At 37.3% G+C, this 72,089-nt stretch overlaps 4 protein-coding genes, 1 long non-coding RNA gene and 2 pseudogenes across 6 annotated transcripts; 6 read left to right on the plus strand and 1 right to left on the minus strand.

The window, feature by feature from the left end:
• The first annotated feature begins 2,679 nt into the window (after positions 1-2,679).
• LOC142519371 (U-box domain-containing protein 26-like) lies at positions 2,680-4,381 on the plus strand. Its single transcript, XM_075622366.1, has one exon. It carries the CDS (start codon positions 2,972-2,974, stop codon positions 4,196-4,198), a length of 1,227 nt encoding a protein of 408 aa, XP_075478481.1. The 5' UTR covers positions 2,680-2,971; the 3' UTR covers positions 4,199-4,381.
• A 2,277-nt stretch (positions 4,382-6,658) lies between these two features.
• Positions 6,659-7,373, plus strand: LOC142519203 (small ribosomal subunit protein uS9). Its single transcript, XM_075622141.1, has one exon. It carries the CDS (start codon positions 6,745-6,747, stop codon positions 7,177-7,179), a length of 435 nt encoding a protein of 144 aa, XP_075478256.1. The 5' UTR covers positions 6,659-6,744; the 3' UTR covers positions 7,180-7,373.
• A 15,547-nt stretch (positions 7,374-22,920) lies between these two features.
• LOC142519521 (wax ester synthase/diacylglycerol acyltransferase 11-like) lies at positions 22,921-26,922 on the plus strand. Of its 2 annotated transcripts, none has more exons than XM_075622562.1 (6): positions 22,921-23,692; positions 24,708-24,777; positions 24,890-24,945; positions 25,088-25,303; positions 26,295-26,432; positions 26,662-26,922. In XM_075622562.1, exons 1-6 carry the CDS (start codon positions 22,955-22,957, stop codon positions 26,824-26,826), a joined length of 1,383 nt encoding a protein of 460 aa, XP_075478677.1. In that variant the 5' UTR covers positions 22,921-22,954; the 3' UTR covers positions 26,827-26,922. The 2 variants fall into 2 exon arrangements, with proteins under 2 accessions (XP_075478677.1, XP_075478676.1); XM_075622561.1 differs by having other exon boundaries at positions 22,925-23,692; positions 24,878-24,945.
• A 684-nt stretch (positions 26,923-27,606) lies between these two features.
• LOC142519846 (uncharacterized) lies at positions 27,607-36,357 on the plus strand. The gene is made up of 15 exons (XM_075622865.1): positions 27,607-27,758; positions 27,951-28,212; positions 28,826-28,945; positions 29,446-29,510; positions 30,160-30,259; positions 30,457-30,528; positions 30,646-30,705; positions 30,786-30,915; positions 30,999-31,192; positions 31,291-31,484; positions 32,150-32,277; positions 33,396-33,659; positions 33,840-33,859; positions 34,694-34,937; positions 35,239-36,357. The coding sequence occupies exons 2-15, from the start codon at positions 27,952-27,954 to the stop codon at positions 36,039-36,041; spliced, it is 2,655 nt and encodes an 884-aa protein (XP_075478980.1). The 5' UTR covers positions 27,607-27,758; position 27,951; the 3' UTR covers positions 36,042-36,357.
• Positions 36,358-37,623: 1,266 nt separating this feature from the next.
• LOC142519526 (uncharacterized) lies at positions 37,624-40,167 on the plus strand. Its single transcript, XR_012813787.1, has 3 exons — positions 37,624-37,704; positions 39,670-39,727; positions 39,851-40,167. It is a non-coding gene; the product is annotated as an uncharacterized LOC142519526 (long non-coding RNA).
• Positions 40,168-52,718: 12,551 nt separating this feature from the next.
• LOC142519335 (protein IRX15-LIKE-like) lies at positions 52,719-54,029 on the plus strand (annotated as a pseudogene).
• A 14,282-nt stretch (positions 54,030-68,311) lies between these two features.
• LOC142519847 (uncharacterized protein At4g06744-like) lies at positions 68,312-69,808 on the minus strand (annotated as a pseudogene).
• Between the last annotated feature and the right edge of the window lie 2,281 nt (positions 69,809-72,089).

Consider the following 72,089-nt stretch of genomic DNA (forward strand, 5'->3'; position numbering starts at 1 on the left):
ACTAATTGACATCAAATATAACTTAGTTTGATCTCTCGGACTTTGCATTTTTTTTTACCATTTCCACTTCATGATATATTTTTTTTTGTCCAAATAGGTACAAATCGTTGAAATTGTGACATAATTTATGAGTTTCAGATATCAATAAATTTTAACCGAGTATATCATTTATGTCATATGCAAGACACAAAAATAAAAATAATAATATCAGTATAAATTATTGAGATTATAAAGCACATATTCAAATTTTAAGTATCAACTGAATCACATGATGTAAATAATTATAATTTATAACACTAAATATTAGAGTAAGTCTTTTGTAAGACGGTCTCACGAATCTTTATTTGTGAGTCGGGTCAACCCTACCGATATTCACAATAAAAAATAATATTTTTAGTATAAAAAGTAATAATTTTTCATGGATGATCCAAATAAAAAATCTGTCTCACAAAATACGACCCGTGAGACCGTCTCACACAAGTTTCTTTCTAAATGTTAATATCTTTTGGGACAATAAGGTATATATGATTTAAAATAATGTACACATATATTTATTTCAACTATCAAGTGACTTAGATTTAATAGCAATCAAGTTAAATCAGATATGTATAATATAATATTCGGACTCTTAATTTCATAGAGTTGAAATAAAAAAACATGTCAGATCATGGAGTCAAAACTAATTTTTTCTGACACGGTGACTGAATCATAACACATGTTGGACTTAGAGGTTGAGTCCTAAGGGCATCCGCATCTGTCGGAATTAATGCCATGTTAATAACTCTCCATCTCATCAAAAATGATGGGGTCCACGAGCCACATATTCATTACATTAACACTTCCCCATTATTAACACACATCCCACATTCATTTAATTTCAACTTTCATTATTTATGGGTCCCACTGTCCACTTACTCATTTTTTTTATTTTTAATATTTCAATATCTTTATAATATTTTTAAAATTTTACAACAAATATTACTAAAAATAAATAGTATTATTATTTTAAAAATAACTTAATTCCAATATTCATTAAAATATTATTAAGAAATGAAAAAAAAGTTGAACTCTTTTATTTAAAATATTATTCAACACAAACTCTTTAAAAAAAACACAAAATACAAAGAAAACGAATTACGATAATCGAATATAGCCGTTAGTGCATAATTTTGCCGTTTGAAAATAGCCGTTGGTGATAATTAGCGACGGTTTTTACCGTCGCACATAGCGACGAGTGTTAAAAAACCGTCGCACATAGCGACCTTTTTTTTAAAAAAACAGACGTTTTTCACTTTGCGACGGTTTACGAAAAACCGTCGCAAAGTTGCGATGGTTTACGAAAAACCGTCGCAAAGTTCGAAATAACGCCGTTCATTCTGATGAATTTCTTGGCTGCCATGTCAGCCAAAATTATTAATTTTTGCGCCCACATTGGTGGGCGAAAATTAATGGGTGTTATTAACACCCATTAACCAACCAATGTGGGTGCCCTAATTAACCCAAAATTTAAAATGCTATAGTCCTGCACTCAAATCAGTATTACTCCAATTAAGAATCAGGACTGTCCGAATTGGTGAAATTAATAGTTGAACATAGATTTTATAGTTCTTATCAACATTTTCTCAGACATGGTTTATATGTTATTCCGTTAACCCGAAAGTTTATCAATGTACTGGTTTCATCATCACAAAAAAGTAACTCCAATTAATTAATAATTTTTCAGTCACAAATTTTGTTCTTATATTAAAAGATTATAATCTATTGAAGTCGGTTAGGTTTTGTTTTCAACTAATTAATGGCGTTGGTCATACCATACATAGATTAGTTATTATATTTGTAACATGCAATTAAATATGTACAATAGTTGAACAGTACATCCAACTCATGGGTCAAAGAACAGTCCTAATAACATCAGAAATTGGGTCATTTTCAGCCTCACGAGTCACAACCTTGACCATCGGGATTTTATCTAACCACATTCAATAATTGTGTGGTGCCTGAGTTTAATGGCTGCCTATATGATATTAGGTAGTTCATGCAAAGGTGGAGTGGGTAAGGTGCATGCATGTCAAAACCGGCTGGCGAGACGGAATTTTGGCCGGCCTCTTAACGGCCAATCCAGCCTAACATACCTTAGACCACGGGTTAGGAGGGTTCACCCGCTTATTTTTTTTTAAAAAAAATGCTAAACAGTATTATAGTAAACATAGAAGAAATATATATTTCAGTCCAATAGTTTAATAAAATACTTAAAAACATTGAAATAAGACATTGAAAACATACAACATAATCCATAAAAAGTAAAGTGCTTAAACCGAATATGTAAAAATTAAACAAATATTATAAAGTCCATTCTCATCGAATTCTATTCAATCTTCATATTCTACTATAGCGTGACAAAATTTTAACCACTTGGCTTCCATCTCCATGAATTGAAATGTGGAAACAAGAAGAATACAGCAAAATGGGCCAACCAAACCAGGCAAGAACAGAAGAAGAGGTAACACAATCAACCTCAAAACGATAAAATTCCATTTTATTTATATAACCATTTCAATCAGTGTACATGCAAACAAGAGTTAGAGAGGTGGAGGCCACATACCCACCCAGTCCCCACTCACCAAATTCCCTTTGACCAGCCCTACCCCACCCGACCTTAAACCAACCATGGCAGAGTAAAGAACCGCACGTGTGGTGGATGGATACATGTAGTACAAATTGGTCAGAATAAAAACTGAGAAAATGTCCCTTTGTCCCAGTTTCTTTATCAAATATATAATCAAAATCCAATAGTCCCACCACCCAACAAAGACGAAAGAGAATTTGGAGCCCCCCACTCATTTTTAGCATTAATTCTTCTCTCGCTGCCTCTCTACTTCTTGTCCCTCTTTATATTTCTTGATTTGTGATTTTTTTTTTGGTCGAAGAGAAATTTGGTTGAGTACACAAAATAGTATAGCAGAGAAGAGACATGCCTGTGGGTTTGGAGCCGTTGGATGTAGGAGTGCAGATTCCGTCTTACTTCAGGTGCCCGATTTCTTTAGAGCTGATGAGTGACCCGGTTACCGTTTGTACAGGTCAGACGTACGACCGTTCGAGCATCGAATCATGGGTGGCGACCGGGAATACTACGTGTCCGGTTACGCGGGTCCTGCTCACGGATTTCACGCTTATCCCGAATCATACTCTCCGGCGGTTGATTCAGGATTGGTGCGTGGCGAACCGGTCCTTTGGGGTGGAGCGGATTCCCACGCCGAAGCAGCCGGCGGACCCGGATTTGGTTCGGTCTTTGCTGAACCAGGCGTCGTCTGGATCGGCGTTGTTTGGGGTGAGGGTTTCTGCTTTGAGGAAGCTCGGAGGACTGGCTTGTGACTCGGATAAGAACCGGGCGGTCATTGCTGCTGCTAATGCTCGAGAGGTTTTGCTTTATATCGTGTTTGCTAATGTTCGGTCGGATTTATCCGATTTGAGTCACGAATCGCTCGCGGTTCTATCGATGTTCACGCTTTCCGAGGCTGAGTGTACGTACGTGGCAGCCGATTCGAGTCGGATTGGATATCTGGTGAATTTACTGTTCCATTCATCGTTGGAAGTTCGAGTAAACTCGGCGGCCATTATAGAGAATGTTGTGACAGGGGTAAGGTCGCCGGAGCTCCGATCGCAGATCAGTGATTCAGGAGAGGTGTTCGAAGGTATGATCTCTATCTTAACTCATCCACGAGCGTATCCTAGGGCGCTTAAGATCGGAATCAAAGCGTTGTTCGCTCTGTGCCTGGTGAAGCAGCACCGCCAAAAGGCGTTGGCAGCTGGTGCAGTGGACGCCCTGGTAGACAAGCTGGCAGTGTTCGAGAAATGTGACGCGGAGAGAGCGCTGGCGACGGTGGAGCTCCTCTGCCGTGTTCCATCCGGTTGTGCCGCGTTTGCGTCAAATGAGATGGCTGTGCAATTGCTGGTGAAGATTATACTGAAGATCTCCGGCCGTGCCACCGAGTACGCCACCGGGGCACTTCTGTCGCTGTGCACGGCGTCGGAGAGTGCTCAAAACGACGCCGTTGCCGCCGGCGTGTTGACTCAGATGGTGCTGCTGGTTCAGAGTGATTGCACGGCGAGGGCGAAGCGTAAAGCTCAGACGCTGCTGAAGTTACTGCGGGACTCATGGCCTGATGACTCCATTGCCAATTCGGATACTTTCCCCTGAAGCGACGTCGCACAAGTATGAGTCAACTGTATATGTATTTTTTTTTTTTGTATTTATGAATTCTAAATATTATTATGCCTATTTTATATTTTATGGTAAATATTTTTGAACGTTTTTCTGAGCTGTGAAAATAATTGTAATAATCAATTTAAGATTTCTTCTCAAACTTCACATTTTGAGTTGACGTCTTATGCTAGGAGACATCGATTCCTTCATTTACTCTTTATTTCCCATTCTAAAGTTGAGTAAACATAAGATATAACATATATCTATATCTTGATAAAATAAAATACTTGTCTGGAGGTGTTTGTTCGGCCAAATTATGCGAGCGCCGACTCGAAGTGATTCCTCGATAAAGAGCATGTCAAGCAGTTTAGTTCGGGATAACCTATCAACCTATCCAAATATGCACCGACCCGAACTTAGACAAGTATGACGATGAATATAGCCATAATCATATAAAACTCTTGAATAAATCTTCTGTGATAAGAAAAAAATCTAGAGGAAGTGAGAATTAAACGTTCAAATTCATAAATTGTCGGAAACACTTATGTTGTCATCTAATGTTTGTTCGTCTAGAATTAACTCGGCCATATTCAGATCAGTAACCTCCTGACCCAGACGTCTATGCTCTGGTAACCTAAAACTTCAAGGAATATTAAAATATTTTGCTCACCCGATCGAACTCAAAATACATGAAATTTTTGATGTCATCAATAAATTCACGGGTTGTGTAATAATTAGAAAAGGAACATCAGATGAGAGGATTGATTGGGCAAAAAATTTATGGTTGAGCCTGCTTTGACCAGAATAATGTTGTTGGAGTAGGGGGGCGCATGCGCACAAACGGACTATTAGGAATATAATGACATGTTCTCAACCAAGTGTGGCCCGTGGTTTATACATTTACATAAAAATACATACATATCATATATATTATTAAATGACACGATCATGTGCTAGGTTGTGTCTATATGTGAGCAACGAAATGAAACTAAGTATCTGAATCATGATAAAAACTTGTGTGAGACGGCCTTACGGGTCGTATTTAGTGAGACTGATATCTTATTTGGGTCATCCATGAAAAAGTATTATTTTTTATGCTAATAGTATTACTTTTTATTGTGAATAATGGTAGGGTTGACCTTTCTAATAAATAAAAATTCGTGAAAACGTATCACAAAAGACCTACTCCTGAATCGATGTATTTGATTTGGAGGGAGAGATTTCATTTGTTGAAATATTTCAATGACATATTTCACATGAAACACTTATTATTGAAACTGTATAATTTGAGATGAAAGTCACTTCAATTTTGTCTATCCAAAAAATCTCATACATTTGAAATCGATATATTTGAAATTCATCCATCCAAGCCCTATGTATGTGAATATTGTTCTCAAGTACGATTTAAGATATTTGCGAAAAAATATTTTAAGATTTAATCAGCAATATTTTCAAGGGTTATTGATTTCTTAATTGCCAACCTATGAATGTCTAATGTGTTGGTGTGTGTATATTAGGAGTGTTATCTTATTTAAGATACGTCTAAAATATTAAATGTCTTGGTGGTTGGTAGAGTCATCGGGTCTCCTATTTACTAAATCTTAATAATTATCTCAAGGTTGATTCATCAAATTTTACATGCAAAATCCAAACTGTGCTTAGTTTGAGCCGCGAGACTATGCAAGAGAAGAGGGCAATCGAGTGCTTGAAACGAAAAAAAGAGATTAATTATATGGAAAAAAAACTATACATACAATTGCAATCTTTTGAAGATTACATAAATTTGAAACCTGCAGATTAATTAAACTCAATTTTAATAATATAGATAATTAAACTCGTAAAAAAATAAACATTGGGATTTTAATTACTATTATGAAACACGTACCTGTATTCTGCAAGCGTTCGGGTCATTGAATCATCCTAAAACTCGGGACGGGTATGTGTCGAAAAGATAAGGGAAACCGAGGTAAGAAGAACCAACACATAAGAAGGAAGTGCTATTTTATAAACCATCCTCGGGTTTTGTGATGCCAAAGAAGCTGATCAAACCAGCACATGCTCGAGTTAACCCGAGCTCTCGGCTTAGCCCGAGCACTGTAATAGGACTTAGAGGATCAGGGGTTCTGTCATTGTTCTTGTACCAATATCATCTGCCCGCGCACCTCGTTACATGTGCCGACTTCGGGTCCATAATTGTGGAATGCCATGATTTGAAATCATTGGAATGTCATTCTGCAATATATCTCAGTCTATGAGATAAAACTGTTAATGCTAACATCTCTCCAACTTCATCTCGCTTCTTAACATTTTTGTACTATTTATCATATCAAACTCGAGGACATTTATTTGACTAAAATTTTGGGCCCAAACTAATATTCATAATGGGCCATAATATTTGATCCATCAATATAAGGCCAAATGTAAGTATTTCACCCAATGAATAAAACCCTAGTGGAGACTTCCATTTGTTAGACCACCACCACCACTGATTTTCCCTCCGCCGCAGCTAGAGAGTAGCTAGTAGAGTCACTGTCTAAACCATGGCGGCGTCAACCGAATCCGTGCAGTGCTTCGGCCGTAAGAAAACAGCTGTAGCAGTCACACACTGCAAGCGCGGCCGCGGCTTGATCAAGATCAACGGTGTTCCGATCGAGCTCGTCCAACCGGAAATACTCCGCTACAAGGCGTTCGAACCGGTCCTTCTACTCGGGCGCCAGCGCTTCGCCGGTGTCGACATGCGCATCCGCGTTAAAGGAGGCGGTCACACTTCTCAGATTTACGCCATCCGCCAGTCCATCGCGAAAGCGCTTGTTGCATTCTACCAGAAGTACGTGGACGAGCAGTCAAAGAAGGAGATCAAGGATATTCTCGTGAGATACGACAGGACTTTACTTGTGGCTGATCCAAGGCGCTGTGAGCCGAAGAAGTTTGGTGGACGCGGTGCTCGTGCGAGGTTCCAGAAATCCTACCGTTGAAATGTTGGTAGTTCTTATGCATTTTACATCATAATCTTCTGTTACTACGTTACCTTTGCGATGAAATTGAGATATTGCTCTTGTCATGTTTTGGGTATTTTACAGTTTGTTTTATTTTACGAGAAAGGATTGTATGGGAGTTTTTTAAGACGCCTTTAGTTCAGAGTTTCTGATGAAGTCTTCTGTTTGTCTTATATCCTTGTTTCTGATAATTGTGTGTTTTGAATCTTTGATGTTTGGTCCATGGCCCCTCTTTTTCTATATGTTTTGGACTTTTTGGGATTTGATGCTGAAATACTGATGTTGATTACCTTGGGTTCAAGGATTCGTGGAAAACCAAAGATAAGCAAAAGTTGTGTGGAGTTGTGGTGTTGTCTGCATAACATTCCCTTCAAGTTATAGTATCGAATCCAATTGTCATCTGAACCTGTTGTGCTCTTTAATTATCTGTTTTTTGGGTATTTGAAATTGTAATTAGACTCTCAATGGTTAGAATTTCATTTCATATGTGAAATAACCCTTTCTAATATTTGCGAACTTTTATGAGGTAGCATATGGATAGGGTAATTTTAATCTCCTAGGTGTTTTCTCCTATCTTGAGAACCTGTGATAAATGCTTTTCTTCTCATGCTTGGAAAAAATCTTCAAATTTCGAAATTTAGGTTTTGCCAACTTGGAATTTGATTAGCTAAGCCCATCTCAACCCCTGGTTCTTTACCTCCTCTTTACCTCCATTGAATCGGATTCCTTAAATTTGTTATAGTCTTTCACAGTATGGAGAATGTGTTACCCACTTTCTTGCTTTAAAGTTCTTTGTAATCATTGAGAGTTTATCAAAGATGGTTTCTATTGATCAATAATCAATTTGTCCGTGAGAAAGATCTCCCACGTTTATTTTCACACAGAATAATACATTGCCCATTCGATCCTGGTTGATTTCGAAGTGCCATGGATCTTATTTATCATTTTTGGGCGGTTTTCTTATTTTCTGGGGTAGGCTTAGTTTTCTCACAATCTCTACCGTGCCATTGATACTTGGAAGTAGGGGGGATGTAAATGGGAAAACTCTCATGGAAACAGAATCAAGTAGCTAAAACTCCATATGCTATATATCCGAAATGTTTGGTAAAGAATTGATTAAAGCTAAATCATTCAGCACGAGATTTTGTAACACACACGGGGTATTAGTTTATTAATTTTTTATTCGGAATTTCAGCAACAAATAAATATATGAGATTTTTGGCTCAGTATCTCTAAAATGAATTGGTAGTGGTATAGAAGTCTAAATTACTTTGAGTTTGTCATAAGCTTCAGATTGGTTGAAATAACGAGGGTGAAACTCTGCTTCTGTTAGAGATCTCTCTCGAATATGGTTTTGTGGCTTCGGGTGTTTGGGTTTGGATACACCATATGTCTAGGTAGAGGTCAATTTTCTGCCTGTCGTATTGTTTTTGGTACCCGACTATAAGATACCTAATAAATTTTGGTTGCCATGAGTTGGGCGCTCGTTTCCTCTCTTCCACCCAATAGATTTTCTCGTGTCAAGTTCGTCGACAAATGTTTGTTCTGGGTGTGCTACACTTGATGATGAAGTCCACACCAAATAAAACTTGGATGCTCACCGGATGGGGCATGTAATAATCCCTGTGACTGCATCATATCCACTGTTGGAGCAGCGGACAAAACTACCTCATCGATGCAATTAAATTTGGGTTACACAGAGAAATAGAAAGCACGGTGGAGCTTACTACTATTTATATTTTTGATTGAACTTTTTTCTTGCTACCCAAATTTTTAATATTGGGTTTTATTACCCGAAATCGAAGTTTTCGAAAAAAAAGATAAACCTAATACGAATATAAGCTTTCAGTTCTCAGATACAAAATCTATTCGGCATGGATCGGGGATGTTTCTGTCATCAATCTCGTAAAAATAAGATGCCTAGTCCATAAGTCGAAATGTACTATAGTCTCATCTGCTTTTCGGAGTTTTTAAAATCGGGTAACCGATTGGATAAGAAAATACTACCCAAACTTTTTATATCGAGTAGGTCTTTTGTGAGACGGTTTCACGAATCATTATCTGTAAAACGGGTCAATCTATCGATATTCACAATAAAAAGTAATACTTTTAGCATAAAAAATAATATTTTTTCATGGATGACCAAAATTAAATATCCGTCTCACAAAATACGACCCGTGAGAATCGTCTCACACAAGTTTGTCTTTTATATCGTGTTTGGGTATAACCCAAACTCGATGTTTTTGAAAAAAAGAACCTAAAAAAATCGACCCACACACCCAGCCGTACCTATCTAACTTAGAACCTTAAGCTTAATTGATTTAAAAAGTTGAGATTTTTCTTTGACATGCAAATCGTTCATGACTCATGAGCCATGGTGCAAGGCTTGTGAGTTGCATTATCCAAGTCTTGTTGGTCCCACGTGCGGAATTTGAGATAATAAAATCCGAAAATAAAGAATAAAATGGACACCGAGATTTACGTGGAAAACCCCTAAAAATTATTAGGGTAAAAACAACAGGGAAAGATGAAAAGATTTTCCCTATAATATTTTGTGGTGTACAACTCACTCACTGTATTTCCAAAGAGAACACACATTCTCTTAATACAGGAGAACAAAACACCTCACAAATATTATAGAACTAAGCACTCAAATGCTTATAAGATGAGAAAAAACTCGAAGAAGGGATGATTTCAGAATGAAGGGGGGAGGTCTATTTATAGAGCCCCCTGACCGTGTGAACACGCGTTAAAAACGCGTATTTCATCAATTATGCGAAACTTCCTGCAAAATAGGCAACACACATTTATTACATGTTTTCCTTTCCCGTGCTGCCTTTCTTGACTTTTCCAACATTTCTCCCACTTGGAGATTTGATTGAGAATCAAAACATCTCCACACATCCTTTCGATCTTGCCATTACCTGCTGCTTACGTCTCTGCTAGGCCACTTGAGGATCTACATCATTCAAACTTATCAGTGTTCACTGGCTTGGTCAGAAAATCAGCTATGTTGTCCTTCGTATGGATCTTCTGCATATCCACACTTCCTTCTTCTACTACTTCCCGCACAAAGTGAAATTGTACTCCAATGTGTTTAGTCCTGGAATAAAAGGCTGGATTCCTTGCGATGTGCAAGGCACTCTGACTGTCACAAAACAAAGGAACATTCTCTTGTTTGTGCCCGATCTCCTCCAATAACCTTTTAATCCATATTGCCTCCTTGCAACCTTGAGTAGCTGCCATGTATTCTGCCTCTGTTGTAGATAACGCCACAACTGTCTGCAGTTTTGAAACCCAGCTTACTGCTCCTCCTGCAAGTGTAAACACATAACCAGTAGTAGATTTTCTATTATCAGGATCACCTGCATAATCTGAATCGACATAGCCCCTGAGTGTAAAATCCGATCCTCCATAACATAATGCAGCATTCGAGGTACCCTTAATGTATCTAAGGATCCTCTTAACAGTGCTCCAATGCTCTCGTCCAGGATTCGCCATATACCGACTAACTGCTCCCACTGCTTGAGCAATTTCCGGTCTTGTACATATCATAGCGAACATCAAACTTCCCACTGCTGATGCATATGGTACTCGAGACATCTCCATCCTCTCTGCTTCACTGCTAGGACACCTCTCAGAGGATAACTTGAAGTTAACAGGAAGAGGGGTCGAAATTGGCTTACTATCTTGCATGTTGAAGCGTTGCAAGACTTTCTTCAAATAATTTTTCTGCGAAAGCCAAATCTTTCTGTTACTTCTGTCTCGATGAACTTGCATCCCTAGAATCTTGTTTGCTGGTCCCAAGTCCTTCATATCAAATTCGCTAGCCAACTGTGCCTTCAATCCTTGGACCTGATCTTTGTTGGGGCCTGCTACCAACATGTCGTCCACATACAACAGCAAAATAATATAATTATCACCAGACCTCTTGAAATATGTACAAGGGTCTGCACTCAGTCTGTTGTATCCAAGACTCATGATATAGGAATCAAATCTCTTCTACCAACACCTCGGTGCCTGTTTGAGACCGTACAGAGATTTCTTCAACCTGCAAACCAAGTTCTCTTTGCCTTTTTTCGCAAAACCTTCTGGCTGGATCATATATATTTCTTCTTCAAGATCTCCATGAAGAAATGCCGTTTTCACATCTAGCTGTTTTAGATGTAGGTCAAACACTGCACACAATGCCAACACTACTCTGACTGTTGTAAGCCGAACCACAGGAGAAAATATCTCATTGAAGTCAATGCCTTCTTTCTGAGCATACCTTTTTACCACCAATCTAGCACGATACCGCTCCACTTGGTTATTGCCATCTCGCTTGATCTTATAGACCCATCTGTTGCCGATGGCTTTCCTCCCTCGTGGTAGTGTAACAAGATCCCAAGTTTTATTCCTGTCTAATGCCTTCAACTCTTCTTGCATTGGTATCATCCACAAGAATACATCTGAGCTTTGAGTAGCCTCGTGGAAACTTGATGGCTCACCATCCTCTGATAATAGACAATATGCAATGTTGCTTTCAGTGACATAATCTGAAAGCCAACCTGGTGGTCTTCTGTCTCGAGTTGACTGCCTCACATTGGAAACCTCAGACTCAACATGTTCTTGTTCTTCGTGCTCTGGTACTGCTTCACAAGAAACTTGACCTTCGTCCGTCTTATTTTCCACCTGAAAAATAGTAGTTTCTGAATTCAGTGTGCCTTTGTCTCCCTTTACTTTATCTTCCTCGAAGATAACATCCCTGTCGATGGCAAGCTTGTGAACAGTAGGATCCCACAAGCGAAACCTCTTTACTCCATCAGCATAACCCAAGAAGATACATTTTCTGGATTTCGAATCCAACTTTGATCTTTCTTGCTCATTGTACAGAACGTACACCGGACTTCCAAATGTATGCAAATGAGAATAATCTGTCGGCTTCCTAGTCCACATCTCCATCGGAGTCTTCAGATCAATCGCCACTGAAGGAGAACGATTGATAATATAACAAGCGGTTTTGACTGCTTCCGCCCAAAATGACTTTTCTAGACTCGCAGTCCTCAACATAGCTCTTGTTCTGTCTAACAAGGTTCTGTTCATCCGCTCCGCCACTCCATTCTGTTGAGGTGTGTAAGCCGTCGTGAATTGTCTCTTGATGCCCTCATGTTGACAATATGCATCAAACTCGTCACTGGTATATTCTCCTCCATTGTCAGTCCTCAAAGACTTGATTTTCTTTTCAGAATCAAGTTCAACTCGCGCTTTAAATTCTTTGAAGATCTGGAAAACATCTGATTTCTTCTTGATTGGATACACCCAACATCTCCTAGAGAAATCATCAATAAACGAGACAAAGTATCTCGCTCCTCCAAGGGATACAACCGGTGCTTGCCAAACATCCGAATGAATCAGCTCCAATATGCTTTTGCTCCTGACAGTAGAAGTGCCAAACTTTAATCTGTGTTGTTTACTGGCAACACAGTGCTCACAAAAGGGTAGTGACACTTTTGTAAGTCCCAGCAGCAGCTTCCGTTCTGAGAGAATTTTCAACCCCCGTTCTGACATATGCCCGAGCTTTCTATGCCATAACACTGTTAATTCTTCTCCTGAACCAATTGATGCAACAGTTAGTTCTGCCTCTTTGTGTGTTTCTCCCAAAAGTACATACAGATTTACAGCAACCTTTTCCGCCTTCATAACCACAAGCGCGCCCTTCACAATTTTCATGATCCCGTTCTCGATACGAGTTTTGCACCCGATGTCATCCAATTGCCCCAAGGACAAAAGATTTTTCGTCAGTCCTTTCACATGTCGTACCTCCTGTATGGTGCGAATGTTGCCATCAAACATTTTAATTTTGATAGTACCGACCCCAGCGATTTCCAAGGCATGGTTATTTCCCATAAATACAGATCCTCCTGAGACTAGTTCATAATGATCAAACCATTCTCTCCGAGACGTCATGTGCCACGTCGCACCTGAATCCATTATCCATGTGTCACAAAATTTGTGTCTGCCTTCTGCAACTGTTGCTGCTTCGCTGAATAATATTTCACCACTGCCTGAAGTACTGGCCACATTTCCTTGAGAACTTTTATCGATACTCGTACACTCTCTCTTGAAGTGCCCTTTACCGCCACATTTAAAGCAGTAAATATTTTTCTTCTTACTTCTTGACTTTGATCTACCTCGCCTTTGACTCCCACTGGAGTCACGGTCCATAAATCTTCCTCTTATCATCGGTAAAGCCTCTGCCTGCTTCGATGTTACCAATCTATCTTCCTTATTCTTGCGTCGGCTTTCTTCTCCGAGAACCGCAGTTAAGACATCGTCGAATCTTAGAAAGCTCATAAGAATATTGTTGGTAATGTTGATGATAAGTTGATCATATGAATCTGGTAGACGACTGCCTCACATTGGAAACCTCAGACTCAACATGTTCTTGTTCTTCGTGCTCTGGTACTGCTTCACAAGAAACTTGACCTTCGTCCGTCTTATTTTCCACCTGAAAAATAGTAGTTTCTGAATTCAGTGTGCCTTTGTCTCCCTTTACTTTATCTTCCTCGAAGATAACATCCCTGTCGATGGCAAGCTTGTGAACAGTAGGATCCCACAAGCGAAACCTCTTTACTCCATCAGCATAACCCAAGAAGATACATTTTCTGGATTTCGAATCCAACTTTGATCTTTCTTGCTCATTGTACAGAACGTACACCGGACTTCCAAATGTATGCAAATGAGAATAATCTGTCGGCTTCCTAGTCCACATCTCCATCGGAGTCTTCAGATCAATCGCCACTGAAGGAGAACGATTGATAATATAACAAGCGGTTTTGACTGCTTCCGCCCAAAATGACTTTTCTAGACTCGCAGTCCTCAACATAGCTCTTGTTCTGTCTAACAAGGTTCTGTTCATCCGCTCCGCCACTCCATTCTGTTGAGGTGTGTAAGCCGTCGTGAATTGTCTCTTGATGCCCTCATGTTGACAATATGCATCAAACTCGTCACTGGTATATTCTCCTCCATTGTCAGTCCTCAAAGACTTGATTTTCTTTTCAGAATCAAGTTCAACTCGCGCTTTAAATTCTTTGAAGATCTGGAAAACATCTGATTTCTTCTTGATTGGATACACCCAACATCTCCTAGAGAAATCATCAATAAACGAGACAAAGTATCTCGCTCCTCCAAGGGATACAACCGGTGCTTGCCAAACATCCGAATGAATCAGCTCCAATATGCTTTTGCTCCTGACAGTAGAAGTGCCAAACTTTAATCTGTGTTGTTTACTGGCAACACAGTGCTCACAAAAGGGTAGTGACACTTTTGTAAGTCCCAGCAGCAGCTTCCGTTCTGAGAGAATTTTCAACCCCCGTTCTGACATATGCCCGAGCTTTCTATGCCATAACACTGTTAATTCTTCTCCTGAACCAATTGATGCAACAGTTAGTTCTGCCTCTTTGTGTGTTTCTCCCAAAAGTACATACAGATTTACAGCAACCTTTTCCGCCTTCATAACCACAAGCGCGCCCTTCACAATTTTCATGATCCCGTTCTCGATACGAGTTTTGCACCCGATGTCATCCAATTGCCCCAAGGACAAAAGATTTTTCGTCAGTCCTTTCACATGTCGTACCTCCTGTATGGTGCGAATGGTGCCATCAAACATTTTAATTTTGATAGTACCGACCCCAGCGATTTCCAAGGCATGGTTATTTCCCATAAATACAGATCCTCCTGAGACTAGTTCATAATGATCAAACCATTCTCTCCGAGACGTCATGTGCCACGTCGCACCTGAATCCATTATCCATGTGTCACAAAATTTGTGTCTGCCTTCTGCAACTGTTGCTGCTTCGCTGAATAATATTTCACCACTGCCTGAAGTACTGGCCACATTTCCTTGAGAACTTTTATCGATACTCGTACACTCTCTCTTGAAGTGCCCTTTACCACCACATTTAAAGCAGTAAATATTTTTCTTCTTACTTCTTGACTTTGATCTACCTCGCCTTTGACTCCCACTGGAGTCACGGTCCATAAATCTTCCTCTTATCATCGGTAAAGCCTCTGCCTGCTTCGATGTTACCAATCTATCTTCCTTATTCTTGCGTCGGCTTTCTTCTCCGAGAACCGCAGTTAAGACATCGTCGAATCTTAGAAAGCTCATAAGAATATTGTTGGTAATGTTGATGATAAGTTGATCATATGAATCTGGTAGACGACTGCCTCACATTGGAAACCTCAGACTCAACATGTTCTTGTTCTTCGTGCTCTGGTACTGCTTCACAAGAAACTTGACCTTCGTCCGTCTTATTTTCCACCTGAAAAATAGTAGTTTCTGAATTCAGTGTGCCTTTGTCTCCCTTTACTTTATCTTCCTCGAAGATAACATCCCTGTCGATGGCAAGCTTGTGAACAGTAGGATCCCACAAGCGAAACCTCTTTACTCCATCAGCATAACCCAAGAAGATACATTTTCTGGATTTCGAATCCAACTTTGATCTTTCTTGCTCATTGTACAGAACGTACACCGGACTTCCAAATGTATGCAAATGAGAATAATCTGTCGGCTTCCTAGTCCACATCTCCATCGGAGTCTTCAGATCAATCGCCACTGAAGGAGAACGATTGATAATATAACAAGCGGTTTTGACTGCTTCCGTCCAAAATGACTTTTCTAGACTCGCAGTCCTCAACATAGCTCTTGTTCTGTCTAACAAGGTTCTGTTCATCCGCTCCGCCACTCCATTCTGTTGAGGTGTGTAAGCCGTCGTGAATTGTCTCTTGATGCCCTCATGTTGACAATATGCATCAAACTCGTCACTGGTATATTCTCCTCCATTGTCAGTCCTCAAAGACTTGATTTTCTTTTCAGAATCAAGTTCAACTCGCGCTTTAAATTCTTTGAAGATCTGGAAAACATCTGATTTCTTCTTGATTGGATACACCCAACATCTCCTAGAGAAATCATCAATAAACGAGACAAAGTATCTCGCTCCTCCAAGGGATACAACCGGTGCTTGCCAAACATCCGAATGAATCAGCTCCAATATGCTTTTGCTCCTGACAGTAGAAGTGCCAAACTTTAATCTGTGTTGTTTACTGGCAACACAGTGCTCACAAAAGGGTAGTGACACTTTTGTAAGTCCCAGCAGCAGCTTCCGTTCTGAGAGAATTTTCAACCCCCGTTCTGACATATGCCCGAGCTTTCTATGCCATAACACTGTTAATTCTTCTCCTGAACCAATTGATGCAACAGTTAGTTCTGCCTCTTTGTGTGTTTCTCCCAAAAGTACATACAGATTTACAGCAACCTTTTCCGCCTTCATAACCACAAGCGCGCCCTTCACAATTTTCATGATCCCGTTCTCGATACGAGTTTTGCACCCGATGTCATCCAATTGCCCCAAGGACAAAAGATTTTTCGTCAGTCCTTTCACATGTCGTACCTCCTGTATGGTGCGAATGGTGCCATCAAACATTTTAATTTTGATAGTACCGACCCCAGCGATTTCCAAGGCATGGTTATTTCCCATAAATACAGATCCTCCTGAGACTAGTTCATAATGATCAAACCATTCTCTCCGAGACGTCATGTGCCACGTCGCACCTGAATCCATTATCCATGTGTCACAAAATTTGTGTCTGCCTTCTGCAACTGTTGCTGCTTCGCTGAATAATATTTCACCACTGCCTGAAGTACTGGCCACATTTCCTTGAGAACTTTTATCGATACTCGTACACTCTCTCTTGAAGTGCCCTTTACCGCCACATTTAAAGCAGTAAATATTTTTCTTCTTACTTCTTGACTTTGATCTACCTCGCCTTTGACTCCCACTGGAGTCACGGTCCATAAATCTTCCTCTTATCATCGGTAAAGCCTCTGCCTGCTTCGATGTTACCAATCTATCTTCCTTATTCTTGCGTCGGCTTTCTTCTCCGAGAACCGCAGTTAAGACATCGTCGAATCTTAGAAAGCTCATAAGAATATTGTTGGTAATGTTGATGATAAGTTGATCATATGAATCTGGTAGACGACTGCCTCACATTGGAAACCTCAGACTCAACATGTTCTTGTTCTTCGTGCTCTGGTACTGCTTCACAAGAAACTTGACCTTCGTCCGTCTTATTTTCCACCTGAAAAATAGTAGTTTCTGAATTCAGTGTGCCTTTGTCTCCCTTTACTTTATCTTCCTCGAAGATAACATCCCTGTCGATGGCAAGCTTGTGAACAGTAGGATCCCACAAGCGAAACCTCTTTACTCCATCAGCATAACCCAAGAAGATACATTTTCTGGATTTCGAATCCAACTTTGATCTTTCTTGCTCATTGTACAGAACGTACACCGGACTTCCAAATGTATGCAAATGAGAATAATCTGTCGGCTTCCTAGTCCACATCTCCATCGGAGTCTTCAGATCAATCGCCACTGAAGGAGAACGATTGATAATATAACAAGCGGTTTTGACTGCTTCCGCCCAAAATGACTTTTCTAGACTCGCAGTCCTCAACATAGCTCTTGTTCTGTCTAACAAGGTTCTGTTCATCCGCTCCGCCACTCCATTCTGTTGAGGTGTGTAAGCCGTCGTGAATTGTCTCTTGATGCCCTCATGTTGACAATATGCATCAAACTCGTCACTGGTATATTCTCCTCCATTGTCAGTCCTCAAAGACTTGATTTTCTTTTCAGAATCAAGTTCAACTCGCGCTTTAAATTCTTTGAAGATCTGGAAAACATCTGATTTCTTCTTGATTGGATACACCCAACATCTCCTAGAGAAATCATCAATAAACGAGACAAAGTATCTCGCTCCTCCAAGGGATACAACCGGTGCTTGCCAAACATCCGAATGAATCAGCTCCAATATGCTTTTGCTCCTGACAGTAGAAGTGCCAAACTTTAATCTGTGTTGTTTACTGGCAACACAGTGCTCACAAAAGGGTAGTGACACTTTTGTAAGTCCCAGCAGCAGCTTCCGTTCTGAGAGAATTTTCAACCCCCGTTCTGACATATGCCCGAGCTTTCTATGCCATAACACTGTTAATTCTTCTCCTGAACCAATTGATGCAACAGTTAGTTCTGCCTCTTTGTGTGTTTCTCCCAAAAGTACATACAGATTTACAGCAACCTTTTCCGCCTTCATAACCACAAGCGCGCCCTTCACAATTTTCATGATCCCGTTCTCGATACGAGTTTTGCACCCGATGTCATCCAATTGCCCCAAGGACAAAAGATTTTTCGTCAGTCCTTTCACATGTCGTACCTCCTGTATGGTGCGAATGGTGCCATCAAACATTTTAATTTTGATAGTACCGACCCCAGCGATTTCCAAGGCATGGTTATTTCCCATAAATACAGATCCTCCTGAGACTAGTTCATAATGATCAAACCATTCTCTCCGAGACGTCATGTGCCACGTCGCACCTGAATCCATTATCCATGTGTCACAAAATTTGTGTCTGCCTTCTGCAACTGTTGCTGCTTCGCTGAATAATATTTCACCACTGCCTGAAGTACTGGCCACATTTCCTTGAGAACTTTTATTGATACTCGTACACTCTCTCTTGAAGTGCCCTTTACCGCCACATTTAAAGCAGTAAATATTTTTCTTCTTACTTCTTGACTTTGATCTACCTCGCCTTTGACTCCCACTGGAGTCACGGTCCATAAATCTTCCTCTTATCATCGGTAAAGCCTCTGCCTGCTTCGATGTTACCAATCTATCTTCCTTATTCTTGCGTCGGCTTTCTTCTCCGAGAACCGCAGTTAAGACATCGTCGAATCTTAGAAAGCTCATAAGAATATTGTTGGTAATGTTGATGATAAGTTGATCATATGAATCTGGTAGACTTTGAAGTAGAAGCTCCGCACGTTCATTTTCCCCTATTTTATGCCCCATGGAAGTGAGTTGGGCAAATAGAGTATTTAGTGTATTGATATGGTCGGTCATCGATAAGGATTCCGCCATCCGAAGAGTATAAAGCCTTCTCTTTAGGAAAATCATGTTGTGTAGGGACTTGACCTCGTACATCTTTGTCAGAGTATCCCAGATAACTTTGGCTGTTTTTATCTCAGAGATACTTGACAAAACTTCATCTGCTATAGCCAAGTGTAAATTGGCAACAGCATTATCATTCATCTCATTCCATTTTCCATCATCCGTAACTTCCACCGGTCTATCTCCAATAGCCGCCAAGCAATTTTCCTTTCTTAAAACTGCTTGTATCTTTATTTTCCACAGCATAAAATTGTTTCCATTGAACTTTGTTATCTCGTACCTTCCCGCCATTATGTCTACAACAATTTTAGTAGACTTTACAAAATAATCCCGCCTTAAATAAAAAATCTCAAAAAAATCTTTTCTGATGTGGAAGATCAGTCTAGACTGCAACCACAGAGCATACTCAGAATTTTAAGAAATTTTAAACCAAGGCTCTGATACCACTTGTTGGTCCCACGTGCGGAATTTGAGATAATAAAACCCGAAAATAAAGAATAAAATGGACACCGAGATTTACGTGGAAAACCCCTAAAAATTATTAGGGTAAAAACCACGGGCAAGATGAAAAGATTTTCACTATAATATTTTGTGGTGTACAACTCACTCACTGTGTTTCCAAAGATAACACACACTCTCTTAATACAGGAGAACAAAACACCTCACAAATATTATAGAACTAAGCACTCAAATGCTTATAAGATGAGAAAAAACTCGAAGAAGGGATGTTTTCAGAATGAAGGAGGAGCTCTATTTATAGAGTCCCTGACCGTATGAACACGCGTTAAAAACGCGTATTTCATCAATTCTGCGAAACTTCTTGCAAAATAGGCAACACACATTTATTACATGTTTCCTTTTCCCGTGCTGTCTTTCTTGACTTTTCCAACAAGTCTGGCTTCGCTATTTTCTCTAAATGTTGGGTGCTAATCAAGCCACTCGAGCTCGAGAGACATCTACTTTTTTTGGGGGTTATGTATAGTCTCATTCTACGTCATAGTTTGACCTCCAAACAGTTTTATGCGTACCTGATTCATTACTCTGTCAGACTCCGGTTGGGTAATCGGATTATTATTGAAAACAACAAAAAATTTACACCCCTTCTGATTTGGTTTTTTTCTCTTTACTATAAAAAAATATGAGAGGAAACATTTCTATGGTTTCCCTCACAATTCTCAATAATATTTAACGCTCGAACAAGAAAGTGTAATACAAAGAAATCAAATGGTAGGTACGTAGTTGATTGGTCTATGCTAATGAATAGACAGTATCACAAAAGGGTTGAGATTTTTTTTCCTTTTAAGTAGATTAGAACCAGTGCAGCTCCCATGTTGGGAGAGGTTTATGCCGCAAGGTTAATGTTTTGCAAGTATTTTTGTATGAAAATCATATATCTAACAAATAGGGAGTATTTATGATAATTTATGGTGACCAAACTAGTAATAGTAGTTAGTAGATGCGTTTGGTGGAGAATTTAGATTTGGGCGGAGGGATTTGAAAGTGAATTTGGAATGATATTTATGTGGGTGGATTTCAAAATTCATCGTAAACATAATTGCATTTACATAAGTTAATGTAGTGATAGATTTGAAATTCATCCGACATAAATTCTTTTAAACATTCAGATCCGTTTGAAATTCATGGATTTGAAACCTAAAATAAATGAAAAAAAAATTGGGTTATGGTGTAATGCGGATACTAGAGTGTTGGATAAGAAATATTTTTTCATGAAAATCTTTTTTTCAAGGATATAATCATATTGATATAGATTACATATTATACCAATATTTTTTTTTAAAAAATTGGTGAGTACATTAATCACTAAATATCAATCATTTACCTATGCTACATTAATCAGTTATGCGTTGCCAAATCAATGAATAATTTACTCACCGGCTAATTTCTTTTTTAAAAAGACTATTCAAATGTACGAATGTGAATTTATCATTCATTTGGTAGAGTCTAATAAAGTCAAATTAATATATATTTAGCAATTAAAATATTTAATTGATCAGGCTCATACATTATCATTAAACAAACAAGGCATATCATATCATAAAAATAGTTCATCAAATAATATGCTTACAATTTATTGAATATACCTTGTAATTAAATAATTTAAATGAAATATTTTAAAATTCTATTATTCATATTTTTAACTATAATAATTTTCATTTTTTTTAAAAAAAATCTCATAGAATCTATATGAAAAGTACTTGACATGATAAGTTAACACTTTTAGGAGTATTAGCAAGTGCAGTTTCACTTAATTTTTTGCCTAAAATAATTAAAATTCCATTGGTTGACTCATATGGATTGAGTCCATGTAAAGAACAGGAAATTTGTCTTTTCAAAATTTTACTGAATAAAGTAATTAGTGCAGTAGTATCACTGCATAGAGAACGTGGCTCCCTGCTCCTCTGTATAAGATGCAGTCCATGAAAGAGTAATTATGAGATCCTATTTATTATATGGTAGTAGCATAAAGTTTATTTATCGGTGAACATTTAAATAAATGTATCTATTGTTATATATCAATCTTTAGATACACGTTTAGGGCAGTCCCGAAATTTTCGTCGATGAGAATTAGATCGTCGTGTGTCCTGAAACCTCTTATAAACATTATGACTCTGAATCGACCGGTCGACGGATATAGATATGTGAGACCGTCTCACATGAAACATCTTATAAACATAATGATTCTTTCTCATTGTAGAACCATACTAACATAAAGTTAAGGGAACACTACAATAAAAAATTACAAACGTCGTATGTCCTGAAAGATCGTTGTTAAAGTTCCTGTGGTTAAAGGGTTTGCTCAAATACAACGGTTTTTCATCGTTGTTGTAGCTACAATTTGGGACGGTAATAAAATTAGCGACGGTTTGCCATAAATTAGTGACGATTTTTTCATAATTTACGTCGCTAATATTTTCAGTAAAATAAAAAAAATTACTTTTAATAATTTAACAAATCTAATTAAAAAACTTACAATTTGACTATACTAACAATATTCATGAACTTAACTAACACTTAAAAATTTATCAAAAATTAAAGCAAACAAATTTATCCTAAATCGAAACTAAAATAGTGTAAGAGATAAAAAATTTAAGTGTTGTGAAGTGATAAAATCGTGTAAGAGAGAAAAACTTTAAGTGTTGTGAAGTGTTTTTTCTAAAATGAACCGAAAGTGTGGATATTTATAGTTAATCTGCGACGGTTTTTGTTTAAACTGTCGCTAATAGAGACGGTAATAGCAAAACTGTCGCATATTTTAAATTTGCGACGGTTTTGTTTACAATCGTCGCTATAAGTAGCGACGGTTTTCACAAAACCGTCGCTAAAATTAGTGACGGTAATGGTTTTAGTAAAAACCGTTGTCATATGTGCGTTGTTGTTTTGGTTTTTTTTTTTTAGTGGAACTTGAACTTAATGTGGTAAATTATATATTATTGTCAAAAAAAACTGCAATAAAATTTTATATACAATATATTTGGAAACCCTGTTGAGAATTTCATGAATTTAGAGTAATGATACATAAATAGGACAATTGGAATTTTCATTTTTTTTCCAATGCTTATAATTTACTTTTGATCCAACGGCGAATACTCTCATTCATTTGTGCTGGCAGATGGATAATGTATGTCGTGAAAATTTAGAAGCAAATTATGGGATGCAAGGAAATCTAATAAAATCTAAACCTAACTGCACGTGTCCCATTTTTTCCCTTATAAAAAATCAAAACAAAGAGTTTTGTAAGCCTAAACACATGGAGCACTCTGTAGAAAGAGACCAGCCACTCACCCCTGCCGGCCGCCTCTTCCTCCAGCCCCAGCTCAACCAAATCATCAACTGCGCCATCGCCGGGAAACACCCAATCGACGTCGCCGCCGTGAAAGCTCAAGTCCAAAACTCAGTCATGCTGAAGCATCCCAGATTCTGTAGCATCATGGTAAGGGATTCCTTGGGCCGCGAACACTGGAGAAAAACGGAAGTAGATATCGATCGACACGTCGTTATTCGACTCTGTCCCGTCTCCGAGGATCCTTCTATCTCGGACGATGAAGCTGTCAACGACTACATGGCTGATCTCTCGGTCTCGTCGCCTCTCTCCGAGGATAAACCACTGTGGGAGATTCACATACTCGCAGCTCACAGGACGGCGGTTTTCCGCGTGCACCATGCGCTCGGAGACGGGATTTCGTTGATGTCGCTGCTGCTGACGTGCTGCCGGAGGGTTGATGATCCAGAGCAGCTGCCGAGTATCGGCGGCGTTGGGACTGCGAGCTCGCCGCTGAGGAGGAGGTGGAGTGCTTGGAGTATTGTGAAGATGGTTTGGTATACGTTGGTGTTTGTGATGGAGTTTGTGTTGAGAGGGTTGTGGCTCCGGGATAGGACCACCGCCTTGAGCGGTGGTTCCGGAGTGGAGGATTGGCCGCGGGGATTGGCGACGGCGAGGTTGCGGCTGGAAGATATGAAGACTGTGAAGCGAGTAGTTGCAGATGCAGTGAGTTTTTCCTGCTCTTTTCCCATTCTTCTTCCATAAATTTTTTGCTTCATTTCTTGAAAAACATTCTCACTTCAAAATTAATTTGCCATATTATCCTCCCTAATATTAATTGATTTTCAAAACTTACCATACATTATTTTTCACCCTAACTATTATATATAATAATTATATTTTACGAGTTAATCATAATTTTTGTCTTATATAATAATAATAATAATAAGCTCAATCTTCAATTATTTTAATTCGAGATTTGACGTGACATATAAATTGGATTTAATTTTAATAGTTGATTGAACCAATTTAAGTTTGTTTAACTTTGATATATTAATCACCAAGTATGTTAATTTATTTATTTAAAAAGCAAATATGCCAAATATATTAAAGTTTTAAAATAAATATTTTATGTTGTACATATTTTAAATCTTTGGATTTGTTATTTTGATGATTAGAATTAAACCTTTGTCCAGTAACTAATTAGATAAAATGTAGTGTTACCAACACTTTTGGAACATAGTTAACACTAATCATGTTTTCATTATATTTTTAAACATATTTTCACGCATGATTGATCTATTATATATATTATTCAAATACTTGAAAAATAAGTAATAAATATGTAGAAAAAACACTGTTTCTATCAACAGATAGAATAGATCTCTTACGAGACGGTCTCACGAATCTTTATATGTGAGACAGGTCAATCCTACCGATATTCACAATAAAAAGTAATACTCTTATCATAAAAAAGTAATATTTTTTCATGTATTACCCAAATAAGATATCTGTGTCACAAAATACGACCCGTGAAACCGTCTCATACAAGTTTTTGTCCAACAAATAATAAAATAATATTCTTTTTTTTTTATAGATGTAACTGTACTTTGTTATCTATTGCAAATATATAGCTAGCTATATTAAATCCTCATTTTCTTTTACGTAGTTTTTATCTTTAATATGTCAAAATATCGAAATTGGACAAAACAAATATAGCACAATTATCAATCATTCTCAGACCATCAATGATGTCCTTTTCGGAGTAGTCTCATCGGGCCTTTCTATGTACATTAGCACCTGTCCGAAAGGTAATATTCAAATCTATTGATTCACACACACACACACACACACACACACACATATACTCAATTCACAAGCTTTGTTCATGAATATTGGGCGATACGATAGCTCTTCCCGAAGGTCTGAAAATGACCGGTGTTGCTATGGTGAACCTCAGACCACAGCCAGGATTACAGGTAAGTTTATTGTATATTATAACAGGTTCAAATCGATTCGAGTTCGATAATTTTATATAATGATATTATTGGATTGCTACGTGTATATATATGTTGTTGAAATGAAACCAACTATTCGTGGTATCGTTGATATTAATTACAGGACCTAACAGAGCTGATGATGGGCGGAAAAAGTAGGCCTCAGTGGGGTAACAAATTTGGTATACTTCTCCTCCCTGTCTACTATCACAAAGACAGTTCAAATCCTCTCCAATTTGTGAAGAGAGCCAAGGCAATGATCGACCAGAAAAAGCTCTCGTTAGAGGCTCCTTGCTCCTATAGAATCGGCAACTTGATCATGTCTCTTTTCGGCCCAAAGGTGCAGAAATTTTGGACTTAATATATGTATATATGTATGTATATATATAGTCTTGCATTTTTTTCCACACGGAGTGAGAAAAAACATTGAAAAAACAAATTATATACAAATTAAATTTTATATTTTATCCGTATTTAAATCATTCAAAAAATTATTGCATGTTTTTCGAAACGTAGTTAATAGAGAGTTGGAAAATATGATACAAATCTATATACTTCAGACAAACAAAAAAGAGAAACATGACCTATATAATTCAAACGGAGGTAGTGTTAGTATATATGTGTGGATTTTTAAAAGTCGCGAGTGCTCGAAATGTTTTACTTGGTTAAAATTTAATTTGTTTGATATTCGGATGTGCGGAAAATAGCAAAATTCATCGCAAATTTTGTTTGTTTCCGTATTGCAAGTTAGAATTATTCAGTTTTATTTCGTTGAATTATTGATGTGACGCCATATAATAAATTTTAAAAAAATCTAATAAGTTGTAGTTTATTACAAAATAAAAAGCAGGCCAACTTATAGGGCATTGTCATGGTTTTTTCTTAGGATATATATGCTAGATTAAAATATTTTATTTCTTTAAAATATTAGTTAATTTTAAGCTGTGGGAGAGATATATGTTTTTTATTTTTGAAGTTCTTAAAAAAAATTAAAAGTCGTTAATTTAAATAATTTTGTTCAAAATAAAGAACGTGTCTTTTTAATCTGAGTTTTATATATATCTATTCTATTTATTAAGGTTGATGGCATGATAGTAATTTATTTATTTTTTTAAAAAAACTTCAATATACATTTTTATTTTTATTTAAAAAATTCAAATATCAATTTAGTCTATCCATAATTTGTCAGATTTCACTCTAGTTCATCGATAATTATAAAAAAGACTGTACACATGCATCGCGCGTGCGGAATAACTAGTTTAAATAAAACTTTTTCGCCCTGTATAAATTTAAAATATCTGACCACGTTATTCTTGTTCCTTTTCTTGCAGGTTGCGGGTATCCTCAATTACAGGATTATTTGTAATACCACATTTACTATATCGAACGTAGTTGGTCCTCGAGAAGAGATCACTTTAGGGGGCAACCCTGTGAAGCACATAAGAGCCACTTCCAGTAGCCTACCTCATGTAACATACATTTCCGATTTCTTTCGCTCCGCATTTTCTTCGAAGTTTTATCTAATTAGCACATTTTTCATTTTGGTGTTGCCTGACATGGTGCTGGATGTTATATATATGTTCGGTGCCACGTCAGAACTCTGAATGTGATTTTACTTTTTCCCTCGATTGTGTGAGATCATGAGTAGCTTAACCTCCTTAAAGTAAATTTGTTGGTTTCTAATGATAGATAATGCAGGCAATCACTTTGCATATGGTGAGTTACGCAGGAGTGGCTGACTTGCAAATTCTGGTGGCCAAAGATATAATCCCACAACCCAAACTTGTAGCCAAGTGTTTCGAAGATGCGTTGCACCAAATGAAGGAAGCTGCCGAGGCAATTACTTCCTCGAAACTCACTTGATATCGAATTATATTTGAACTTTGATCGAGAGAATCAAAGGATCATGTTATGTACTGCATCGGATTTGGGAATAAATCTTTCATGAATTCCGTTCAATGTAATGGGATTTAGAATTTTATTTCGGGAAAAAAAATTAAAATGTTATTTAAGAATTGAATTTCACGGTTAAAAATGATATCATTTGAAATAAACAAATTTTTAAATCGCTGGTTTTTTAAAATATCTTGTTTATTAATAATATTCATGAATTTTTTTTATATTGTTTATCATGATACTTGAGAAAAAATTAATTTTAAAAACTTGCAAGAAAAGACCATACTGATATTAAACCATAAGTTTTTGACTAAAGTTTGATAAATTAAACTTTTTAATGTCAAAAATAAATTTTTAAATTTAAATATAAACATAATTTATTTGATTTTATTATCTCAAAATATAGATATACAATATTCCTATGAAATCTCGTCACAATTTTATAACACAAAACTATATGAGATCTTTTCACAGTCCACTTATTAATTTTGTAAAACAAATCTTTAACTGAAAGCTATGAATATGGATCAAGCAAATTCGTCTCACGAATATTATTCATTTTTATAAAGATGTTAAACCAAATTCCACCAAATACCAATTCCGTTTTGAATCTCACCGACCCGAATCCCTGAATCTTCACATAAGCGTTGATATAAAATTTCTAATAAAATAAAATAAAATAAATAAATAAATAATAATAAAAAAAAGATGAAGGAACGTGGGCCTTCAATGTTTAGTCCATAAACCCCTAAATTACCTTGAGTTGTTGAAAACCCTTCATCCTTGAAAGTCGAATTTCCCCACCTTCAACTTCAAGACGAAGCAATATTCTTGCCTTAAACTTTCAGGTGGAGAAACAAGCAGCAAAAATCAGTTTGGGTCGATTGTGGATAAGCAAGGTAACGAAGTAAATGATGGATATGGCTTCCGGATTTATTGCTTTGATTTTAATGGGTGTTAATCGATCGAATTTCGTGTCAAAGTGATTTGAATAATAGTATAATTGTTGTTCCGGTTTTTGTTCTGAATCCACATCAAAATCCTTGATAAACCCTATTGAGCATCTCTAGTTAATGTATATCCTTTCACAGAATGGCATTTGGAGAGGACATTGGCGGGTTGTCTGATGATGAACGTAAAGCAAAGCTTATTCTCTCTCTGTTGAGAAAGTATGTCCCCGATGTCAAACACCCTTTTCTCGACCCTTCAGACCTTTCATACGTTGTGACGACTGTCAAAACTCACAAATTGCTGCTCGAGCGTGGTCTAGCCAAACAAGAGGTGATGGATTGCTGGAAAAAGGCAGTGGATTCCTGGGACCATCGAGTGCGTTCTCTTTTGGCTGGCGAAATGGTAAGACAAAGCTGTGTTTTTCGTCATATTCCAGTAGAATATTTGTTTGAAAAATATTGAAGGATGGAGCATCTATTAGTTTCATTGTACAATTTTTGTGATTTCTTTGATTAGCTGTATATAGCTCTTACTTCAAATAGTGCCAATGTTACTTCTTTTTTCATTTAATTTCTTTTGGCTGGCCGTATGGTAACATGAATCATGCTTTTTTTTTTAATCATAGTCCAGTGGAGTATTTATATGAAAAACATTTATGGGTGGAAGCATCTATTAGTTTCATTGCACAATTTTTATGATTTCTTTAATTAGCCTGTACATTTCTCCACTTCAAATAGCAACGATTGGTTTAAATTTTCCTTTCTATTTTTCATTATTACTTGAGAAAAAACAATGGACAAGGAACGTGTTTGTGCTGGAGGTTGAAATAGTAAGAAATAATTTTTTATGCCACTGTGTAGAAATTTGATGCTGGGTTAATTGCTTTTTATTATTGATGGACATACTTGGTTCTTAAACTTTTGGAATAACAGATCTTTTTATTTCTACTGAATGTAGACTAAAAAGAGAAACTATTGTGGCTCTAAAATGTTTCTATTTTGTTAATGTGCTTTAGCCAACAGATAAGCGTTGGGCTGGGATAAGTTTACTTGCGGTGACATGTCAAGAATGCAGTTCACAACGTTTCTTAGCTTCATATTTTTCGTGGTGTGCTGAGCTACTCAATCACATCCAGGTATAATTAATTTCCAGCACTGCAAGTTTTGGTAGGATTTCTTATTGTGACTGCTGGCGTTGATTTTTGTATTGCCCTGACAAATTTATCTTGTCGCTTCCAAGGTTCAAATTGTTGAAAGGACTTTTAAGATCATGACTCAGTTTCATTTGCTCAAGTACCCTTTGAAATCATGGAAATGTACCAATATCCTGAAAAAGGGTTGTTGAAGAGTTTTCAATTTACCCTTTGATCTTCTAATTGAAGTTATGCAGAAGTTCCCTGACAGCTTTTTATCGTAATAGCTTACATGTCATATGCAAAGTTTCAATGTTAACACAATTAGTTCCTGTGGTTTGTAGAGATTCTTTTGTACCTCATTTCTATGGTTATGGTGGAGGGATCATACACATATACATACAATTAAAAAATGTCAATTGTTATTCACTTTTTTATAAATTGTGCAACTCTGTATTGTTTGTTTTTAAATCTTATACCGTCTCTTTGGTCATTGTTAGTAGCTTCCTGCGGCTTCTCCTTTTGTGAAGGTGGCTGCTTTTGCGGCTCTATCAGATTTGTTTACCAGGTTTGTACATTAATATTTTTTATAAAGAAATGCTAGATTTTTCTTATATGTTTGGATTTTTTTAAAGTTAGATGTATGGGTGAATTTGTTTGTCAATTGTCATCATTCATGTTTGTTTATAATAATTCAAGCATATTAGTGGACTATTCTAAATATTAAAGCTACTTATTTATCAATATGAGTCGCGAGGACTATTTTTGGGAAAAATTGCACGCCTTCATACTTTTATGTTGGTGTCATTAATTTTCATCTTTACTGCTCTTAAATGATCTTCATTTTTCATGGGATCAGAGGTGTGATAAAAAATTTGATCTTTGCAGTATGGGTCTTACATCAACTTTGCGAGGTGACTAGTTGACATTTATATTTGTGTTTTGGTTAGAGTTCAAAGTCTGCTTTGTATTTGACTTGGATTTGGCCATAAGATCGAGTGAAAATTATCATTTTCATTAGCTTGCTCTATACCAATTTAACGTAGCTGATTGCTTCTATTTAGTGACATGGTGTATATTTTCGATAAAGTTTTCATGCTAATCTTTTTCTTTTCCAGTTTGTTTGTCTTTCTTTTTAAAATTTTATTTCTTCTGTTATACTAAGATATGGAGGTGAGTGGTTAATTGTTTTGATCTTTTCTCGTAATATGAGTTAGATTGAGTAGATTCCCAGAAGCAAAGAAAGACGGTACTTCACTGGCTTCGAAAGTTATTGAGCCAACTTTGAAGATGTTAAATGCGGATAGCTCTGGTGCTGTATGTACATATATATCACTGCTTTACATTGTTTTATGCATTAAATCAGTTCTGTTGTGTTCATATGTCTGTAAATGTTTTATTTCATGATTTACAATATTCTTATTTATTTTTGTTAGCCTTCATCTCTATCGTGGGAAAAGTTTCCTTGCTACCTTGTTCATTTACTCTCCTTCACTGGCATATTCACTTTGCAGGAAGAACTACTTAGTCTTTTATGCACCTTGATGAATTTCTTCCCAGTATCTATCCACCGACATTATGACAATGTAAATTCTCCATTTTTTGCTTTTTGTGTCAGCTATTTAACTTTTTCAATGGTGGGCTTCAATACACTGTTGATTTTAAGTTCATGATATTCGTAAATAAACTGTTTTTTTGTGCAGGTTGAAGCTGCTATCGTCTCAAAAATCATGTCTGGAGAATGTAGTGCTAGTGTTCTAAAGGTGAGAAAGTTTTCCCATGTTTCGATACAGCATTTTATTGCCCAAACCAGTGGGCTTCATTTGGAGTTCTTCATTTGCAGAAACTTAGTTGTGGCTTGTCATTGCTTCCGAAATCAAGAGGAGACAAGGATAGCTGGTGTTTGATGATGACGAAAATTTTGCTGTCAATTGAAAGTCATCTGAATGATGCCTTCCAAGGGCTAGAAGAAGGTATTAACTAGAGGAGTTACCCAATTGGTTGTCAATTTTGGTTCAAAATTTGTAGCTTATTTATTTTCTAATTTTTCTTCCAGATTCCAGAAGCAGCGAGGCTATGAAGGTATTACTTCTTTCAGGTAAAAAATCCCCACCACCACTAGGAGGATTAGTGGTATCTGAGCAGACTTCTAATCTTTCAACCAGGAGGCTCGAGCAACTGCTGGGGTCTAAAATTTGTGCTCTAATGAGTAGTTGTAGCACGATGCTCAAAAACTTTTACCCTGTTCAGGTAGCATATAACTTCTTTGCTGATGCTTTTACATTAAGAGCAGCAGGTGAGGATCTCAAAACTGATGCATGTTAAATACCATTCGTGTTGAATGGCAGGTTCCTGTGCCAATTCACGCTCTAGTAACTCTTGCATGGAGAGTTCTGCTGGTTGATGGTTCATTGTCTCAAAGTCCTCAAAGTCCATTTCCTTTCGGGACTACCCTGAAACAAGAATTTATATGTTCAGAACTTCCACTGTTGCAGTTGCGTATGCTTGAGATTATAACAGCAGTTATCAACGGTTTAAGAAGGTGAATGCTGTTATTGTCTTTCAGTATTTACAGATGCCAAATTCGTGTTTTAGTTCTCTAGCAGTATTAAGTTTATGCAATCTTGCTTGAAGTTTTCCTCTCCACTAAGTACTCAAATGGGCCATCAAGCTATCTAAATTATGCAGGTCTGAAAAGAGTTTAGGATTGCCAAATCGCCCTGTAAAAAAAATGGAAATATAAACATCACTGACAACTTTTTGTCTTCCTGTCGAGGCCTAAGATTCTCGACAAGAAGTATTCTAGTTAATTGGTGGGTAAAAGAAAATGCGAAAACTGATACTAAATCCAATTGAAAGAGTGAACCTAAGCGTTGGTCCGTGCAGAACGATGCTGTCTGATTTAGTATAAATATTTATGATAGCAGTTTGGCTTTGCACTGTGATTTCAGTTCACCTTCTTGATCTGCAACTAGTGCAGCTATTTTTTTTCCCTTGCTTGGAGTTGAATTGTTAATGATCATTGAAATATTTTTATGGGTAGATGGACTGATTTTGTTGCTGCAGCTAAAATCTTAGAATTGGCACAGTTCTTTTTCTGTTCCTTTTTTTCCCTGAAAAGAAAGTCTTAAGTAACTGCTTCATTTTGATCTCAATTTCGTCAAGTTATAAGTTGTTTAAACCAGGAAATTTCTATTCTTTGTGCAGCAAAGTATTACCACATGCAGCAGATATTTTACGACTGCTGATGGAATACATGAGGAGATGCATTTTTGCAGAGCTGAGAGTGAGAGCATACTCGATAATGAAAGTCCTGATATCAATAGGAGGCTTCGGTATGCATCCAAAATATTTGTTAGTTCTTTTTATTTTTTGTCTGGTTTGCAAAAGCAGTTTCTTTATATGTTTCAACTGCACTTAACGGTAATCATTATATCACACTCAAGTATAGTGCATCTCTGGTGTGTGCTCATTTGCGTTTCTATGAAAGATATAATAGAAGCTTTTGAAAACAAATTGGATCTTTAAATTCCAGCGCCCAAAATTCTTGGGAAATACTGTTTTATGTTATGTAGAGTGGATCTATGAGCATCTTCTATTCATGGAGCGTTCACAGTCTGTTACTTTCATGATGTCTTTGATATTCTCATTGTTTCTGTCATCAATGTTGTTAAAACCATCACTAAATATGAGTCTATTAGAAGACGAAGTATTAAAGGATGAAAGAAGGCTAAGAGGAAGTTTGCGCGTAACAATATAAAGCGTGGGGCATTTATATTATGTGCACGTCTTTACCAAATTCTAAATATCCTAGCTATAGGTGCTTCACATTTAACCGTGAATTGGATCCATGTGATGGGAACTTTGATAGTTCTCGTAGTTCTGGCAGCTTGATAGAGCACGTAACATCAAAAGTTAATAATTCATTTGTGAAACCTTGTCTTGAAACTGTAGCCATCACATCCTATTGTTTGAGCTTTTGATTGGGCGTCATTTTGTTTGTTCAGCGCTTTAGAAACTAGGAAAGGGTAAGATCTTATATTTTGAGATCCGTCGATCGTATAGCCTCTGTGTTTTACAGACTGAAACTTGTTTGAGAGAATAGAAGTTGCTGTGATTGGAGGCTTTATGTGCTCATTGACAGGGTTGGGGTGACTGGAAGGAACCATGCATTGTGGTCATATGCAATCAAAGAGCATGTTGAAAATAAAATCTTACTATAAAAAGCGATGCCCTTATTATATGCGAACATGTTCTAACACAGGCTGTTGCCTGTTAACTCAGCCAAACTCTTCTTTCTGTCCTCTTTCTATTCTTGATGGTGGTGCCAAACTGTAATCATTTATCCGTATTTTTTCCAAGTCCCTTCGAATAGGCGACATTTGCAATGAGCTAGTACCTTATATCAGACAGCTGTGTTATATCTTGACTAATTTAAGCTTTTTTATGTCAGGAACTGCAATTCATGTGATCCCAGATGTTATCAACATTGTGTTTATTGATTTAGATCCCCTTGCTTATAAAGACGGCACAAGTTCCAAAGCTGCTTCGGAGGTAGTGACGAAATCTCGTCGGAAGAGAAAGAAGCATTCTAGCACGACAGGATCATTTCAAGAACAGCTTGTAAAAGATGTAGAAGTTGAAATGCCACAGGACTTTGTTTCCGACATCTGTGAAGATAGCTGCATTGGAGGTGTTAGAAGCTCTTCTAATTGTGGTATGTGTCCGATCTAATGATGATGAGCATATTATTAGTTATGACCTCTCTTCAATTTCTTCCTTGGGAAATCTCATTCGTATGTCTCATTTATGATATTTGGTTTAAGTGAATCTGATGACTGACTTGACTGAGAATGGTGGATTGCAACTGGATGAATTTATATTTTGGCTAATCTAGCTCAAATCTTCTATGGAACTGTACTTGAACCTTAACTTATATACTAAGAGAACCTAGTTTCCGATGAAAGGAGCAAGAAACAATGCCCCTTTTCTTCTTCGGGATTTTTCTGTTTCGCAAAACTGTTCATTAGACGTTAAGGTGGTCTAATTTTTGCAAAAGGGGCTCGTTTATATTTTTAGAGTCTCCGATAATCTAGATCAATACCATTCAAAGTCTTAGAACAGAACCCTACTTTATTTCACTTCTACAGGTACTTCTAGATAAATTTGAAATCTATTGATGTATTTGTTAATTTGAGGACCTAAACCAGATTCTGGCAGACACTCCCCAAAAATTTGATAACCTCCCAAGTTGAAGATGCTTTGTTGTGCATTGCCAGATGTGATATCAGTCTCCTTGTATAACCATATTATGGTACACTAATTAATACCTTACCCCAATATACCAACCTTAAAAAATAACCATAGAACACCTGTCATGGGTAAAATAACAGTAAGAAACATAATCCATTTAGTCTTTTTCTAAACGCATTACTCAATTTGGTTTTAATCCGAATCTGTTTCTAATTATTTGAGTTATTGCTGCCTCTCTATGATAATTTCATTATCTCGCGTGGATGATTCCTGAGGTTTGATAATATTAATAACTTTTTCTTTTTCAAATGAGCTATTTGCTGTAGTTTGAGCTCACCATTCTTAATGATGTAGCCACTCAAAATACATTGATTTTATCACAAATAATGCAATTGAGTTAGAATTTATAATTTTAAATAAACTGACATCAATTACAGCCTTTCTGATCCTTCTCTTTGTTTTTCTTTAATATATAACTACTGAAATTGTCACTACCAGGGTGGTTCTTCAAAATTTGATCGCTGGAGACCAAAAATTAATCATCTTCTTATTACTATTGCTGCAAATGCTTGTAAAGGAGGATGGTCCAAGGAAGAAAGAAATGTCTTCATCTCTACTGATCCTAGCCTTGTCTGGACTGACTTTCAACTAGCTTCGTTACGGGGGCTTTATGCATCTCTTATTTCTCCAGGCTGTTCTAGCCCATCACATTTAGCCTCGGGTCTGGAACTTTTCCGTGCAGGTGATCCGTTCTGTATATTTTCTAAGCCATAAAGGTGAAAGGCATAATCATCAGACTTATTTCTAGTTCATACTGAGATTGGCCTAATAAGGAACATCTAAATGGTCATTTCTGTTAAATTTTTGATAAATTAACTTAATAGAAACTTCTCTCACAGTTGTTTTGGCATAACTTTTTGCCTTTTCTATGTCCACGATCATAAGCTTGACCAAATCATCACCCAGTCCTGGTTATGTGGTTCTGCTATGCTGTATTATGATTCGATCCCCTCATTCTGCTCTGAAAGTTGCATGTACTGCAGGAACTGAAGAAAGAGGGACGAAGCTTGCTGACTACTGTGACCGTGCCTTGCACAGGCTTATATCCCAGAGGACCGATCCTATGTTAGGCACCAGTTTGAGAGATAGTGACTACAAAGGTCAAGGCCACAAGTTTCCCAATACTTCATATGCCACTGGACACAGCCTGTTGTCTACATTTGAAGTCGGGATACAAGGGATAGACCCACCTGAGCCTGAATCCGAAGACGATGACCTGTACGAAAACTGGGTTGGCAATGATAACGATGATATGGAAATGCAAGTCACTGAAACACAGAAGAATGCTAATGATGCCACGGAACCTCTCGTGACCACTGTTCCTTCTGTTTCAGTTTTTTCCGAGGAAAAATATTTAGTTGTGCCGGCTGGCGACCCAGCTGAGAAAATGGTGATCGGTGGGAATGATTTTACAGTTGAATCACCGATCTCGGAAACTACCAAGAAACTAAGACGAGATAGTGCACCAACTACGTCATCAAATCTGCCAACGGGTGCTCAATCCGATGTGGTTACTTCAGAACGTGCTGCATTAAAACCATTTGGCCAGGAAACAACAGTTAAAAGTAATTTTGATAATGGGATATCTGCCAAAGATGAGATGAACGCTTCTATGTCGGAACAACTTGTGTTGGAAACCAAGAATGACGATGTTTCTCCAATAGTCGAAAGGTTATCTGCTTTTCTATCTCGTTCAGAAAAAAGGAGAGGCAAAACGTTGGAATCAGACAATGAATCTGCAGATTCAATCCCAGATATTGTCGATGGTGATCCAGATTCGGATTAAAATGTTCAAGGCTGGATCACACACACTTAACAGAAGAAAAGAATACGCCCCAAACTGATCATTTGTGGTGAATTTTCTCTCTCTCAAAGTTTTGGTACCGTTGAGCTGATTCACCCACGAGGGAACCAGATGGTGACACGAGGAATCTTCAATTGGGGAAATTATATTTTGCCTATTTTTATCCAACCCGAACATTATTGTAGCATATCAAAATTTTGGTTGAGTTCATGAGTTGAGTTCAGTGTTGACGATATAGTTGGTTTACTTTCAACATTTAGGAAGTGTTTAATGGTCAAACTCTCTGAATCTCGAGAACCATATATATACATAAGTTTGAATTATTTACACCAATATGACTATCGTTGATTTGTTGTCTACATATTGGATGTGTCGAAGTATGTCAAAATTATGTATCAACAAGTGAATGTCACACGTGAGTGTTCATAGTGAATGTTCAACATATATATATATGTTAACACGGGTTTTGAACTAAAATTAATAATGATGGAACAAGTTAATATTTTCAAATGTTCCAAATTTTAAGTTTCAATCGTTATCGTACAAACGACTCAAAATCTAATAACTGAGAATTTAACGACGAAGAGTTGTATATTTACCTATTTGTCCATCGTATGGTCCATGTTTGAATAATTTAACAACATTTCTCTTTATTTAAATGATTATATTTTCTTAAATAAAACTTGATATAAAATTAAATTTTAAATAATATCTGAATTACTCATCAATCCCACATGAGAGTGGCCGGTGCCGGTTCTAGGAGCTACAGCAATTGGCCTCATCTGCCCGAAGGAGAAGTTGGGCACGGCGGGTTGTCAAGTGTCAACTATTCAACTTCAATCATTCCATCTATTTCTTGCTTACACTTATTTTTCTTTTCATTGTCAACATTTGTTATTTCAACCCAAAAAAAAAATGCATATACGGGTTAAAAAGAGCAAATTTGTACAATCAACTTCTCTATCTGTTTAACATGATTTGTATATTACTACAATCTACATTAACATATAGATTTACTCGATACATATCTGTTTCTCACGAAAAATTACGGGACGTGTCAGACACGTGATCGTGCCAAATATGGGATGATCCGACTTCTTTATCAAGCGTTGTGAGTTCCGATTCGACCGTTAGTTTAAATTCATTCGATATGATTTCAAAGCCAAAAATATAAATTAAGGAATACGATGAACTTGTAGAGAAAATCAATGAACAACATCAAATTTAACTACGTTGTTATGAACATGAACGACATTTTTTACAAGAAAGTTTAAGAAATATACCAAAATTTGAAGAATGCTGGAAATTGGAAAATATACAGATAAACTATTGAGAGAAATTGAAGAAACTTTGCTGCTGTTTTTGTCGCCTGCTTTTTCTGATTCATCATCTCAGTTTTTGTTCCACTCCACCAAACCTTCATTGTGGATCGTGGATCAACTCCTCCCATCATGGTCTTCATCTGACTTTTTCTTAAGTTTATCTACTGAGCTTCTCGTATTCTGCAAATTTCTATTATAAGTGACTTCAATGATTTGGCCTATTCGGTTTAGATTTTTATATTAAGGGAAAGGTTGTTGGGGACGTTACGACTCCCATCCCCCCTGGCTGTGCGTGAACACACCGATCTTGAGGATGCTGCGAGGTATTTGCCTTTGTTCTTGCATCTTTTATTTTTAAGATTTAAATTCAATAATTAATACTAAACCTTGTGTGTTTGGTTCTTACGAAATATGAATTTAGATTTGGAATTGGATTTGGATTTGGATTTGGAAATTTAAGTATTTGAAATTCTATTTGGTGTTTGGTTTAAAATTTAAAAATAGTATTTACAAATCCATTTCTTGTTTGGAGAAAAAAAATATTCGAATTTGAAATTTTAAAATTTTACTAAGCTACCCTTAGAAATCATCTAAACACCGGGGTGTGCAATCGGTCTATTCGATTACCGACCGAACCGAATAGACCTATAACCGATTTTATTTTCGAATAACCGAATCGATCGAAAAATTCGTAGAAACCGAATTAACCGAACCGATTTTCAAATCGGTTATTTCGGTTAATTCGGTTTCTACGAATTTTTTGATCGATTAACCGACCGAAATAACCGATATTTTTTAAAAAAATGCGAATTTAAAAAAAATGGAGAACTTATAAATAACAAGAAACGTTGAACAAAAAATATCAATAACAAATAAAAATATTGAAAATAAAATCATTGAATGAATGAGCTTCCTTCTAATGTATGAAAAGTTGGGTTTCCTTCTAATGCATTTTTAATGCCTATATACAATTTAAATTAATATATATTAATTTGGTTAATTCGGTTTAACCGAATTTTTCAAATTAAAACCGAAACCGAACCGAATTGACCAATTGTTTAAAATTTCAAAACCGAACTTCCGAATTAACCGAACCGAATTTCTGAATTAATTCGTTCGGTCGGTTAATTCGGTTTAACCGAAATTTTGCACACCCCTATCTAAACATAAATAAAATTTGATGGGATTTGGATAAAAAAGTAATTGTATTTTTTTAAAATCCAAATCCCACCAAATCTTATCAAATTTGATGAGATTTGGATATACTCATTGAAATCCCATAAAATTCTAAACAAATCCGAATTCTTTTTTGAATCATGTTGCTAAACAGTAAAAATAAGATTTTGAAATCCAAATCCCATGAAATCCTATTTGCCAAACACACCGTATTTGTCTTGTCCATTTTAAGTTTGATGATAGTACGAAGTATTTTTTGGGCTCATCGTCTGATGCCTAGCAATTAATGATGAAAAAGTACTTAGTATGTTAGAACTTAGAAGACCTTCAGATTTTGATCTGGATCCTCACATATATGTTTGAAGGGAAAGATTACCGTCATTTATTATTTTTCGGGATGTTTGGAGAGAAAAGAAAGAGAAGTAGTTAAAATTTGGGTGAATCGAAAAGATCTTGAGTTTGTAATATACCCTACAATTTCCTTTCTAATACTCCACAGAATGGAGCCTCACATTAAAATTTGGAAACTGCCTATATTATTAATAGTCAATTATCGATCAGCTTCTCTTATTTTTCCTTGTCATTGTGTTTTTAAGAGTAAGAGAGGCTTAAAAGAAAGAGCGGGCGTTCCATATTTTGTATATTTATTGTGAGGCTCGGGGCCGAAGAGGGCGGGGGTGATCGCCAGTGCCATGAGGTTGCACAGATAATGAGCGGCTCCTGGCAGGCTTTTAAGTGGAGGGAACATGGATGAATCGATCTTACACCGGAAGGAGAGGGATTTCGAAACTGTTCAACTATGAAACTGTGCAGTTGAAGAAGGCTTATTAGATTTGATATGTACTACTCATATCAAGAAGGTGCATCTTCAAGAAGGTGCATCTTCTTTTCGGTAGCTCATCACATAAGAACTCTAAAGTTAAGCGTGCTTGACTTCGGGCAATTTTGGGATGGGTGACCCCCTGGGAAGTTTCCTAGGGTGCGTGTGAGTGAGGACATAAGCACGCTGGAAAGACTCGTCTTGGTACAGTGAGGACATTCGTCGAATTTGAGGCGTTACATTTATGCTCATGCATTAAATCGTAATTCGAGGAATTTCTTGCACTTGCTAGGTTATTGATCAGAACAAAGTACCGCCGGCTACCAGTTGTAGATGGTGAAGGGATGTTGGTAATGTCATCCTCCTATTCTGCATTCTACATTATATATCTCAATATACATATATCAGCTAAACAGAACCCTTACAATATTCAATTTGTTTTGAGAACATAACATTCAATTTCTATATGATAGGTTGGAATTATTACTCGGGGCAATGTTGTTCAAGCTGACCTTCAGATTAAGCAGGCTAACGAGAAAATGTGACGATTCTCTCCGTTTCATTACTACCATATTTATGGTCCTTTGTGTAGCAATCACAGTGTGTGGAGAAAATCAAGGTGTTGAAGATGCTTCAAGTTTCGTGTGGCGGGGCGTCTGCCTGTAAATTTTATATTTTTGTGCTGTAGTTAGAATCTAGCATCCCGTCTGAGACTGGAGATTGGTGGTAAACTTTGTCCAAAGTATGAGGTTGAATTTGATTATATGTTGAAATGAACATATTTATTGGATTTTGGTGGAATTTATGATTGATACCCCATGGATGGGCCCATTACCCTTGGCCCATCCCTAGCTCAAAAGGAAGACAAGCCCATCAAGGGCCCATGTATTCTCCTATAAATACCAGGTTTGAGTGTTCAGTTATTGGATTCACTATATTGTTTTCAGCAGCGCCCTTAGCTGCTCCCCCCATATATCCTCAGTCTCTGACTTGAGCGTCGGAGGGGCTACGCCAGGATACTCTCCTGGCCCCCTCCTAACGGTCTTATTTGTGATTTCAGGCCCAGGGTAATTTTGAAGCCCGTGTCTGGATTAGTGACGCTTGCGTGGATCGGACCCTAAATCTCCCGTGAGTATCACTTGGCGCCGTCTGTGGGAACACTTGAGTTGAGACGTAGAGATGGTAGGCAAGAAAGGAAGTAGAAGAGTTACCTCGGCATCATCGCGTCCTCAGAGGGGACCCGAACAATCTCATGTTGAGACAAGACAAGAACAACCGCATCTTGAGACGAGACATGAACAACCTCGTCAAGAGGCCAGAACTGAGCAGCCCATCCACGAGACGAGGGTCGAGCAAACCCATCCCAATGAGAATGTGGGAAACTTGACCCTGGAACAGCTGGGCCAATTTATCACTCGAACAGTGGATGAGGCCATGAAGAGGAATCAAGAGTCTATGTTTGCAGAAGAGCAGGCCGCTCGCCAGGAGCGAGAGGAGAATGTGAAGGGCAGTCAGAGTAGGGTGGAGGAGACGCGACCCCTCCCAAGTGAGGAGAATCCGGAGATGGAGGAGATGTGGAGGGAGATACAGATGTTGAGGCAGCAGTTGGGAAGCGGAGCACCGGCACCCAAGAGAGGAAGTCCCTTTTCACTAGCCATTTTAGAAGAAGAACTTCCTCCAACTTTTCGACAGTCGAATGTGGGAGAGTACGATGGACATACTGACCCCGAGGAACACTTGGGGAGATTTGAGAATGCGGCCATGTTACATCAATATTCAGATGGAGTCAGGTGCAGGGTGTTCCTGGGCACGTTGGTGAGGTCAGCCCAGCAATGGTTAAATACCCTGCAGCCCAACTCCATACAGTCTTTTGACGATTTTGCTACAGCTTTCTTGCACAGATTTGCCAGCAGCAAGAGGCACCAGAAAAATTATTTGACCCTGTTCGTGATGAAACAGCAAGAGAATGAAACTTTGCGAGAATTTGTCCAGCGTTTCAACAGTGCAGCGCTGGAAATACCAGCGGCTTCCCCTGACATCATGATAAGTGCCTTCACACAAGGACTGAGGGGAGGGGAGTTTTTCAAGTCGTTGGTCAAGAAGCCTCCGTTGAGCTATGATGATCTGTTGGCTCGAGCTGAGAAATATGTAAACTTGGAAGATGCCCAACGGTACAGAAGGATGGAGAGCCGGCCCGGAGGAAGTAGAGTTGAGGGAGCGGAGAAAGGAGGAAGGAAGAGGGGTGCGGGGGAAAGAGAGGAAGACAGAACTAGTAGTAGAAGACAATTCTCATCCCATGTTCCCCTAGATAGGAGTCGGGACGAGGTAATGGAGGTGAGGGAGCCCGCGGGGAGGTGGGAGAAGTCGCGAAGGGTTGGGTACAGTGCTAGATCATCTTCACGGGATAGACGAGAAGGATCCTCATTAAGGAGTCGACAAAGGTCTCGCTCGCCCCCTAGGCGTGGTCAAGGCCCTCCATGGATAAATCAGAGGATGGGTGAGCAGAGAGGGGAAGGTGGATGTCAAGATGTCCCTCAGGAGCTCGTGGAACCGAGGAGGGGAATGAATGAGGATAACCACCCTACGAGAGGAATGATTCATATGATCTCGGGGGGTGCTACTGATGGAGACTCTGGGCGAGCTCGGAAAGCACATGGGAGAAAATTGGAGAACTTTGAGATATATAGTGGTGCAGACTTACCACAAGACCCCGTCATCAGCTTTGGGCCGGAAGACCTCCGGGGCGTTGTGACTCCACATAACGATGCCTTGGTGGTGACGGCCACCATTGCCAATTATGATGTGGCAAGGATATTTATTGATAATGGAAGCTCCGTGAACGTCTTGTTCAAGAGCACGTTGGATCAAATGAAGATGAGAGGATTTGAGTTTGAGCCGGTATCCACCCCGCTGTATGGGTTTGCAGAACACGTCATCCTGCCTTTGGGTCAGATTGTTCTTCCCCTATCCTTGGGGACTGATCCTCGGCGGGTAACAAAGGTGATAGCCTTCACTGTAGTAGATACCCAGTCAGCGTATAGTGGAATTCTAGGACGACCAGCCCTGAAGGATTTTAGAGCAGTAGCTTCCAGTTATCATCAGAAGCTTAAGTTTCCTGTGGGAAGAGGAGTTGGAGTCCTGTGCGGGGACCAAAAAGTCGCACGTCGTTGTTATGAAAGAATCGTGAAGGAAGAAGAAAAGAGAAGTCACGAGCATTCGCATGGAAGCTTGAGCTCAGTCTTGCAGTTGTAGAGTCATTCGGAGAAGCTTCAAAATGGGTAACTTTGTCCTGTGAAGGTACAAGAGGAGCTGAGAGGAAAGTTGGAGAATGCGCTGGGTAAGGCTCTAAAGAGGCATGGGAACGCTTACCACCTTAGAGAACATCTTTACTTCATTTTTGATGTATTTCGTTCCTGAATTTGTCTTACGTTATCAGTTGATATTTAATAAAGCCAAGTTCTTATATTAAGTTCGTGGTTGTTCTTGTATTATGAGGATTATATGAATTTTATTTTACCTGCTTAGACTGCGCCTAGTAGAGGAGAAGAGTGGGGGGGAGAAAAGTTAAATTTTTCCTGCTAAGGCATCGCCTAGCAGAGGAGTAGAGGCTCAGGTGGAGAATATTTATTTTCCTGCTAAGGCATCGCCTAGCAGAGGAGCAGAGTCGGCGATGAGAGGAGCAGAGTGGAAGAGAAGAATTTTTATTTTCCTGCTAAGGTATCTCCTAGCAGAGGAGTTAGAGGGTGGGGGCGTTGAATTTTATTTTCCTGCTAAGGCCCGGCTTAGCAGAGGAGTTAAAGGGTGGAGGTGTTGATTCTATTTTCCTGCTAAGGCCCGGCTTAGCAGAGGAGTTAGGAGATGATGAGGTGAGAGTTTGATTTTTCCTGCTAAGGCCCGGCTTAGCAGAGGAGTTAGATGGTGGAGATGTTGATTTTATTTTCCTGCTAAGGCCCGGCTTAGCAGAGGAGTTAAAGGGTGGAGGTGTTGATTCTATTTTCCTGCTAAGGCCCGGTTTAGCAGAGGAGTTAGGAGATGATGAGGTGAGAGTTTGATTTTTCCTGCTAAGGCCCGGCTTAGCAGAGGAGTTAGATGGTGGAGATGTTGATTTTATTTTCCTGCTAAGGCCCGGCTTAGCAGAGGAGTTAAAGGGTGGAGGTGTTGATTCTATTTTCCTGCTAAGGCCCGGCTTAGCAGAGGAGTTAGGAGATGATGAGGTGAGAGTTTGATTTTTCCTGCTAAGGCCCGACTTAGCAGAGGAGTTAGATGGTGGAGATGCTGATTTTATTTTCCTGCTAAGGCATCGCCTAGCAGAGGAGTTAGAGGGTGGAGGTGTTGATTTTATTTTCCTGCTAAGGCCCGGCTTAGCAGAGGAGTTAGGAGATGATGAGGTGAGAGTTTGATTTTTCCTGCTAAGGCCCGGCTTAGCAGAGGAGTTAGAGGGTGGAGGTGTTGACTTTATTTTCCTTCTAAGGCATCGCCTAGCAGAGGAGTTAGAGGGTGGAGGTGTTGATTTTATTTTTCTGCTAAGGCCCGGCTTAGCAGAGGAGTTATGAGATGATGAGGTGAGAGTTTGATTTTTCCTGCTAAGGCCCGGCTTAGCAGAGGAGTTAGAGGGTGGAGGTGTTGACTTTATTTTCCTGCTAAGGCATCGCCTAGCAGAGGAGTTAGAGGATGGAGGTGTTGATTTTATTTTCTTGCTAAGGCCCGGCTTAGCTGGCTTAGCAGAGGAGTTAGAGGATGGAGGTGTTGATTTTATTTTCATGCTAAGGTATCACCTAGCAGAGGAATTAGATGGAGGAGTTGAATTTTATTTTCCTGCTAGGGCCCGGCCTAGCAGAGGAGTTAGAGGGTGGATGTGTTGAATTTAAATTTTTCTGCTAAGGTATCACCTGCCCGGTCAGGTCGCGGTCGTGGGGGTGTGGGGGCAACGCCCCCATAATTTTTTCAGAAATCACACAACCATTCGCAAGGGAATATATCAAAATTCTCAACGTACTGGACGAGCGCTCGATGCGTTGGGCGAGCGTGAAGAGGCGAGCGAGTGGCTGCGGGCTGAGCGGGTGTGCGAGGCGAGATGGGGGGCGCTGGACGAGCAGGCGCACTTGGGCGAGGGTGGAGCGGCGTGAGGCGTGCTAGGGGCGCCGGGCGAGCGCTTGGCTGGGCGAGCGTGGCGCTCTGCGGGGGCGAGCGTGGCGCTCGGAGGGGACGAGCGCTTGGCTGGGCGAGCAGGCGTGCTGGGGGCGCCGGGCGAGAGCTTGGCTGGGCGAGCGTGGCGCTCGACGTGGGCGAGTGCTTGGCTAGGCGAGCGTGGGCGCTCGGCTGGGCGAGCTTAGGCGAGGGGGCGAGGTGGCGAGGGCGAAGCTTGGGCGAGGTGCTGGCAGGCGAGGGGGCGAGGGGCGAGCGTGGCGAGGAGCTGGCGCGTGGGCTTGGGCGAGCTCGGCTGGGCAGGGAGACGGCGAGGCAGGCGAGGCGGGCGTGTGGGCCTGGGCGAGGGGCGAGCGTGGCACCCAGCAGGGCGAGCGGGAGGATGGCGAGGCGCGACGCGCGGGGCTGGGTGCCTGGGCGAGCGAGGGGCTCGGATGGGCGCTCGGCAGGAGACGAGGGCCAGGGGGCTCGGCTGGGCGAGCGGGAGGATGGCGAAGCGCGGCGCACGGGGCTGGGCGCTTGGATGCGTGGGGCTGGGCGAGCTTGAATGGGGTTTCGGCGAGGGTACCGAGGCGAGGACTCGGGCATGGGGGGGGAGAGCTGGTGAACGAATTGAAGAGAAAACTATAACAAGATTGCGATATGATTTAATTTGTTTCCAAATCTTTGGAGACTGACAAACGACCGGAAAAAAATACACAACTCGTACCCGGTGACCCGAGGACAACACATCTAATCGAACTTTGAACCTACGATTCAGTTCGACTCGGGAGGGGAGACTGGTGATACCCCATGGATGGGCCCATTACCCTTGGCCCATCCCTAGCTCAAAAGGAAGACAAGCCCATCAAGGGCCCATGTATTCTCCTATAAATACCAGGTTTGAGTGTTCAGTTATTGGATTCACTATATTGTTTTCAGCAGCGCCCTTAGCTGCTCCCCCCATATATCCTCAGTCTCTGACTTGAGCGTCGGAGGGGCTACGCCAGGATACTCTCCTGGCCCCCTCCTAACGGTCTTATTTGTGATTTCAGGCCCAGGGTAATTTTGAAGCCCGTGTCTGGATTAGTGACGCTTGCGTGGATCGGACCCTAAATCTCCCGTGAGTATCAATGATAAATTAAAATTTAGATTTTATTGGATGAGATTTTGGAAGTATCATCTCGGATAGCGAATTTCTCTCTTTTTTTTTGTGACATTTTTTTTGTATTTATTTAAATCAGTGCTCGAAGGGATGACGAATGAGATCATGAATAAATCAATGAGACATTTGTTAGAGTAGATGTCCTATAAGCCAACTGTTGGATAGGGAATTTATTGACTCGGTTGTAATAAACAATCTTTATTTTAATATAATTCATTATTTCATGGTTTGTTATTTCTTTATCTGTATACCCATGTGAATAACATAGATAAAGACCTTGATTATACTTTAATACAAATGAATCGTAATTCGTTGTTGAAACTCATTTGTAAATACTGTATAATCTAAATTCGTTCATAGTCGATTCAGCCGCCTAAAACATGGATAGAGGTCGCTTGAGCTCGAGACTAGCATCTGTGATGTTGTGTACCGCGTTTCTTGGTAAGGGCATAGAGATGTTCAAACATGCAGATGGATAGTCATATGATGATTATACCGAACTACTCTCCCTCGGACTTTCCAAGTGGTTATCATTCATCGAGAGGATAAGTCTGTGGTTATGATTGTACACCATTAGTCCTTACGACCCGGGACAACACTGAGGCTCTATATGCTAGGGCTGTGTTTTGACTCGTTTACCGATCGACTTCAGGAGAGTCATTAAGGGGCAAGATTGGGTACAGTTGTGACACGTGTAGGAGCCAGTGTATTGTAGTCGGGAATTCACCGCTCACCTACGGGTGTTGATATCCTATGTGATCTGATGAAATAATAGTACATGAAATCTTTGGCCAGAGTATGAGATGTACGTTAGAGAAGGAGTTCTCCAATTGTATATGCGATGCTAATATTTATTCTCAAAGATGTGTCACATAATTATCGAATTATTATGCAAACCTCGATGAACCAATTGTTGCAGATTCAATCGAGATATATGAGATGAAGGGACCGTACTGTACGTTAATCATAATCGACTGGTTCTTGCAGGCACTATCAGTGATACCTAGGGAATCATGGGGCGATGCTACTAGACGCTCTTACCATGATTCGATGGGTTTAATCAGAAATATGATTTCTGATATTCTCATTATCAATTGTTGATACATAGAATGAGACAAGTTAGGGTAAGCCCGAATAAAGGATTATGTCGTGAATCACAAAGAGTTGTGAACCCACGGCTAGCTGTATCCCTGAACCATTGAGGGTCACACAAAAACTGGATTATTTGTTCCCGTTGAGAGAATAAATTAAAGATGTTGAATTTATATTATGATATAGTAAATTTAAGGAGTTGAATTTATGAGATAGTAAATTCAAGAAGTTGAATTTATGAAATTTGGAGAGAATAAATTCAAGGAGTTGAATTTATAAAATTTAAGGATTTAATTTATTAAACTCAAAAGTTGAGTTTATTAAATATTAAATTAAATATATAGTGAGAAATATGTTTAATGGGTTTGTAGGAGTACAACTCCAACATACTAAATGATTAAAATTATTAATGGACTTTGATTAATTAATTAAACTTGTTGGACTAGCCCAATTAATTAATCAAGCTCATTAATGTTAATTATGGTAATTAGGTCATGGAATTTTTTTTTGGACCTAAAATGAGAGTCTCCACTAATTTGGACGGTGAGAATGACAACCATAATACTCCAAATATTTAGTTTACTTAATTAATTAAATTAATTAAGTAAATGATAATTAAAGAAAGATTTAGATTTCATTATTCTCAATTTTTGCACAAGATTTATTCGTGACTTTTGGGAGGAATTGCAAGAGAGTTTTCGGCTATTCCAATATTAATAATCTCAAAGGTTTTGAACATTTTTTTGTGTGTTCATCTCTACGCAAAACATCTTCTATACTTTTTAGTGCAAGTTATAAGAAGAACAAGTAATCCGCTCGTGGACCTGATTCGAAGATTAAAGAAGTAGATCGAAGAACGTTCGTAGGGATTTATAACAAGAGCTACGTCCGCTAATACCAGAGTAGTTGGTGTCAAGTGAAATTATTCAACAAATGTATAATTCTTTAACATCCTATGAATGTTTATTTTAAAATCATACGAGTGCTCAAAAAATATCTTGAATGTCAAGATTTAAAATTTTCATTGCATTTGGGCACGAGAAAATCGATATCCAACTATATTGTGCTCGAATCAAGCCAATTCAAGCAGCTATGATTTCATGTTGGCAGTTTTTAAGGATAAGTTTTTGGGAAAGAAACATGTGGAAAAGTACGGATTTGATTAAGTCAAGTGAAATTGCGCTCGTTAACATTTTTGTACAAAATTTTACATGAACATCTGCATAAAAACAAATAATGTGAGATTTATTAATAATTTTTGTTTTTAATTCAAATATTTATATAAATTTCTTATACAAAATGCACTGAAATTAATACACCTAATTTAACATGACAAAAATTTGTGTGAGACGGTCTCACGGGACGTATATTGTGAGACAGATCTCTTATTTGAGTCATCCATGAGGCCATCTCCAACCCAAAACTCTATTTTAAAGCAACTCTACTCTAAAATAGTGTAGTTTCTACATCAAATACAATATTAATCTCCAACCCATCTACTTCAAATCTTACTCTAAAAATAAATATTCTCGAAATATTCTTTTTTATTTTATTTATTTCATTTTTTTATAAGTTATTAAATATATATTTTTTAAATTTAGTGATATAATTATAATTACATTTTATATTGAATATATTTAATATTATATTTTTAATAAATGTGATAATATTACAAAAATGATTAATTTAATTATTTTAAATATATTATTGAAATCTATATTATACGAATTGAAACAGAAATAATTTCAATTGGTGAAATAAAATTAATACATGACATTAAATTAAATAACATTATAAATACAACTTCAAATATTTGAACGACCATATTCATCTTATAAATGATCAATTAAAGCATTTCGTAATGCATAATGAGCGTCTTTGTCTTTTATTTTTTTATATCGAGCGAGAAATTCTCGAAATCTAATATGCTCATTGACAGCCATTTCTACCATTGGAGTCGGTGCTTCCCTAGCATCTTCAATCGGTGCACTAAGATCACGTTCATCTTCGATTATCATATTGTGCATTATAATACATGCTTTCATTATATCATTCAAATGATTTTTCTTCCAACCACGTGCTGGAGATGTCACAATCGCAAATCGTGATTGAAGAACGCCAAATGCACGCTCCACATCTTTCCTGCATGACTCTTGTTTCATCGCAAAATACTGCTTCTTCGGACCACGCGGATCATGGATAGTTTGCACAATAGTTGACAATTTCGGATAAATACTATCAGCTAAATAATATCCAGTGTCATATTCTTTTGATTCAATAGTATAATGAGCTGGAGGAGCAATTCCTTGTGCAAGATTGAAAAATAGACTGGAAGACTCTAAAACATTTATATCATTATTGGTTCCAGGCATACCAAAATATGCATGCCATATCCAAAGATCGTAATCAGCTACCGCTTCTAAAATGATTGTTGGAGAACCACTACGACATGCATATTGTCCCGCCCAAGTCATGGGGCAATTTTTCCACCTCCAATGCATACAGTCGAGACTTCCCTTGATGATTTAGTTTGTTTATCTTTGTTGTATTTGCATTTAAATTATCTGAATTCGAATTCGTATTTTTATTTTAACTGTGTACTTGAATGTTTAAATATTATTCAATAAATTTGTGTGTTAGATGTTAAAATAATATATTAAATATTATACTATTATTTAAATATATCTAATTATTAAATTATAAATATTTATAATTAAAAAAACAAAAAAAATTAAAAAAAATAAGAGAATGGAGCTGCGCTATTTTGCAAATAGCGCAGTTCCATTGGAGAAGCCCAAGCAGCAAAATAGCGTAAAGATGTCTTGAAAAATATTACTTTTTATGTTAATAGTATTAATTTTTATTGTGAATATCGGTAGGATCGACCCGTCTCACAGATAAAAATTCGTTAGATCGTCTCATATTAGACCTAATCGTGTAACATAAACAAAACTGTTAAATTGTGAACATAAATTTCGAATCATTGTGATAATATCAAATAAAATAATTTTAAAATTATATATTTTGATTTATAATATGATTGGTCGGAAGAAGATGAAAACTTTAGTCAGAGAAAAAACTGGCAGGACAATGTTGGCGACGGCTCCCTATTTGCCACAATAATTGACTTCTCCAAGCCGTCTCCATTTATAAAATAAAATAATATAGAGGTTAACGATAAATAATATAGTGCCTCGTGCACTTGATGAATGTTTAAAAAAATTGAGTAGATATTTTGTTAGACGGTCTTACGAATTTTTATCTGTGAGACGGATCAATATTATCGATATTCACAATAAAAAAATAATACTCTTAGCATAAAAAATAATATTTTTTTCATGAATGACTCAAATAAGAGATTCGACCCACGGAATTGATCTGTGAGACCATCTCACAAGAGTTTTTTTGGAAAAAATTTGGTGTTAAATAATTTTATAATATAAAATTTAGAGAAAATTTAAAAATTATGTCAAAATTTAAAATTTTAAAAACACTTTTTAAATAATGAATGATATGATAATTTAAAATTCAAAAGTATTAACAAGGATAAACAAAAGAGGAGTATTTTGAGATTCTAAAAATAATGTTAATATATTATTTTATTATAACTCAGATATTATATTATTTTTGTCTCAATTCTACATTTAGCCGTATTTTTTTTTTTTTTTGGTTTTACTGATATATCTCTGTTAGTTAAGTCTTGAAACGTGTAATTGTTTTTTGAATTAAATAGAGATAAAATAAAAAATTTGTCAATTTATTTTTTCAATTAATTTTTTAATATATGTAAAAAAAACAATCATTTATATTTGAGACAGATAAAATATATTTATTACAAGATATACGAAAATTATTATTAAGTCAACTTTATCAAAATCATGTAACAAATTATATATGTTGTAGTAAAACTAGAAACCAAATTTTAATGTCACATTGAATCACTATTGTGATTACTATGAGTGTTCAAATGTTATTTACCAATAAATATTATTATATATTTTGGGAAAAATAATATGAGCTTAAAATAATTTTTATTTAAATTTAATATTTGAAGTTTTTATTGTATTGTATTTAATTAGTTTCATGGCTGCTTGAATTTGCTTGATTAACAGAAACCCAATTCGGTTCTCTTCGTAAGCTTCGGTAGCTCGAATGAGCAGTGTTCAGATGTATGAGTTTGCATGTGGACTTGAAGCATCGGGGAAAAGTTTTATATGGGCAGTCAGAAAGATTCTTGAAATCGGAGAGAATAAAAAATGCTTTCCGGATGGATTTGAAGAGAGAATCTCGAGTTGTAAAAAGGGATTGATCATCAAGGGATGGGCACCGAAATTGTTGTCTTGGAATACGGATCAGTTGGTGGATTTATGAGGATGGAATTCGACGCTGGAGTGCGTCTGTGCTGGCGTGCATGCCGATGATCACGTTGCCTCTGTCGGCGGAGCAGTTTATAATCAGAAGCTGGTGACTGATGTGTTGAAGATCGGGCCGAGGGTTGGGAGTGAGGAGTGGGCTTCGTGGAATATGGAGAGGAAGGTGGTGGTGAGGAGGGAGAAGGTGGAAACGTAAGATGTGAATATTACGTGAAATACTCCGTAAGTGAGGAATGTTCGAAATATATAACAACACGCATACATGTATCTATATTATTTCGAAATGATCATGAGATAACATCTCATAACTTGAATCCTAAAGTATATTCATGCTTCGTAATCGTAATGTCATAACATAAATTTCAAATGACTTTATATTTCAGTCTAAAATCTAAATTTCAGTCTCAATTAATCATATTAAATATATGTTATTATTTTATATTATGTTAGAGTTTTTAGCATTAAATTTTTTTTTGAAATATGAAAAATTTACACTTTTTCATGTAAAAGTTAAACAGACATCTTATATCTTAACATTTTATAAAATTTGTACAAACATCTCCTACACTAATTGAAAATATGATGAATTTAAGTATTTTAGTGATATCTAATAGACCAATTATCATAATGATCAACCGACGAAACTAGTAAAAATAAAACTCAAATATAAGATGTGTACATTTTATATATTTCACTAGAAGTTTAGTAAAAAAAAACTCATTGTGTGTTTCAAATTGATAATTTACCAAACGGGAATAAAGCATGTCTTTTCTCGAAGTCTGTGGCCATACTCGATCTCCAATACATTAGCTAAAAATTTTCTAAAACTTTGTATGCTTTCTTAATTTACACACTCAAAAATACACTAAAATTTTGAATTCATAAAAATTTATTATCTTATATATATAATTTCCACTCTGAATATGATCTATTCTCCTTTTCTCTTTGTTCCAAATTGTATAAGCAAAAATTTTATTTTTGAAAGCGAATCTAGTCGTTGGAGTTGTTCCCCTCTATAGTGCCATTTATTGGTTCCGAACCCTCCATTTTCTCTCCGTTATGATTTCAAATCTTATTGTATCAATATATTACAGATATTTTTTTTAATTAAAAACACATATAATTAGCCTCGATTTAGATTTTTATATTTAAAATTTGGCAACAACTTGTTTGAGACAGTCTCACGGGTCGTATTTTGTGAGACATATATCTTATTTGGGTCATCCAAAAAAAAATATTACTTTTGATACTAAGAGTATTACTTTTATTGTGAATATCGATAAGGTTGACTCATCTCACAAATAAACAGTCGTGAGACCGTTTAACAAGAAACCTACTCTTAAAATTTTTATTCCAATACTATATTTTGCACATGATAAATAACATTTAATCCATCCATTACCAAAATAATGCATAAATACATAGAAAACAATCCACATCGAACTTGATTCATGATGATATTTTAAAACAACGAATCAAGATTGGGTTAAGATATAAAGTTAGTCACGATTAAATAGATATTTATTTCGATATTTAATTATATCAAATTTTAAATTTTAAGATTTTTAAAAAAAATTTAAAAGCATGGCAAAAAAAATGTAGGAGTACAGTGCACGGACAAACTACCTATGAACTCGTGCCACTGTCTTAAATTCCTCCATGTGAGGTTTTTAAAAGAACCTGAAAGCTTTGTCCCTGAGTACTCCATTGCTAAGCAACTCATCTCTTTTATCTTTCCCAGCTTTTATCAAACACTTGTACTTCAAGACAAATGAAGCCCACCGCCAAGTTCATCGTCCTCCACCCTTCCGTCCACAAATCCGGCGGTGCCGTTGGCCCAATTGTCCCCTCACACCGCGGTTGGCTAGCTGGTTTTAGCTGTCTTTATTCTCACTTTTGCTTTCACTATCATCACCACAAGAGAACCACCGATCTCCACAAACACCGCTGCATCCGCCGGCAAACCGAAGTCTCAGCTGCCTAAACCCGTATTCGACGCGCTTCTTCACTATGCTTCCGCGAATGCTACCTTCTCAGACCGCATGTCGGCGGACGAGGTGAAGTCCGTCGCCGCCGTCCTACTTCGCTGCAACCCTCCGTGCAACTTCCTCGTGTTCGGGCTCACACACGAGACCCTCCTCTGGAACTCCCTCAACCATAATGGCCTCACGGTTTTTATCGACGAGAGCTCTTATATGGTCTCCAAAATCGAAGAGAAACACCCGTTCATCAATGCCTTCGACGTCCGATTCACCACGAAAGTAAGCGAACTGTACGATTTGATGGAGCACTACAAACAAGAAATCACCAACGAATGCCGCCCAGTCCAGAACCTCTTGTTCTCAGACTGCAGATTGGCGATCAACGACCTACCCAACCACGTGTACGATGTGCCATGGGACGTGATCCTCATCGACGGGCCTCGTGGGTATTTCGCGGCGGCACCGGGGAGAATGGCCGCCATATTCACCGCCGGAGTTCTAGCAAGGAGCAAAAGGGTCGGTGCCGGCGGTGAAACCCAAACCCACGTGTTCGTACATGAAATTGAGAGGGAAGTTGAGCGGATTTGCAGTGAGGAGTTTCTGTGCAGGCATAATTCGGTTGAGACGAAGGATCGGTTGGGGCATTTTGTCGTGGGAAAAATGGAAGCTAATCTGAATCGGTTCGAATTTTGTCCCACTTCTGATTCATCATCACTTTCTCCGAACTGAACTTCTTTCAGTTTCATTTTTATGTTTCAGCCAAGTTTCCAAATCAAACCTTAAAAATCTGCCCAAGATTGTCTAAAATTTAAGTGATTATAAATTTTCAATTGTATTTCTATGCTATAAATCAACTTTCCAAAAATAATCAAATGTAAATATTTGAACTTCAAATAAGAAATCGAGTTTCTTTGCATCCTATGTTTATGTCGGTTATATTTTCTCGATTACATTTCGAATAATTATCACATATCTCTATAATTATTGGATGATCATATGAATCTCTAGTATATGAATCTCTTCTATTTTCATAGAAATGTATCGAAACAATAAGATTGTCTACTTGTGAGACGGTTTTACGAATCTTTATCTGTCAGATTGGACAATCATACCGATATTCACAATAAAAAATAATACTCTTAGCATAAAATTAATATTTTTAATGAATGATCCAAATAAAAAGATTTATCTCATAAAATACAACTTGTGAGACCGTATCAACAAGTTTTTGTTTTGCAAGATACTTTTTGTTTACATAATAATACTGTGTTAATTCGAAATTTTATCAGTACGCATAGACAAATAATGTTAGACGAGTTTTATCATTAAAAAATATATATTCTTTAATATTTAATAGATAGATATTTATCATATAAATTTATGTGGATCATATAAATTTATGTATGGTCCACATATATTTAATATTTATTGATATATAATTAATTTATATGTATATAAATATATTTTATTGGCAAGCGATCGCAATCTGGCACGTAACGAAATGAATCTAGTAACTTGATGCTAGCTTTGAGATAAACGCGATATCACGTGGCTCGAGTGACTAAAGCTGTCTGACCAATAAATATTTGCCTTTTAACAAAATTTAATTCATAAAAATTTATGTGAGACGGTCTCACGGGTCATATTTTGTGATATAAATATCTTATTTAGGTCATTCCATGAAAAAATATTACTTTTTATGCTAAGAATATTAATTTTTAATATGAATATCGGTAAGGTTGACACATCTCACAGATAAAGATTCGTGAGATCGTCTCACAATAGACCTACTCAATTTAATTTTGCATTAAAATTTCATTCACCAATGGAAATAATCTTGCAAAACATTTTATGTAATATTTCTTGTAACATGATTACGATTAAATTTTCATTGAAATGAATTATTAACCCAATGTTGGTGTAACAGATAATGTTGTAGGAAATTGTACGTATGCAAAATAATATGTTCCATAAATTATTTAAGAAATTAATTTTTTTTAATGTAAAATTGAAATTCAATTTGTGAAAAACAACATATTGAGACACTCCTCTAATCGATCTCGTTTTTAAATAAAAATATAGTATATGTTAATATAGTATATGCTTATGATGCACATTATTTTCAAATAAAAATATAGTATATGTTAATATAGTATATGCTTATGATGCACATTATTTTCTGAAGAGAAATATATTTTTCTCTAATAAACACGATTTCGTAACTTAAATAATTTTCCTAAATATTATCTCTTTCATGATTAATTTGATTTGGTTAATATTTATTGTAATTTTGCCTTTCTAGATAATATGGTATTTAATGAGATAATTATGTATCAAGATTTGAGAAGAATTTTGTTTCTATTAAATTCTTATCTTTTTCCTTGTTGAATAGGTTTCCTTGTTGAGACAAACTCTAGGAGAGAGAAGATCTATAAATAAGAGAAACAAGGACTTTGTTATGGCTTCTTCCAATCGATCATACATACATACACGAAGTGGAGATTTTCAGATCCAAATAATTCTCGAAGCCGTTGCTGTTTAAGAGTGATGATCACGTGTTGTCTTGAATGTTGAGAACATCTGCAGACAACATCCGTGAAGAAGTTGACTGAAGATTATTTTCGTGGATTCACTTTTGGCATCATGTTTTTTGCTTTCTTGCTAAAGTTTTATTCTGGTTATTTGTTTTAGATAGATGTTTATTTTCTCAACTTGTTGAGGAAATTGATTCTTGTCATAATCACTAGTGATGGGTTTTGTAAACAGTTTGGTTTTCTAGTGATTCCTTTTTGCCATAAGGCAAATACTTGTGCAAATTTAATCTTGTCCATCTATTTATTTAAAGTCAATTTGTGTTACATAATATAATATTCCGCTGCATGTTGTCTTAAATGTTGTAACATTTGACACAACACCTAATTCTGATAAAACACAAATTTACGATTTTACACTACTGTTGATATATTTATTCACATCTGTCAAACATTAGTTCTTACAAGTGGTATCAGAGCCTACTCTTGATATACTAATTGCTGATTCTGGTTTTTGTTTTTGTTTGACAGGAAAAACTATTCAAATGGATCTATCACTCGCAAACACCGCACTTCGGCCACCAGTCTTAGATGGAACCAACTACGGTCTATGAAAGGTCAAAATCCGGTTTCATATAAAATCCATAGACGAGAGAGCATGGCAAAGAGTTCTAAGCAGTTGGACTCCACCAAGGAGAATAGACGAAGATGGTGATAGTCTGATAAAACCAGAGAGTGACTGCACTACTGATGAAGTGCAGATTTCAAATTACAACTCAAAGGCACTGAATGCCATTTTCTCTTCAGTTGATACGAACATGTTCGGGCTTATTACTAATTGTGTCTCGGCCAAGGATGCATGAGACATTCTACAAAGACACTGTGAAGGTTCTGAGAGTGTGCGACGAACAAGACTGAGGATGGTCACTTTCAAGTTCGAGATGATGAGGATGGAAGAATCTGATAACATACTGGAATATGATCGTCGCCTACAGAAAATTGCTAATGAGGCGTTCAGTTTTGGAGACACCATATCTAATGAACGATTAGTTAGTAAGGTTCTCAGTTCTTTGCCCGAAAGATTCAACATAAAATCTGTGCGATAGATGAAGCTAAGGACACAACGCAAATGGCTTTGGAAGACCTTATCAGTTCACTTCGGACTTTTGAGATGAACATAGACATGCAGAAGAAGGATAAAGGGAAAACAATTGCATTCCAAGCTTCAAATGACACCTACAATGACCTCCTTCAAATATCCCAATAAGTCAATGAATCAGACCTTTGTGAGGACTCTATCTTCTTTATCACAAAGAAATTCAGCGGATTACTTGAAAAGAATCAGAGATAAGAAGAAGAATGCACAACCCTCAAAATTTCCAAGTCTTCCTGCACCTGAAAGACAACAAAGGTTTCCTGCCAAGCAACAATCTCAACCAAGGAATGAAGGCAGAGAACAATTTAACTCAAGGAAGTATGATTCAGTGCAGTGTAGAGAGTGCAATGGGTTTGGACACTATGCAAATGAATGTGCCAACAGATTGCGAAAGAACAAAGGCTATAATGCATCTCTAAGCGATGAAGAATCTGATGACGAGGAGAAATCCAATGATGAAGACAATCACACCTCCTTGACTGCATTATTGACAGAAATTCGCAGGCTGCAGGTGAATCCTTTAGGTGTTGCCCTAGGTGTTGCCACACCTGACCGCAACGTCTGCAAAAAATCAGTGTTTGAAATCCACAACTTCTGGAAATTCGAGTGGAGATGATGAATCAGAAGCTGATGATGAAGAGATGACTCTTGAGAGTGTTCAAAAGCATTATGAAGAATTGTTTGAGGATTGGACCAAAAGAAACAAGCTTAACTCCATTCTTGTAAAGGAAAACACTGATCTAAGAGCCGTGGTTGCCAAACTTGAAGTAATTCTGAGCAAAAAGGACTTAGAACTGGGAAAGATCAAAGAAGAACTTCAAAAGGCAACTGAAACCTTGTCCAAGTTTAATTCGAGCACATCAAAGCTCGAATCCATACTTTCGATGGGAAGAGATGACAAGAAGGGTCTAGGGTTCAAAGACAGTGTACATGAAACTGGTGAATCTTCAAAATCCACTGTCTTTGTGAAAGGAAAAACTGAAACATTCACACCGCCACAACCTACACCTTCAAACAAAAGCTTTCCACCGAAAATACAACCCACTGCACATGTTCCTAAGAAGAGAAAACAAAGGTATGTATATCATTATTGCTTTAAGCCTGGACATATCAGGCCATATTGTTTTAAACTCAGGGATGATCGCATGGACCAAAAGTCAAGTCGAATGTTTCCTCAGATGTTGCACAACACTTTCCGCAACACCTCCAAGAATCGACCTACAGTAAGGCAGATGTGGGTACCAAAGGTAAATATTCACTGCAATGTTGTTTATACTTCATTAAAAACTAACACTGCAGGTTACTGGTACTTTGATAGTGGAAGCTCACGCCATATGACAGGGTCAAGAGAATATCTCATCGACTATGTTGAACAAAAATGTGGTAGAGTAACCTATGGAGGGGGAGCTAAAGGAAAAATTGTTGAAAAGAAAACTTTGAACGTCGAAGGACTACCAAAGCTCCACAATGTGCTCCATGTTGAAGGACTAAACTCAAATTTGATAAGCATAAGTCAATTATGCGATGATAATTTGCTATGTCAAGTTTAATAAGCATGCGTGTGAAGTATTTGATGAATCTAACATATGCATCATGACAGGTACAAGGTCCTCGGACAATTGCTACCAAATTGGTGAAAAACTGTCGTGCAAACGGGCACAGATCACTGAACTTGACCTTTGGCATCAAAAACTCGGCCATGTTAATTTCAAAACCTTGAAAAATCTGAGTAAATACGAGGCAGTGCGAGGTATGCCCAATCTTTCTTCTGGAATACCCTATGTGTGCGGTGAGTGTCAAAAAAAAAAACAGACTCGCGTGTCACACCCGGTGTTGGCAACATCTGGGGCAACACGCTGTCTGGAGTTACTGCACATGGATCTTATGGGTCCTATGGAAGTTGAAAGCTTTGGAGGTAAGAAATATTCTTTCGTATGTGTTGATGATTTCTCACGGTTTTCATGGGTTAGTTTTATTAGGGAAAAATCAGATACCTTCAGTGTGTTTAAACAATTGGTCACAAGAATCACAAACTATCATGGTTTGAAGGTAAGAAGAATCAGGACTGACCATGGTAAGGAATTTGAGAATTCTTCATTCTCATCATTTTGTGACAGGAAAGGTATCTCACACGAGTTTTCGGCACCAAAAACTCCACAACAGAATGGAATTGCCGAACGCAAAAATAGAACACTTCAAGAAATGACAAGGGTGATGTTGACCTCAAAGAATATCTCAAAGCGTTTTTGGGCAGAGGCCCTAAATACGGCTTGTCATATCTCAAACAGAGTGTATTTGAGAAGTGGCTCAGCCATGACATTTTATGAGATAATCATGGGAAAGAAGCCTAATCTTAAATATTTTCATATTTTTGGATGCATCTGTTACACTTTAAATGACATGGATCAACTTGCTAAATTCGATTCAAAGAGTGATAAGTGTCTGTTTTTAGGATATGCCACTAATAGTAGAGCCTATCTTATGTTTAATCTAAGAACAAGGACTATTATGGAATCAATTAATGTTGTTTTTTATGATTGTGCAGATCTCAAGAAGAAAACTGCTGAGGATGGCGTTAATGATCTTCTGGAAAACCCGACCATACTGGAAAATGCAGGTGTTGTCCCAGAAGTTGTAACACCTAGCACAACATGTGACACTGAAGTTGGGGACAAAGCAAATAGTGTTGATGACACAGCAGATGATGGACAGAATATACCGACTAAGATTCAGAGAAATCATCCATCATCTCAAATAATTGGAATTGTGCAAGGTGAAGTCCAAACTCGAAAGAAAGAGAAAGTCGATTACCGAAAAATGGTTGGACTTATATGCACGAGCTCGGCTTACTCACAGGTTAGATTTTCATGCTTTGTATCTCAATGCGAACCTAAAAATATTGATGAAGCCTTAAAGATGAGTTTTGGTTCAATGCTATGCATGATGAGCTTGATGAATTCGTTCGAAATGATGTTTGGGATCTAGTTCCACCTTCTGACCACGTCAATATAATTGGAACTCGATGGATTTTCAAAAATAAAACTGATGAGTCAGGGAATATCATTCGAAACAAAGTAAGGTTGGTTGCTCAAGGCTACACACAGGTTGAGTGGGTTGATTTTGATGAGACCTTCGCTCATGTTGCCCGCATTGAGTCCAGTCCGGATTCTGCTAGCCATTGCATGCTACATGTATATCAAATTATTTCAAATGAACGTCAAAAGTGCATTCTTGAATGGTACCTTGTGTGAAGAAGCATATGTCAGACAGTCTAAAGGATTTGAAGATCCCCATAATTTGAATCATGTGTACAAGTTGAAAAAGGTCCTCTACGGTTTGAAGCAAGCACCACGTGCATGGTATGACAGACTTACAAAATATCTTCTTGAAATTGGTTTCAAACGAGGTGAGGTAGACAATACCCTTTTTATTCAGAAATCCAAAGATGAAATTTTTATTTGTCAAGTTTATGTTGATGATATAATCTTTGGTTTCTCATCTCAAAAGCATGCTGATAATTTTGTTGAGTGCATGTCAGCCACATTCGAAATGAGCATGGTTGGTGAGCTAAGTTTCTTTCTTGGTTTGCAAATTAAACAAATGCATGATGACATCTTTTTGTGTCAAAGTAAGTATGCTAAAAACTTGATAAAGAAATTTGCTAATGAGAACACCAAGCACATGAAGACACCTATGGGTTCAAATGAAAAGTTATCCAAAGATGATGCTGCCGAAAATGTTGACAACACCTTAAACCACAGCATCATAAGAAGTTTCCTGTACTTAACTGCTAGCCGCACTGACTTAATGTTTAGTGTTTGCCTATGTGCTAGATACTAATCTAATCCTAATATTTCTCATTTAAAAGCCGTAAAACGTATCCTATGATACATAGCCGGAACCATTGACTTAGGATTTATGTATACACATGACACCAACTCGAATTTAGTAGGGTTCTCAGATGCTGACTGGGCAGGGGATTTGGATGATAGAAAAAGTACATCTGGAGGCTGTTTTTATCTTGGAGATAACTTGATATCATGGCATACTAGAAAACAGAACTGTGTTTCAGCTTTCAACTGCTGAATATGAATATGTGGCAGCTGGAAGTGGTTGCACTCAACTTTTGTGGATGAATCAAATGATAGAAGATTATGGGCTTAAGAGTGAACCCTTAGTGGTGTACTGTGACAATTCTAGTGCAATAAATATTTCAAAAATCCAGTACAACACTCTCGAACTAAACACATTGACATTCGTCATCACTTTATTCGAGATCTAGCAGAGAAAAGATTGATTCGAATTGAATTTGTTGATACAAATAACCAATTGACTGACATATTCACAAAAGCATTAGACTTTGAGAGGTTTTCCAACCTAAGGAAATCTCTCAGCATGTATTCTGCCTGATCATTCATAGATGTTGTCTCAGATGTTACAACATCTCGGACAACACCTAACATGCATGTGCATTTTTAAGCATTAGACATTGTGCATTTTCATACATACTCTGATATGTTGTGTTGAAACTGTGTAGCATAGTTTTCTGATGCACTTACAATTCCTTGTTACATTCTAAAAACTTCACACCTATACATACATGTGAACTTTGTCACTAAATATTTCAAGAATGGTCACTTATCTCTAATCAATGTGACAAGTAACCCGAGAGATTAAAGTATAATTATTAATATTGTTGGGTCTGTGATTAGAAGGAAAGATGGGAAAAGCTACCTAAAGTAGCCCAATGAAGGCTGGACTTTAAGTGTGGGAGCTACCCCTTCTAAGTATGAACACATAAATAGAAGAAAATTGAAAAAGCTACCTAGAGGAGTCCATTGAAGACTGTTCTTCTAGTGTGGGAGCTGCCACTTCTATGATCCGAAAATTGATAAGTAAAATTGAAAGCTTTTGTTGGAATTGTGCGTGTTGTCAGAAGATGTTGCCAACATTTGTGTCAACACCTCATCTGTAAACGTATCTCATACTTGTTTCATGTTTCTATTATTGTTACATTCTGTTATTAGGCATAAATAGGTCATGCATAAACATATCATCGTGAATATTGCTGTGCCAAAAGGACATGAGTATTTCAACAAAGAAAAATTCGGTGAAAATCCAGACTTTGCGACAATTTCTAATCTATGTGATCTTTGATGTCTAGTGGGGCTAAAATTCGATGTGGAGTTATTTCTGGAAATTTTGAAAAGTTGTTAGTCTTAAATTGTCTCTGTATTGTCTGAAAATGTGTTAAGCTCTTAAACAGTGCCGTTATTTTCTTATCGTTGGGAGAAATTCCGTGGAGTGAATCATTTTTTTTTTACCGTTTGGACTCATTTGATTGTTTGATTTTGTTACAACTATTCATTCATACTTATCTCATTTATTTACACCGCCTAATTCATCATTATCTGCCTAATTGTTTCTCGAATTTCCGTACCATCCTCTCGCAACTTCTCTCGGTAAAACTTTTCCCCAAAATTGTCGATTCTCCTATTTGATAGCAACTTATCTCGTGCAAATGGCAGGAAAGGGCTTTGATCCACACGATATCCGAAGCGAAATGGGCCATACAGAGGATGTTTCCTCACCTCCCACAACATCTGCTGCAACACCCCCTGTCCAGAACTTGCAGATCATTCCTGCTGTTCTAAAGCCCGAGCCTCTGGAAGTTATTGCTCCCGGTGAACCTGGGAATGCTTTTGATGTTGATAATCCACCAATAATTCAGGTGTTCGGCCCTCCGCGCCAGCAAGTTCGTCGCTCCAAAAGACATGCAAGGTATAACCCTGATTTGACCACTTCAAAGCGATTCCGTCGAAAGAGTGAGGGGACGAGCCGACCTTCACTTGCTGACCCTGAGCACACCTCGGGTGATGACTCTGCTGATGGAGATTATGAATTTGTGGCCCGTACGAAGACAGTTCCTTCGCCCCCAGATAACAGTGATTCCTCTGGTGACTCCACTAATTCTGCTACGGACGCACCGCCTCCTCCTCCACCAATGTCACCACCTCGTGATGAGGAAATCACGTTGGCCCAATTTATGGCCAACCTAAAGAGCTAACAAGCTACTCGACCATATGGCTCCTTTGCTCCTGAAGACTCCAGTGTCTCTTCCAATACGATACTTGTTGATGCACCAGCCCCTATGGATGTTGTATCAGATGACGAGACATCCTCGGACAACATCGACCTCAGCGACTATGACATGTCAAGTAGTTTCAACAACATGTTCTATACAGAGGAGGCGTTTTCAAACTGGTCCCTCTACGCCAACCGAGCTCTTCTTGAAGAACGAAATGCTGACATGGAAGCTTTCTCTCGCAACAATCTAATCGAGTTCCTCAAATCCCGCGGATTGTTCTCTACCATCTCATCTGCACTTCCCTATTGTCGTAAAGCGGTACTTGAATTCTACGCCAACCTCTCACCCAGCGTCAGTGATGCACGATCGGTCAAATTTGGTTGAGTTTTTGTATGGAACATGGTATACAATTTTGAGCCGGCAGATCATCAATGATTACTACAGCACACTTGTTATTGCTGAAGGTCCTCCACCGGACCTTAATGATGTGATTTCCACCCTGACTGGTGGACTGATTCGCCAGTTCCCTGCACATCCCGAAAAGGTCTCGGCTGCCAATCTTACGTCCCTGTACTCAGTCCTTCACAAGATCGCCATTCGCAACTGGACCCCAACCACCAACACCACGGTGGTCACTAAGTCTCAGGCACTGACTCTTTTTTCCATTGGCAACTCCAGCTTGAACTTTGGACGTCTAGTTTTTTATACTATCATGCAATATGCACATGGCGGCATGAAGTCATCCAAGCTCCCATTTTCCTATCTCATTTATGGCATTTTGGAGTCACAATGGTTCATTAAAGACATCAACGAACACTCCACACATGCCAGTGAATTACTGAAGATTGTCCCTGCTCTCTTCAAGGGAAATAGAAAGATTGACCTTCCCTGGATTGACTCTACCACAGCACCTCCAACTTCTGAGCCTTCTACAAGTTCCACCTCTCATCGACCAACAGATGGTTATGTCAAGATTTCCGTTGCTAGAGTTCAGGCTCACCTTGATCATGCTCTTAAAAAGATCTCTCAGGCTAAGGCAGACTTGGCATATTATGAGAATTTGGCTGCTGACCTCAGGCTCATCTTGGAGGTAGGTAACTTTCCCGGAGATGATCAAATGGATGCTGGTCCATCAGGGACCAAGGATGATGACAGTGATGAGGATGACAGTGATGATGAAGATGAGGATGAGCATTATTGAATATGTTCTTGTTTCTGGTTCAATTCCTTTGGTTTAGTTATCTTGGTTTTTGTTAAGTTCCTTATACATGCTTCCTGGTGTGTAATCATATTCCTTATGTTTCGGCTCTGCACCTGATATCTGTGTGAACTGATAATAACAAGGTGCAGGTGTTGTTCCGAATGTTGCCAACACTACTAACAACAACAATATTTTATTCAGAGGGAGAGAAATTCTCTAACTCAAGGGGAGTTGATTTTAGCTAAACGAGGATAAATATGTTTGATCTCATTTTGTCCAAGAAACGCAAAAAGGGAGAGATTGAAGGGAAATATATTTTCTCTAATAAACACGATTTCGTAACTTAAAATAATTTTCCTAAATATTATATCTTCCATGATTAATTTGATTTGGTTAATATTTATTGTAATTTTGTCTTTCTAGATAATATGATATTTAATGAGATAATTATGTATCAAGATTTGAGAAGAGTTTTGTTTCTATTAAATTCTTATTTTTTTCCTTGTTGAATATGTTTCCTTGTTGAGACAAACTCTAGGAGAGAGAAGATCTATAAATAAGAGAAACAAGGATTTTGTTATGGCTTCTTCCAATCGATCATACATACATACACGAAGTGGAGATTTTCAGATCCAAATAATTCTTGAAGCCGTTGCTGTTTAAGAGTGGTGATCACGTGTTGTCTTGAATGTTGGGAACATCTGCAGACAACATCCGTAAAGAAGTTGGCTGAAGATTGTTTTCGTGGATTCCCTTTTGGCATCACGTTTTTTGCTTTCTTGCTAAAGTTTTATTCTGGTTATTTGTTTTAGAAAGATGTTTATTTTCTCAACTTGTTGAGGAAATTGATTCTTGTCATAATCACTAGTGATAGGTTTTGTAAACGATTTGGTTTTCTAGTGATTCATTTTTGCCATAAGGCAATACTTGTGCAAATTTAATCTTGTCCATCTATTTATTTAAAGTCAATTTATGTTATAAAATATAATATTCCGCTGCATATTGTCTTAAATGTTGTAACATTTGACACAACACCTAATTCTGATAAAACACAAATTTATGATTTTACACTACTGTTGATATATTTATTCACATCTGTCAAACATTAGTTCTTACATTTTCAAACGAGATTAATGCATGTGAAAATGACTACTATTTTAATATTTGAAAAAAAAATTAAATTAGAATAAAATACAAAGAATTAATTCATTTATTAAATAACGAAATTGATAAAAAAAAGTTTTAAATAAAAATATGATAAATAGTATTATATTTTACATAATAAAAATGAAGAGAATTATTTTTTAAAAAAAATTCAAAACATATCTTTGTATTTTATTAACACATAATTAAGTTAGAGATATTTCGGAACAACTTAATTTTTTGAATTTTTTTATACGAAAGAAATGCAATATTGGTTAATAAGAAAAATATATTAAAAACTGGATTTTTTTAACATTAAAAAATTGGGCAAAATCCTGTGTAAGATGGTCTCACATGTCGTATTTTATAAGACATATCTATTATTTGGATCATCCATGAAAAAGTATTATTTTTTATGCTAAGAATATTATTTTTTATTGTGAATATCGATATGGTTGATCCGTCTAACAGATAAAGATTCGTCAGACCATCTTACAAGATACCAACTTTTTTTAATTTATATTTCTTAAAACTTAAACAATTTATTCATTTAACGACAAATTATTATTTGATAAAAAGGCATAATGTTAGGTATTCAGAGTTGGGCAAAGATGCAGGGCGTTCACAAATTTTGTGCCCAAGCATTTATTACGTTTTTATTATTTATTTTCTAGTAGATATTTAACTAAACATGTCATCACCTAATGTCCCAAAGAAAATTAATTCAAACCCAAGAAATCTTTCGACGTTGAGATTTACGTGACCCAATTTCGGATTTGGATTCTTTCTTGGCCCCTTTTAACCAAAAAACAACTCAATAATTTTCGAATGTTTATTTTAAAAATTGTATATATTTTTGGGGAAGAAATAGAAAAAAAAAAATTGATCATATTTATATGTATTTTTGTACTCTTAATCATTTTGCTTTCAACTTTTGATGATTTTAATCATTTTTTGAATGAACACTTGTCGGAGAAAATGATTCAAATTGGAAAAAAAAAATCAAAGACAAATTATAAAAACTAAAATTTGATAATATACAGAGGACCCGAGTTGAAAAGAGGCAAATCTACATAAAATTATTATTTTCCCAAAAAAATTATTACAATACAAAATTTAGATGCGTCGATGGACTATATAAATTGCACTTGCCCGAATAATGTCCGTGTACTAATCAATTCTTTTAAAAGAAATCATTCGGATGACAATGAAATCTGCAAGCACTTTATTTTTATTTTTTGTGTTTCTATGATATTTCGATGGTCGGAATTTTCCCCCTGAGTACTTGGAGGTTGATGTGCGATGAACAATTCCAAGATTTATGGAAGAGAGTAACGCGACAATTTATAATGTATTTGAGAGCGACATAATTTTGCATATAAAATTTAGTTATTTTGATTGAAGATTTTTCTATCGCATCATCGTTTAAGACAAGTGTAGCACCTTTGTTCTATGACAAAAATTTGTGTGAAACGATCTCACAGGTCGTATTTTGTGATACAGATATCTTATTTGAATCATCCATGAAAAAATATTACTTTTTATTGTGAATATATGTAGGGTTGCCCGTCTCACAGATGAAGATTTGTGAGACCGTCTCACAAGAGACATACTCATGTTCCATATGTGTTAGAAATAGAAGTTTAAATAAATTTATAATGTCTTCCAATGAGATCTCATAGGAAGTTGCGTTAATCGTTTTCGTAATATAAGGAGGTCTAAAAAGTAGTTACTACAAGGGCATCCGCATCCGTCGGAATTAATCCATGTTAATAACTCTCCATCTCATCAAAAATGATGGGGTCCACGAGCCAGATATTCATTACATTAACACTTCCCCATTATTAACACACACCCACATTCATTTAATTTCAACTTTCATTATTTATGGGTCCCACTGTCCGTCCACTTACTCATTTTTTTTATTTTTAATATTTCAATATCTTTCTAATATTTTTAAAATTTTACAACAAATATTACTAAAAATAAATAGTATTATTATTTTAAAAATAACTTAATTCTAATATTCATTAAAATATTATTAAGAAATGAAAAAAAAGTTGGACTCTTTTATTTAAAATATTATTCAACACAATCTCTTTAAAAAAAACACAAAATACAAAGAAAACGAATTACGATAATCGAATATAGCCGTTGGTGCATAATTTTGGCGTTTGAAAATAGCCGTTGGTGATAATTAGCGACGGTTTTTGAAAAACCGTCGCACATAGCGACCTTTTTTTTTAAAAAACAGACTGCTTTTCACTTTGCAACGGTTTACGAAAAACCGTCGCAAAGTTGCGATGGTTTACGAAAAACCGTCGCAAATTTCGAAATAACGCCGTTCATTCTGATGAATTTCTTGGCTGCCATGTCAGCCAAGATTATTAATTCTTGCGCCCACATTGGTGGGCGAAAATTAATGGGTGTTATTAACACCCATTAACCAACCAATGTGGGTGTCCTAAGAGCTTATTATGCACTCAAATTTGCGCCAACGTGGGCCATGTGCATGACATAATGATATCAAAGCCGAGTATCAGCATGAACACTGAGAAATAAATGTTATGTAAGACAAAATGCTATGTGAGTGAGACTCACCTTTTGAATCTGTGAGACAAAGTGATACATATATGAGAACCATATATGTACGAGTCAACTTTACATTCTCGGTGTTGGTAGATTGATGATATTCAAGCCGCATCGATGATGTCAGGTTCTGAAGAAGCGTTGAATGCTACACCCTTTTTGTGAGATTAAGTCATTAGTTAATTTTGTAAAATGATTATTTTATTTAGGTCTCCTATCAAAAATATTGTTTTTTTTAATATCAAAGTGTTAATTTTTATTTTAAATATGTTGGTGCACAAAATAGATTATTTATTTGAAAAAAAATAAAATACCCAATATCGAACCAAAATTAAAGGCTTACTGGTGAAACAATGGACACCGGTCAGATTTCATATTTACATGTAAAAAACAAGACTCGACCCGCACGAACATTGGAAATATCTTAACTAATTCATCACAAATAATAATAATAATAATAATAATAATTTCATAATTCACATAACAGTGAGGATTCAAAGCATTATATGATCGTTTCGACTCGATCCAACCCGACCTGCACGAACATAGCGCGATGACTTCAAAAAAATTTGGTGAGAAACACCCGTACTTGGAATCCAATTGAAATATCTTTCATCACCGCAAGATTGGGCTTTGGATTGGAAATCATGAGATTCTGCTTCTGATTTCTGGCCCCGTAGGCCCGAAATGTAATTCATTTTCACATCAAGCACGTTTTCTTTGATCAATTTCACACATTTCGGGCCTACCTCTGTAAAATAATTGCAAGACAATGATAAGTTTCCCAAATTGGGCAGTCTGCAAACAAGCTCCGGAACAGTCCCTTATAGCTGATTCTGCGCCAAGTTGAAAATCTGTATCTGGATCAAGCACGCAAAAGATTGCGGAATTGGGCCCGTCAAGCTGTTTCGGCTCGAGTCAAAGAGTGTCATCTTTTCTGGAAGCCCGATTTCACGTGGTAGACATCTAGATAGTTGGTTGTTAAGTAACAGAATCTCGAGCAAAGTCTTGGCTGCTTGGCTGATGCTTTGCGGGATCGGACCGGTGAAGTAGTTGTTGGCCATGGTCAAGTAGAGAGCCGGAGTCGAGCCCAAATTATCAGGCAGTCGCTGATTGAAATAATTATTGATGCAAATCACGTCGACATCTAGCATGAAAACTTGGGGGGGAACCAAGCCCGAAAATGTGTTGAACCTAAGATCCAAGAAAGTTAACTTGGTGGCACCAAGAACTTGGTACGAACTCACAAGTGTACTTGTTATTGCTCAGATCAAGTTCGAACAAGTGCTTGTGCTCGGAAAATTTGGAAGGAATCGTACCCTTAAAATTGTCGAAATTTGCATGGAAAACGAAAATATTCGGAATTTGATCGATGAATCCGTCCAGGGTGAGTCGAGGACCGTCGAATTTGAAGCCGTTGAACGTCAATCCGGCCAGTGGCGGAGCCACAGTCTATGACAACTGGGTCAATTTTTTCTTAAAAATATTTTATACGTAAATTTTGTAAATTTTTTATTAACATGATATTAATTCGAGTAGATCAATTTAAATATTAAAAGATTCTAGAATTTAAAATTCAAACCCTAAAAGAGTCATATTCCTTCACTTCGCGCCTTCTCGATTAGAAGGAGGTCGCAAATGAAGCCTTTGTACTTGTTGCAAATATACGGGCCAACCCATGTCTTGGTGAAGCCCAACAGGTCACATTTGATCTTGTTCTTGAATCTTTAGATTAAGGGGTACACTAATTCGAGTCTCTTGCTCTCAAATAGCAAAGGGGTGATGGTACCATAGGACATGGAAGCGGTGACGGATGAGGAGAATCACATCCACAGCTGCCAGCCCCACCCCCGTCGTGGCTGCTGACGACGATCTCTAATGCCTCTCTACTATTTCCAACAATATGATCATCGATAACATTGCGAAAGCAAGTTACATTATAGAAGAGATTGGCCAAGATAAAAGAAACAAAATAATGGAACTTCATCTCTACTTTGGCATAAACAAAAACAATACTTAGTAGAAGTGCTATTAAAATGACTGGTTTTTTTTTTTTTTTTTAATATGTGGGAAGAAGTCTGGATCAGTGGATGATTGTTGGCTAGCAAATTCCCTTTTTCTATATATTGGCTTTTTTGTCACGGGACAACAAAATATGTTATCTGTAAATTTTTGTCCCGAGGTATTTACTAGTCCGAGAAGACAATTTCGCGAGTAAGATTTAGGGCCACCTAAAGTGATTGTCCGCCCGGATTCTGGCCTCCTGGAATGACTGTCCATCAAATGGGATCGATCTCCATTCGGATTTGCTAAACACCCGGATCGGCTGTTCATCCGAATTGGATGTTCACTCGGAGTTGCTGAACACTGGGATCAGCCTTCTACCCGGATCACTCAATCATCCATATTGATTAATCACTCGGATCCTTTTGTTTCAGATAATGTTATTTCATTGCTACATCACAAACCAAGTGTTATACAAACAAATTTGGATTATCTGTAGTGGTTGAAAGCACAGCATGTATTGTGTATTTTTTTACACGAGATCACGACTTTTTCAAATTTATTTGACACTGTGTGTGATCCATAAGATGAACAGCTTGTGTAAAAAGAGTTGTGTTTTTAACATAACTTAGGATCCAAATCCTAGATAAACATTCCTCAATGCTTCTGTAAAACTTCACAACATATATACTGGCCATTCGATTTCGATGGGTATTGAAATGAAAATTTTGGGAGGTATTAATTGGAATATAATTATATTTGAAAGGTGTTTGCATTCAGCTAACGGGTAATCTTATCAAGATTTACTAGAACATTGAGCGATGGCCGATAATGATAATGGTCAGTTGTGGAAGCTACTCGAGCGTTAATTCATGCGCGTCGCCCGAACCCTGACTGCTGGAGGGACCAACCGCTCCTTTTTCCCTTTGATCCAGTTTTTCAAAGTATTCCCAAGGTACCACTCGTTTTTAAACTGCTCAATCGCAGACGTGCATGGTAAACATACAATCGATATCATATGTCAGTCATCGCGCAGTAGAAGTTTAAAATTTTTAGTTTTGGCGTTCAAAACATTCTTTGAATGTTGTATGATTTAAATAATTCATATGGTGTTTAGATATGATTTAATTTATGTATATAACGACGACTCCAACTATTCTTGGTTTTAAGAGGTTATAGTCATTCTTGTAAATCGCTACAAACGATCTCCTCCTCCTTTGATCGTGAAATTATATATTTATTTATTCATACTTTAAATTAAATAACTTTTATTTAATTACTAAATTAATTAATCAATATATTCTTGACTCTTATAGAATGTTTTCTGAGAATTTTGCAATTAGTAGTCAGTACTACTAATATTATTATTTAATAAATATATTCTAAATTTACAAAATAAATAATTGTGAACTTATTAGAACTTCGATCGACGATCAGACGATCAGACAACACCGATATATCATAGGTACAAATCTTGTTCATATAATGAAAAATGAAAATTTCGAATGACAAAATTTTCCAATGATCCATTTTTTTGCAGCTGTCAGTTTTGTGAACTCATTTACTAAAACATACCGTTCCACTCTACTAACTTAATTAGCTGTTAAGCTAAGATATTTCATTACATAAAATCAACTTATAAACTTCTTTATAAGCTATCTATTTGATCTTTATCTACTACAGTCGCCAAAATTCAACTCATTGCACTTAACTATCCAAACGAGAACACATAATCAATATTTATTTGACCCTCAATAGGTTTATAAATACATGTAGCTGTAGGTTTACAACTTTATGTGATTCAGAACAACATTTGTTCATATTTGTGCTTACCCTAATTAACATCGTTTTTTCATCAACCCTTTGATCAAGAACGTCAAAATGAAGTCTGATTGCACTCATCAGATCATGGTAAGAGCGTCTAGTAGCATCGTCCCATGATCCCCTAGGAATCACTGATATTGCCTGAAAAACTTTAAGTTATGGTTAGAGTACAATATGTTCCCTTCAACTCATATATCTCGATCAAATGTGCAACCATTTGTATATCAAGAGCTGTAAATAAATTCGATAACGATGTGATATATCTTTGAATAATAAAGTGACATGATATATGAAACTGGAGAAACACATTTCCAAAATGCGCATGTGTTATTTTGACCATATGTTATTTGTACTATTAACTCATTAGATCAGTGAAGATATTTCACACTTAATTGAGCGATTAATCGACGACTACAATGCATTGGCTTCTATTTCGAAAC

The sequence above is a fragment of the Primulina tabacum genome, chromosome 11 (assembly GCF_025594145.1).
Source record: "Primulina tabacum isolate GXHZ01 chromosome 11, ASM2559414v2, whole genome shotgun sequence".
NCBI lineage: Eukaryota > Viridiplantae > Streptophyta > Magnoliopsida > Lamiales > Gesneriaceae > Primulina > Primulina tabacum.

Coding starts and splice junctions, on each gene's coding strand:
- LOC142519371 (XM_075622366.1), top strand. CDS start 2,972: ATGCCTGTGGGTTTGGAGCCGTTGGATGTAGGAGTGCAGATTCCGTCT.
- LOC142519521 (XM_075622561.1), top strand. CDS start 22,955: ATGGAGCACTCTGTAGAAAGAGACCAGCCACTCACCCCTGCCGGCCGC. Junction 23,693..24,707: donor AGCGAGTAGTTGCAGATGCA/GTGAGTTTTTCC, acceptor AATCATTCTCAG/ACCATCAATGATGTCCTTTT. Junction 24,778..24,877: donor CATTAGCACCTGTCCGAAAG/GTAATATTCAAA, acceptor GCGATACGATAG/CTCTTCCCGAAGGTCTGAAA.
- LOC142519846 (XM_075622865.1), top strand. CDS start 27,952: ATGGCATTTGGAGAGGACATTGGCGGGTTGTCTGATGATGAACGTAAA. Junction 28,213..28,825: donor CTCTTTTGGCTGGCGAAATG/GTAAGACAAAGC, acceptor AATGTGCTTTAG/CCAACAGATAAGCGTTGGGC. Junction 28,946..29,445: donor AGCTACTCAATCACATCCAG/GTATAATTAATT, acceptor CATTGTTAGTAG/CTTCCTGCGGCTTCTCCTTT.
- LOC142519203 (XM_075622141.1), top strand. CDS start 6,745: ATGGCGGCGTCAACCGAATCCGTGCAGTGCTTCGGCCGTAAGAAAACA.